This window comes from Rhododendron vialii, chromosome 5a (assembly GCF_030253575.1).
Source record: "Rhododendron vialii isolate Sample 1 chromosome 5a, ASM3025357v1".
Lineage (NCBI taxonomy): Eukaryota > Viridiplantae > Streptophyta > Magnoliopsida > Ericales > Ericaceae > Rhododendron > Rhododendron vialii.
Window position 1 is genome coordinate 42,811,447 of NC_080561.1, and position 54,621 is coordinate 42,866,067.

At 38.5% G+C, this 54,621-nt stretch overlaps 6 protein-coding genes and 1 non-coding gene across 26 annotated transcripts; 5 read left to right on the top strand and 2 right to left on the bottom strand.

The window, feature by feature from the left end:
• Positions 1-4,714: 4,714 nt before the first annotated feature.
• Positions 4,715-7,177, top strand: LOC131326179 (acid phosphatase 1). Of its 2 annotated transcripts, none has more exons than XM_058358819.1 (4): positions 4,715-5,111; positions 5,749-6,154; positions 6,306-6,518; positions 6,807-7,177. In XM_058358819.1, exons 2-4 carry the CDS (start codon positions 5,769-5,771, stop codon positions 7,009-7,011), a joined length of 804 nt encoding a protein of 267 aa, XP_058214802.1. In that variant the 5' UTR covers positions 4,715-5,111; positions 5,749-5,768; the 3' UTR covers positions 7,012-7,177. The 2 variants fall into 2 exon arrangements, with proteins under 2 accessions (XP_058214802.1, XP_058214803.1); XM_058358820.1 differs by having other exon boundaries at positions 4,715-5,041.
• A 1,235-nt stretch (positions 7,178-8,412) lies between these two features.
• LOC131326180 (BTB/POZ domain-containing protein At3g08570) lies at positions 8,413-12,802 on the bottom strand. The gene is made up of 4 exons (XM_058358821.1): positions 12,636-12,802; positions 11,372-11,438; positions 9,822-10,970; positions 8,413-9,304 (listed from the first exon to the last, which is right to left on the bottom strand). The coding sequence occupies exons 1-4, from the start codon at positions 12,707-12,709 to the stop codon at positions 8,780-8,782; spliced, it is 1,815 nt and encodes a 604-aa protein (XP_058214804.1). The 5' UTR covers positions 12,710-12,802; the 3' UTR covers positions 8,413-8,779.
• Positions 12,803-13,991: 1,189 nt separating this feature from the next.
• Positions 13,992-17,769, top strand: LOC131326181 (DEAD-box ATP-dependent RNA helicase 10-like). The gene is made up of 6 exons (XM_058358822.1): positions 13,992-14,049; positions 15,238-15,346; positions 15,448-15,522; positions 16,055-16,201; positions 16,291-16,467; positions 17,733-17,769. The coding sequence occupies exons 2-6, from the start codon at positions 15,245-15,247 to the stop codon at positions 17,736-17,738; spliced, it is 507 nt and encodes a 168-aa protein (XP_058214805.1). The 5' UTR covers positions 13,992-14,049; positions 15,238-15,244; the 3' UTR covers positions 17,739-17,769.
• Positions 17,770-20,227: 2,458 nt separating this feature from the next.
• Positions 20,228-25,023, bottom strand: LOC131326184 (phosphoglycerate kinase, cytosolic). Of its 3 annotated transcripts, none has more exons than XM_058358833.1 (7): positions 24,961-25,023; positions 24,427-24,631; positions 22,682-22,759; positions 22,310-22,570; positions 21,215-21,532; positions 20,790-20,948; positions 20,228-20,640 (listed from the first exon to the last, which is right to left on the bottom strand). In XM_058358833.1, exons 1-7 carry the CDS (start codon positions 24,975-24,977, stop codon positions 20,446-20,448), a joined length of 1,233 nt encoding a protein of 410 aa, XP_058214816.1. In that variant the 5' UTR covers positions 24,978-25,023; the 3' UTR covers positions 20,228-20,445. The 3 variants fall into 3 exon arrangements, with proteins under 3 accessions (XP_058214816.1, XP_058214817.1, XP_058214818.1); XM_058358834.1 differs by lacking the exon at positions 24,961-25,023 and adding an exon at positions 24,770-24,903; XM_058358835.1 differs by lacking the exon at positions 24,961-25,023 and adding an exon at positions 24,740-24,874.
• An 873-nt stretch (positions 25,024-25,896) lies between these two features.
• On the top strand, positions 25,897-30,524 carry LOC131326185 (histone acetyltransferase TAP1-like). Of its 9 annotated transcripts, none has more exons than XM_058358836.1 (8): positions 25,906-26,069; positions 26,349-26,437; positions 27,104-27,164; positions 28,623-28,803; positions 29,132-29,231; positions 29,327-29,469; positions 29,761-29,854; positions 30,145-30,524. In XM_058358836.1, exons 1-8 carry the CDS (start codon positions 26,035-26,037, stop codon positions 30,222-30,224), a joined length of 783 nt encoding a protein of 260 aa, XP_058214819.1. In that variant the 5' UTR covers positions 25,906-26,034; the 3' UTR covers positions 30,225-30,524. The 9 variants fall into 9 exon arrangements, with proteins under 9 accessions (XP_058214827.1, XP_058214823.1, XP_058214819.1 ...); XM_058358837.1 differs by having other exon boundaries at positions 25,907-26,069; positions 29,345-29,469; XM_058358839.1 differs by having other exon boundaries at positions 25,908-26,069; positions 29,396-29,469.
• A 2,746-nt stretch (positions 30,525-33,270) lies between these two features.
• Positions 33,271-54,314, top strand: LOC131326183 (probable LRR receptor-like serine/threonine-protein kinase At1g06840). 9 transcript variants are annotated; one of them, XM_058358824.1, is made up of 22 exons: positions 33,271-33,563; positions 33,652-33,722; positions 34,081-34,189; positions 34,303-34,453; positions 34,563-34,634; positions 34,749-34,820; positions 35,096-35,239; positions 35,341-35,412; positions 35,541-35,612; positions 35,943-36,017; positions 37,620-37,688; positions 37,862-37,930; positions 38,121-38,192; positions 41,694-41,780; positions 41,889-41,957; positions 43,277-43,791; positions 44,776-44,934; positions 45,039-45,322; positions 46,087-46,138; positions 46,942-47,192; positions 47,769-47,903; positions 53,784-54,314. In XM_058358824.1, exons 3-22 carry the CDS (start codon positions 34,093-34,095, stop codon positions 54,126-54,128), a joined length of 2,862 nt encoding a protein of 953 aa, XP_058214807.1. In that variant the 5' UTR covers positions 33,271-33,563; positions 33,652-33,722; positions 34,081-34,092; the 3' UTR covers positions 54,129-54,314. The 9 variants fall into 9 exon arrangements, with proteins under 9 accessions (XP_058214807.1, XP_058214809.1, XP_058214808.1 ...); XM_058358826.1 differs by having other exon boundaries at positions 33,271-33,441; positions 33,652-33,734; XM_058358825.1 differs by having other exon boundaries at positions 33,271-33,441.
• Positions 37,295-37,402, top strand: LOC131328123 (small nucleolar RNA snoR100). The gene has a single exon (XR_009200404.1). It is a non-coding gene; the product is annotated as a small nucleolar RNA snoR100 (small nucleolar RNA).
• Positions 54,315-54,621: the final 307 nt, after the last annotated feature.

Below are 54,621 nucleotides of genomic sequence, written 5' to 3' on the forward strand. Positions count from 1 at the left end.
TATATGCATGGGATATGTACTCCTCCTACCGATCACACCCCGATCACTCATCTCTCATATATGTGTCGGTCTTACACATTTAATTATGAGATGAGCCTCGTACATATGTGGTCAGGGAGTGGTTGGTAGGAGCATTGGCAGAGCTATCCCCGGCCCCGGCTCCCCGAGCATTTGAGTTTTAAAATTTTTATTTTGCATATACCTGAACTTGAATATTATTGATCATTATTCGTGTATAACTACTTATAATCTTAATAATTTTGGTTTGATTTGATAAAAAATCAGTTATCTTATATTCTCATTTCTCAAATTCTTCACATGAATAGGAAAATAATCACATGACAATTGAAGCAACCTAACGAAAAAAAAAAAAATTGGTATACTTTAATTGTATTGGGCTAGAATCATTTCAATGTATAAATATAATACTAATATATTGGAAAGTAAAAACCTTATGATATAATAAGTATATATTTCAATAAAAAATATATCTATTAAGCTGGTTCTCCGGATTCAAAATTCTAGCTCCGCCACCGGATAGGAGTGCACCTAGACTTATTATTTTTGTTATTAGCTGATTCTTATATGCATGCCTGATAATGATGCCACTAAAATCGATAGATTCTACTAGTATTTGCGAATCAAACGTCAGCCAACCAAATTAATTCCCACTCATATACGTTTCATCCAATCTAAGGCAGTTGACTTTGTTTTAATTGTAATTTTACAAATTAACTGTGTGATTAGTATATACTCCATACAAAACAGGTATGGATGTTTCTTTTCCAGTGGATCCCGCCGTAACGTACGTCTGAATCACTTCCATCTAGCGTTTCCCACTTTTCAATTTCATAATGGAACAGACGTCAGACAAATGCAGTCATGATTATGGCTGCAAAACGAATCCAACTCTCATGAATAGGTAGAGCCTCCGTAGAGGCTCTGCTCGTTTAGTAATCGAATAAAGTTCTAGCTTGAATTTTAGACTCGTGTAGTAAATAAGTCGAATTCAACACTTTAAAGCTTTGTATAAACTTAGATCGTTTAATAAATGAACCGGGTTTGACTTGTTTACAAAAGAGCCGAGCTCGAGCTCAAGATTAGCAATTGTTTGCACCTCTAATAGTGGTCCTTTGTTTGGTGTGGTAGAAAGTGTAACAGTGCTGCGCACTTGATTGCTTCTCATTGTAGGGAGAGGAATCTTTTGAGTCTTTCGGGTTGTATTCCGCACTCTTTAGTTTCTGTTTTGTCCAAGGATGTCTTTTGAGCTGGGTTTTTTGGAATACAATGACATTTTAAAAAAAAAAAAAAATTAGTGATTGGGGAAAAAATTGAAATGGTCCATGTAGTTAAGTGTTTGTGTCAACTTAGTCCCTGTAGTTGTAATTTGCTTGATTTACACTCTGTACTTTTCATTTTGTTTCAACTTGGTCCAATTATTAACTGCCGTTAGTTCGCCGTTAGTCCTTTTAACAGCATAATCAAATGGCTCCCTTTTTTGAGGTTAAAACAGTAATTCTCTCATTCCCCTCTTGCCCTAATATTAGGGATGTGCACGGGTCGGGTTTGCTCCCGAACTCGACCAAACATGTCGGGTAACAAATGTTTTAGGCCTGCAAACCGAATCGAAAAGGGGTAAGAACTGTCCGTGAGCCCGATTCTTTACGTCGGGTCGGGTCCGACCAAAAATTGAATTAATCTTTATGAATTGGTCGGGTCGAGTAAGAAACACACCAACCTGGACCCCGAACCAAATCTAATTTTTAACAGAAAATAAACCTGTACTCTTCCGAACGACATGTTTGACCCCGCCTGAGACCCTTCGAGTCGGGTCGGGTTGGGTCCGTGGGTGAACGGATTTTTTGCACAAGCCTACCTAATATACCTCTGAACCAAAACACAACTCATTCTTTCATTCTCCATTGATAAAGGAGGCACTTGAGAAGAAATTTGGTTATAGTTTTCTGCAAAAAATTGCCCTCAAATTCAGCATTTTTATGATCAGCCATGAGGTAATATAACCACTGGTATTGTCTATCTGTTCAACTTGTGGACAAATACTGAGATGTCTTATTTTTCTGCATAGTGCTAAAAATGAATATAGAACCATGTCCAAAAGTCACAACATGATAAAGAACCATATCCAAAAGTCAGAATATTACATGAACTCATGGGTTGTTCGGCTAAATAAGTTAAGTGGCTTATTTTTTGTTCTTATTCAATTTTTTTCGCATTTGTTAATTTTTTGTCAATTTTCAGAGATTATTGCTTCGTTATGACGAGAGAAACCTAAAAAGTAAAAAATTACCATCGAAATCCATTTTTTTAATAAAGACGAAAAATTGGCTTATTGACTTATTTTTGTCTTTATTGGCTTATTTTTGTCTTGTTTTAAAAGAACTAACGGCGGACTAACGACAGTTAGCAATTGGACTAAATTGAAACAAAATGGAAAGTACAAAGTGTAAATCGAGTCAATTACAACTACAGGGACCAAGTTGACACAAACACTTAACTACAGGAACCATTTCGATTTTTTTCCCATAATGATTACACCATGTTTTTTTTTGTTTTTTTTATTAACTCATATATAGTGTCCCACCTAGCGTAGACACATCTCAACTAATTGTTAAAGGACTAATCTTATTTGTTCCGCACACCTCAGAAGCAAAACTCAAACTTACAGAATGGAAAAAATATTTATTTTTCAATGCAGCGAGTCGAGACCAGACTAGCTGCAGCTTGACTTATAGACGCACCAATTAATGCTTGTGTTTACGGTTGCATATACGGACGCGGATTACATATTTACCCACATGCATTTTAGAGTATTCAACAAGAGATGTTTGTTCCTATTTAGTATTTACGAGAAATAGATATATACAGCTCAGTACTTCCAACCCCACGTACGTACGTACGTACGGCACATATGATTCAAAATAATAATGCATATACACATCATCAATTAACATTAACATATAGACGGACGCTACGTATATGTCTCTGCAGACATGTCAATCAATTTGAAGGAGCTAGGACTTGAGTTAAGAGGGAGAATTTGGGCGGGCTTTAGGAATGGGCAACGCATTGCATGCGACACGGGGAAGAGGGTGGGGGGAGGGACTGGGTGGTGTGACGATTGTAATTCCACCATTTTTGAATCTGACTCTATTCCCACTTTAAGTTCGCCTTTGTTACTAGTAGTATAATTTATAAACAAATTAAGAAACACATGCACTACCACATCCAAACCACTCATGAATCATTGATCACCACCAACCCAACACCCCATTTTAAATTGCTCTCTGACTCTAAATTGCACTTTCATGCGAGATCAATCAGCTTTGTCGCTCAATTTTCAGGTACCAGTGTATATATATAAGGGTTCTAGAATTTTGAAACCCTCATTTTTAGTCTTTTTGGGGGGTCCAAAGCCCATACTTCTCTCACTTACCTTGTAAACCGGCCCTGCTAAGGCTCCAAACAAGCTCGTGTTAGCCCCATGCCATAACCACTTTCTTGGAGTGTCGTCATACATGACGCACCGAGTGCCATGTGACAATCATGTAAGCAAACCATCTCGATCTGATTAATGCGTGGACTCTCGGTCCTGATTCAGGTCAAACTTCCAACCTCCGATCTGTCCTAGCTTCATGGATCCTGGTGCTTGGGATTACAAGTGACGGATTGATCTTCAAGTTTGACCCAAGTTGACTTCTTTGTTATCTCTGTTGCTTACCCAACGTTGTAATAACAATTGAATGATGAAAAATATATGTAGCACAAACATAGAAGAAACTATAAAACATTAAAAACATATAAGAAATTAAAGACTTCGAAATTAAATGGGTTTTTTGAAATACCAAACCTAGCTAGCCCGACAATGGTGGCACATATAGGGTCAATAAATTTGGTGCTTAAAGACACCTCTTGAAGTACTCTCAGTTATTTAAAAAAACATTTGACCTTTCCAACTAAGTGATCCAAAAAGATTATCGATCCCACATCAAGTGCGAATTATGACACATGTAGATGGGGTAAGGGTTAAGGGGTGACGCACATAGTGCATGTACATGTGTTGCAGCAACTCATTAGCCGCTAGTGTATCACATAAGCAATGCCACATGATACCTAGAAGTACCAAATTGAAGAATTAATCAGCTAGTACTTTGAAGATAGAAAGAGAGAAGAAAGGGATACTCATTTTCAGAAGTGTTTAAGTACCTAAACCACAATGCGATTGACTATATATGTGCGTCCAGGCCCTCCACTAAAACCATAGAAAAGCTAGGGTCCAATAACAATGAATATATATAGACAACGATACTCATATACATTAATTAGGTCTGTTATCATATATAACTGGGTTTTCTTTTTACATGCTTGCATCCATCAGTATCTATCCAAGTTGACTACTTCTTCCTAATTAAAGAAATGGGAAGAAAACTCAACAGTGGGGAATGAGAATATACGATCCAGCAATTGGTCCTCCTCCTCCAACCAATTAAAGATAATGATGATGATCATGTTAAATTGAAAAGTTGTGGAATATTAATTGGCCGGCCTTAATTGTGGAGCCATGTGGCGCACGAAGAATAGTAACCAAATTGTGCATTAACAAGAAAAAGTATACCCTCCCCATATAGAAAATTCTGGAGCCCTTTTGTTTTAGTGTATATATATAAATCTAGCTAGAGTTTGGGTTTCTTAAGAATCGATCTCCGGCCAGTTGCAACTCCTAAGAAATATATATATCATCCCTTCCAACTCCCTCCCTCCCTGTAAAGTTAGTTATTCCTTGCCACCACCAGCCCAATTGTGCTATTCTTCGTGCTAGCTACCGTTCGCCCATAAGATTGTATCATGTCATCTATCGTCCATATGCATTCATCCATCGCCCATAAGATTCTTCTTCTCTAATTCTCTCTGAAGTAGTTTGCTCTCTCTCTCTCTCTCTCTCTCTCTCTCTCTCTCTCTCTCTCTCTCTCAACCAAATCGAGACCAGTGATGGTAATGGTCGCCTTATCATGGTAATCAAACGGTACATATCAAGATCAAGTGTTGCGTTCGTGAAATATTTGTGATCATTAATTACCGCCAAAAGAATTTAGGTAGGTTCAATCATTGTACGGTTCAATTTGAGCCATATATAGCTCAGAGATACAAACCAACATGTATCCATATTAGAAACAAATCAATTTGATTTTTAACATTGTAAATATTATGGTGTAACGACATCAGAAAGCTCATATAAATAGATACACAACAGCCGATATTATAAATATATCTCTTGTGCACGATGGACCAAAAATGGATAATTAGCTCAATTTTGTTAGGCTCCAATTAGAACCATGCAAATATAGCGATGCATCACATACAAGAAAAAACAAAATTCATGCGTGGATTCTTGAACGTTAGAAATTCATACAACGTCCCATTAATTGGTTAGTTGTATATAAATATAATATTACTCCCTTTGACCCAATTGGTGAAATCATTTGAAAGTACCATTTTCTTCTAAAAATTAAGCACTTTAGTGCGTAACTTGCTATATCTTTTTAATAAACTAATCTAAAGAACTGATTGAAAATTTTGAATTATATAAAAAGTTAAAAAAAATTATGCGCCAAAATACTTTATTCGTTGAACAAATCAGCTAGGGACGATTTTCCAAAAGAGACCAACATTTATGAGATGAATAGAGTAATTGCTAACATGTTTTTGAAAGGATTTCGATCCCTTTGACAGGTACGTAAGGGCGCGCGCGTATGATTTCAGCAGCGATGCAACAAATATGGGAGGTATTCATATTTCTCTTCTTCGCCACGTTCACAAAGTCGGTCTACACAAGGCCATGCGGGAGACCAAGCGCTCCGTTACCAGACGATAGCGCAAGCTATTGCTTGAGCTGGAGGCTGGGCGTGGAGGCAAACAACGTCCGTGCGTGGCGGACCACACCAACTCAGTGCCTGCGACACATTGAGAATTACATGACTGGTGGCCAATATGAGCGTGACCTAAACTTCATTATGGAGCATATTGAGAGTTATATTGATACGATTCAGCTCTCTGAGGATGGCTTGGATGCTTGGATCCTCGACGTGGACGATACCTGCATCTCTAATGTCTTTTACTACCGAGGCAAGCGTTTTGGGTACGTACCTGTACCTATATGGTTGATTGTACTTTTATATGGTCTCAAATTGGTAGCAATCATATTTATTCAAAAAATTTAAAAAGCAGTTTAATTTTTTGTTTTCCAAGATTTGCTCGATCGTTTTATATGTGTGTGTGTGTGTGGGCAGGTGTGATCCGTTTGATCCTGACGGGTTTAGGAAGTGGGCGTTGAGAGGAGAGTGCCCGGCGATACCAGCAGTTCAAGGGTTATTCGACAATTTGGTGGGAAGAGGATTTAAGGTGTTTCTGGTTACGGGTAGAGATGAAGAGACGCTGGGGCAGGCTACACTTGATAATTTGCACAAGCAGGGATTCATTGGTTATGAAAAGCTGATTATGAGGTACAATTAATCTTCATGCATGTATAACTTTTAGTATATTATTTTGGTTTTTAAGTAAAGTCGATAAATATTCATCTCATGCAGTCCATTTTTTTTATTTTTTTTCATGTTTTCAATATATATACATGTTCACACCGGCGCTAGGGGCTAAGGAACTAGCTAGCTAGAATCTTGACCCGTCGACCCTGTAGATAAATACTCATGATTCATATATATAGGAGTAATTCTGTATTTGTGTTCTTGATGAGGCCGGGCATACATATATGATATATGGTGATATGCGTGCAGGAGCGCAGCATACAGGGGACAAAGCGCGGTGGCATACAAGTCAGAAATAAGGAAGCAATTGGAAGGTGGTGGATCAGGTGGGGATATTGGTGCCGGTGGTTACAGAATATGGGGTAACGTTGGAGACCAGTGGAGTGATCTTCAAGGGAATTGTACGGGCAATCGGACTTTCAAACTTCCTAATCCCATGTACTTCGTTCCTTGAGGATTTTGGACTAGACTAGACTAGACTAAATTTAACTACCTAATTAAAGTGATCGATCACCCATTGTTGTCTGAACTCGATCGTGATTATGAATTAATATCATCGATGACTTCAATATATATATATATATCCAACTGTAAAAATAAAATAAAATGTCACATGTATCGATCGGAGTATATATACCATGAGTACTGGAAGCCTAGCTAGCTAATTGGTTCATGGAAATAATTAATATAAAGTATACAGAAGCTGATGTTTTGACTTTGTACAGGACGGACTTAATTAATGGGTACTGTCAAATAATGGATCTTAATTAATAATGGAACTTAAAAAAGAGCAATATTGTCGTAGTGATATGTATATATACAGTATTTTGGATATGATTGTTTCATGTACTACGTACGTGTCAACAACACAATGGTTGAATGGCCTCACTTTGCTCAGCAAAGGCTCCTTGGCTTTTTCCACCTCTGCTGCAGGCAAACATGCAGAATTCGATCTGTAAAGACAGCACAGCACAGCACAGCACAGCACAGTGCCTTTCATTTTCATTTTCCTCAATAGCATGCATGATGGCAGCAAGTTACTTTCTAGAACACAGAAGAGGAAATAGTTTGCTCATTTCCACGCTAAGAATATATATCCCTAGTCCCAAAGGCCTGTGGCCTATATTTGCTAACCATAGTCACTTTTCTTATCTTCTTGTTTGAGCATAACTTCTGCATTTTTCTTGACTTTTATTTTATTCTCTCTTTTTCCAGTGCGGTAAACAACTTATAGCTTAGCATGCAACAACCATTGTCTAAATAAAAAAAACATTGTCTGATTCGTGGCAAGAAGAATGTCGAACTGTATTTCTGTGATGACAATGCATACCTCAGGCAGTTCGGCCTGCCGGAAGAGAAAATGGTTAGTTGAATTGTGATTATTTGGGTTGGTCAACCCTTAACGAATAAAAATTGGCCTTTAGCCTCTGTATCTTGAGTGTTCATATTCACCAAATATTTCATGGTCATGGCCTGTGGGTAGACGTGGAATATGCGAATGCATGTATGCATTGGTGTGTAATAGATTTTTTCCTTACAATTCTACTCCTACAAAGTTTGCCCGGGAAGTAGAACCACAAAAAGAGGAAATGCTATGAGATAGTTATCCATAACCTTAGATCGCAAAGTCGACAACATTATTTCCCATCTTTGGCTGATGAATCGTCATAGTTGCAAGTTGAAGTACGGTAAACCAAAAAATGGTATGGTCCAATTACGTACCAACTCCCGAAAGAAAAGCAAAACTTAGTTTTTGATGTTATAGAGCTTCTTTTTTTTTTTTTTTTGTATAGCTTACAGATTTTCCTTAAGATTTGGTCCAGACAATGTCACCTACTGATTTTGCGCGTTGATGAAAAAAGTAGACAACGATTACATAGAACAGCAAGCAAAATTACATAGAAAATGAAGAAGATTGACCCTAACACTAGACCAATAAATCATATGTCAAAATACTTGACAAGTATGAATTCTGCTCCAAATTTTGATGTGAAAAGTTCTTGGTAGATCCCCCCCTAGTATGAATGCTGACATCATGTTCTGTTGGGTGTAAGATTGATTCAATTTCAGCAACCATAAAGAGGTGATAATACGCCCCACCATGGAATTTGAGCCTATGAACTGACATTTAACATCTACTGCAGTTCATGAAAAAGCCACTCATCTACCTCAAAAAAATGGAAAATTTCCCAGAATTGCTGAATTATAACTCAAACCTAATGCTAAGATAAAGAGTACCTCCGACTCCTTCCAGTTTTTCCTTCTGATGCCCTGGATTTCCTCCCGGATTGTTGCTGCTTTCCACCTCCTGGACCATGAAATATTCCTATTCTTCCAATCCCCTTAGAAATCGAAGTTAAAAACTTTTTCCCATTCCCTGACTTCTCCATCATCCCTTGTTTCATGACCACCTGTTCCTTTTCCAGTTCACTAAGCCTCACCCTCATTCTTGAAATCTCAAGCTTAAGTTCCCTATTCTCCCTCCTCAAAGAAGCATAATTATCCCTAGGGGACATGGCCGCACTAGGGATACCGCTGCTGATTTTCTGTGACAAGAATCCGTCTCCAGAACTCCCAGACACAGTGCTCTTAAGACGGAGCTGCTCATAGTAGAGAACCCTCACTGCCATGTGGACTGGGAGCCTGTCGTTCTGTGCAGCGTGATTTGAGGCTTCTTGAGAGAGCTTTTGGCAGTCTATGTATTTACAGAGCTGCTTACGTTCATGCTCTGGTAACATTGGATGGGCCTAATTGGGGAAAACAGGATATAACAGATCAAGTCAGACAATAAGAAGAAACTATTAAGAGCAGTCTAAATTTTGCAAGTTTCTGAGAAGACTTGGAGCTGCCTCCTAACTCCTAAGTCAATAAGCCGAGAAGTCCATTAAAATTTCAACTTTGCAAACAAAACAGAGTTTTAATAGAAGACCAAGGAATGATGCCACCATTTATTTGCTTTACATGCTTCCATTTTTCTGCTGTCAGAAGAAAACAGGCAACATGTTCTTGTTCTTGTCCAAAGAGAATTTGATGTGCACTGGACTTTGTTTTATTGTTTATAAGCATGGCTTCATTTGTTCCGTTAGCAAGGAAAACACTTGTTTTGTGTTTTCATTTTGGAGCCCGTTACAAAAACTACTCTCGAAGAAACAAAACATGCACCAAGCATGCCTTAGTTTATCAAAAATGTTGAGTGAATGAGATGGTCTTATAGCTCAACATAAAAAGTTAGCATTATGGAAAGAAAAAAATGCTTAAATTTACCTTCAGAAATATATCAACGGCTCTGTATAGCCCATCATCAATCACACGAGCATAGTCGGGCAGTATCTCAATTATTGCAGTGAACTTTTGTACACTGAGATACGGATCAGGAGCAATTTCTGCTAAATACGCATCAACAAGCCGTCCAACTTTCAGCACAGACCCATGGCTTGGAGAACCAAGGCCATCTGATTCATACCCACAATCATCATTTTCTTCCTCTTCAATCCGCTGCAGGAAATGCACCAATATCCTATGCACAGTATCCACATCAAACATGGAGTCACCAGCCTGAATGCACGGTATAAGCAGATCATCAAGCGGAACCATTTCCAACCTAAATGAAATCCTCCTCTCGAGCTCAAGCCTGCAAGCGAGGGTAGCATCAACCATGATTGCCATCCTCAACATCCCAAACAGAAAACTCAGCGGAATAGATGAACTCTTCTCTGTTGGCATAAGACTCACAAGAGTTTCCACAATTTCCCTCTGGGTGTTTTCCATGGCACCTGGATTTGTTCTAGCTGGGTTCCGGATTTGCTGTTTTCCAATACCCTTTAAAGAAACTTGAGCGTAGTGCATTAAAGACGCAACAATGCTATCTGATCGTACACCGGTTCTTCCCATAGCAGAGACAACTCTATGATAAAAGTCGATATTCAGTCCTGAGAGATCTTCGACCCACCAATCAATACATCCACCCTTTAATTCTGCAGATCCGCTTTCACAATCTAGACGGGATAAACCTGATACTAACTGCTCCCTACATGCGTTCACCGCAATGGCATTAACACACCTGTTTAAAATTCCTAACTCTTCTGCAATAGGAAGTAGTGTCTCACATGCGGAAAGAACTTCCACAGACTTTTCCAGACTTTGAACAACCACCTCATTCAGATAGGTTTCCGTTCGTTCGATGAGATTTACTTCGTAATAATCTTCAGTCATTTCCAAGAATTCTGCAGCACAGCGCAGATGTGATACATTTGAAGCAGTAACCTCAAAGTTCATGCCATAACAGAATTTTGCAGCTAGTTCAAATGTCCGGGCACCACCTGGTAAGTTACAGAGTTCCAACCTTGAAATATTAGAATCCTTAGCATCTGCCACCATTTTCCTAATCCTTCCACTTCGAGCTACCAGGGGAAACTTTTCATAAACGAGTACAAAGAGTAGACTTTGATTAGTCTTGGTAAAAGTCAGAAACAGTAGGAGTGATATGGATGTAGCTATAAGGAAACGAATCATTTCAAGCCATGCACATAGGAAGGTATAAATTCATTACCAATACTCGATACTTACAACAGGACTGTTATCAGAGTGCACATCAGCATGATTCCCGTATGTATTTTCATCTTTCATTGAAAAAGAAGTCATTCATGTTTAGATACACAAACTCTGTAAGACATTAGGGTCTTTGAGAACATATCGGTGCATTGAAGAAACCATGTATTCGTGTAATATGTGTCAATGTTTCCTTATGCATGAAGAGGAAGAACAATAAGTAAGAATAAATTTATTAAATTCTGCTACAAACTAAAAGAAGTTACCTTGTGAAGTAGAAAAGACTCTCCATCAACCACAACTGTAACATCCCCAGCAACATCTGCAAAAATACTGTGAACAAGCAAAAGAAAATCCTAAACCATCTTAGAACTTCCAATTGTGATTTTTTAGCATAAAAAGAGCTCATGCCTCGTAGCATAAACTTCAATCTTTATCAAATATCCAAGAAAGCCATTTACCATGATAAGAGAAAAGTAAAATATTCACAAAATAAGGTCATGACGTATATTAGCTTAATGGTTGCACAACTGTTCCATAGAAGCCGCAATGTACTACTCTAACATAGAGATTAATAAAGGAGTGACATATAAAGAGTTGTTAGAAACACAAGATGAAGACTCCACTATAGTTGGGACATACTAGACATCAAAAGCCAAATGCCCGAATCAAATGACAAAGTAAAAGGTATCCAAGGAAACCACACTTTGCACGCCGCCATAAATGCTTCAAAATTCTTTAGCCCTTTCTGTATAATCTATGGAAGTTGGCCAGTCAAAACTTTTCCGTATATACTATATATCCAGTCCAATGGAACCAGTCCAATGAACCGACTAATCCAGGACCACTCTCACCGTAACTAGTGGGGCCCAACAAAGCCAGGGCAAGAGTCTAACCAATAGAGTCAATATCTAGAAATATACACCTAAGCATAAATCTCAGTAAAAGGACTTTAAACCAATTCATTGGTTGGAAATTTGAACTGGTACTTCTAACTAGTAAAGAGCAAATAAAATGGGCGAAGAAGAGTATGAAAGAAACAGGATTAGACAACAATAGGACAATAACGACATTAAAACTCCAAAAATGGAAAGAAAGCATATAGGTTAGGTTGGAAATATGCTTGAAAACTGAATTTTGTCATTTTCATTTTCGACTAACTATCAGTTCCTCAAAGATGATAAAGCCTACAAATAGGAGTATAGTACAAAACTGATAGCACACCCAAGAATTAGGAAAACATCAAACCAGATCGAAGCGACAACAACTACACAATTACACCCACGTAAATTACATAATCAAGCCCGCCCATGTAGCCATTTTACATCATGCGCGTGTACATATATGTTAAGTCAGGTAATGCGCGCGAGCAAGAGCAGGAGGAGCAGGAGCGTGACCGTAAAAACGTTTTCCAAGGACATTCTAAACTACCAAAATTTGGGACAGAAGCTTAGTGTGAGGATCAAATGTGTGTATAAATATGCGCACACACACACATATACACACATTTAAGAGAGAGAATTTTGGTACCGGTTAGCAAATGAAGTGCAGAGGTTGGGAGTGGAAGAGCGGGTGAGAGAGGAGAGAGAATTCTCAGACACCATTTTGGTTCCTTGTTTCAACTTCACCTTGGAACAGCATCTGAAACTACTCAGGAGACAGATAATTTAGCACTGACAATGGAATGGAATGGAAATACAGGTACTCTCCATGTTACTACAGAGGGAATGTGAATGTTCGTCTTGAATTTACGACAATACCCTCTTGGAGCACGTCGATTTACAACAAAAAAGTGCACCTTTTCCTCCTCTTGCTGCAGAGTTTGCTTTTGCTTTTCATTCCTTTGTCTTGTACTAACCACTCCCAACCCCCAAAAAACAATTGATATATATATTTTTTATTTTGGTTTCTGATTCCCATCAGAAACAGAAGCCATGCGATCCTGTAAAAGAGTGGAGTTCGAAATTTCGAATCTGCCATAGACGTTACGGAAAAGCATCGACGGCGTGAGAATTTCCTTTGCATTTTCATTTCTTTCCTTTTTTATCAAGTCTACTTATTATAGGGTCACTGTAAAATTAGAATTTATGTGCTTCAGTTGACTAATTTTCAAATTTTACTCTAATGAGATGGGTAAAGTTTTCATTTTTCCTCTTTCCGTTTATTTTTTTTCTCTTGACGAAGTGAATAAAGTATCAACATATGGATTGAAATTGAGAAAAATTGATCCTACCTACAGATTGTCTTTTTCAAAAAAAGAATAATCTTTAGTAAATTTCTTAGGATTTTGGGTCATAATATTAAATTTTTTTATATCTCGTTCATCAATGTAAATGATTAATCTTAAAAAAATTTAATAATAGTGTGTTGAAGTTCAACCGACCAAATGTGTCCAAATCATAGAAAGAGATAGAGCCGCTAATTGCATGAGAAAATACATTGATTTACGAGTCTAACATTAATATATTTGCATCTTCCTTGCGTTCAATCATCTCATTGCCGTATGTGGAGTCCACCACAGGGTTGAACAACTCTTCAATGGCCAATGCAATTCTCAAAAGGGCTGGGAGCTGGCTGTCTGGTTATTAAGATGAAAGACAATGGGTATTTTGAGGAAGAGCTAAAGCTGCTGAAAGGAAGGTTGAACTGATGGGACAGAAAATTAGCACAGAAATCTAGAAAGAAGTCAATTATTAGCATGTGAAGCAACCTTGTGGGATTGGGGTTTGTGTGTCGGGAGAGATTATTCCATGCCCCCGGGGCATAGTCACGTGGTGTCCCGGGGCTTTCTGCACCACACATTTCATGGGATACTGAAATGTGTGGTGCAGAAAGCCTCGGGGCACCACGTGGCTATGCCCTTGGGGCATAGTATAATTTTTCGTGTGTCGGGTAGCAAATGCCGGATTGTGCAGCCTTGGTGGAGCCCTCCCAAGTTTAAAAGGTTGCTCAGTGGTCAAGTCCTGAAATTTAAAAATTTATTTCTTGTTAAAATTTCATATTTGAAATCTATCAGGTACTATCAATTATTTTAGCGTCAATTCATATAGTGTATATGCTTTGATTTCAAGTGAGGCCTCTATTAAGTGAACGATGAATTTATGCTCTGATTTTGTGGCGGGAGACTTTTTTATCAAAGGAAAAATGTCATGCAAGTTGTTAAATAATGTAAAAAGAGTGATCGGAGCATATTATTTATATAAAAATAAAGGGTATATATGATGGAACATTCAAAGTCCTCTGGCTAGTTTTTGACCAATAAGTCAAAGTAACTTATTAGTTTGTCTTTATTTTAAAAAAAAAATTGCATTTGTTAGTTTTATATCAAGTTATTGATTTTTCTCGGCGAGAGAAATCTAACTTTTGATCATAAAATTTTTTTTTTCTGATTTTTCTCGCCAAGAAGAATCAATAATCAACAAAAATTTGACACAAAATTAACAAATACAAATTTTCTTTGAATAAAAAAAAACCAAACCAGCCTAAGCCATGAAAATATTCTGGTATGGGTGTTTCATTTCCAGCCATGAATGGTCTAGACAAATATCACCCTCACCGACTATCGATAGAGGTTAATGAATGAGAACAAAAGGTGAGAACTACTTAACCCGAAATGAGTCATGAACAATCCATTTTGGGGATTTATGGTTCAAAATTGGGTCATATTCAAATATGCATTCACCTTTAAATTAAGGTTCATAGTGTTATAAGTTTCTCACACAAAAAAATTGAAATTTCATTGAATACAACACATTCGATAACTACACTGACCTCTTTTGCTGCATTTACCACGTATTGTTGCTTATTGTGTAAAGTGTATAAATACTCGTCGGACTTGTGTTATACACGTTAAGGGCACAAAGGACACAAATATGCCAATGACAAACGTGACTTCAATTTATTTTTAGAGTTTCGGGGTTACGCTTTAGAACAGGGGTGTAAATATTTCACAGTTTTTGTCTCTTCTTATGGATTCAAGAATTACCTATTTCGTTTGGATTAGTAGTTAACTAATCTCTTTGTGAATTCCACTACGTCATAAGCTGTAGAAAGAGTTGAGAGGGTTATAAGATTTTCATACTTTCTGTGAGGTTTTAACTTGACTAATTGTTTTTCTTGTGTTGATTACTAGTTCAAACATGGCAGAGGACGAACATGTACAACTGGTGAATTCATTCAATGATCTTGGACTATGTCTGTGTGAAGGTATCCAGAGGGCTTGTCTGAGGAATCCTGTGAAGGTATTCAAAGTTAACTACTGTATCTATCATTGCATCGTATACTGTTCTTAATTTTCCTCATTAGCTTCGTGACTAATGTTTTAAGTCGTAATTCCTTCCAGATTGAGGCTGCGTCTAAATATTCCACTGTTGGAACCGTAACGCAACTGTGTTGCTTCGTGCCTTCGAAGCACAAGGTTTCCTTCTATAGCATTTGTCTTGTCTTTCGTGTTTCGTGACTTTCGTCTTTTTGAAGATTTTGAGAATGAACGCCAACTAGGGCGTTGCTTTGTCCACATCATTTGTTTTGGATTTAAGGAGGAGTGACAATCTGCGAAATCAAGAGAAAAGGGAGGAAAAAGCGTGAATCTGTTTGTTTTATCCAACAGAAGTATAGTTGTTTAGGATATCCGTGAAACTGTTGTTCAAAGAGCAGGTAAGAAAAGACTTAAATTTGATCTGGACAATGCAGGAAAGATGAGACTTAAATCTACCGTTCTGCAGTGGTTAAAAAGCTTGCATTTAAAAACAAGAGGGATTGTTTCCAACCTTTCAAATCTATTGGGAAACTCTGTAGTCGCCTTTTATCCGTGAGAGGAACATGTTAGTGCATTGCTTGAGTACCAAGAACAGGTCCCAATTTGCATAGCCGAGGCAAGGTTTGCCTCTGTGATCACCTATCTTTATTGCATTTCTGTAGTTCTGAATTCATCTTTACTCTTGCCACAGGATTGCTATCTCGTATATCTTCTGACTGAGATGTCTGGAAGTACATCAATGGTTTTTACTCGAACAAGTGATTCAACATGCCTTTTGGCTCAAATGCTTCGAAACCTTGGGCTAAAAGCCATACAAATTTATGGTCAAATGAGCCAGGTACGTGTATGGATGTTTTGTATAGGTTGACTGCATAATTTGGTTTGCCTTGTCTTTTATAGTCAGTGGTCTTTTTCATCGCATCTTAGCATTCGCAGTATGCCCTCACCTTGTTTCATTCATGGCAAGCCAAAAGATTGGGAGGCTTAAAGAAGTTCAACGCTGGGAAGTGTAATATCCTTGTGTGCACTGATGTGGGCATGAGAGAGATTGACATTCGACGTGCGGATTTGGTTATCAATTATGATATCCCCTCAAATTCCAAGGTCAGGCTTCCTTAGTACTTCGTGTCTACAATTCTGTGTATGATATCTTATACCAGCCATTGCAACTGGAGTCTTCGCTGTTTTCCTGCTGCTGTTTCGGTGTGGGTTCGTATACTTTTGTAGTTTTGTACATTCATTATGGGCTTCTCCACTGAAGAACAATCTTTAATTTTCTAGCAATCTCCATAGACAATCTAGAGTTCATTTCAAAATAAGGTCTGACCTGGTGGAACAGTGTTATGTTTTGGTGGAAAGTTTTTTGTTTCTTCTTATGTTTTCAGTGGGACGCATTGTCTCAATTAGTTATCACAGTTTTTGATTGCATTTCAACTTTTAATTAAGACATGGACATGGGTTAGCTATTTGTTTGAGGTTGTAGTATGTGATCTTTCTGTCTCTCGCTTGTTCATTTATTCTTTACTTTTGAATATTTTTTTTTCTAGTGCTCCAACATTGTTACTTGATTTCTGACATTTTGCCAACTTTTGCTGTACTTATTTGATTGTTTTCGTATTGATTCTTGAAAACTCCTTGTTAGCCACAAGCATGCGCAGTCATCACGACAATTAATGTACTGTGGATGCTTATATCACCTATAACAGTAATGTAGGGAAACAAAGTTGTTGTCCTCTTATGATTTGATCATTCTTATTGTTTGTCACTTATGGAATGTTCTGCAGGATTACATACAACGAGTTGGAAGAACTGCTCAGGAAGGGCTAACGGGTGTTACAATCTCAATAGTCCAGTCAGTACGAAATCAAGTCATTTTTGCAGATTGAGAATCTTATTGGTAGGCAACCAATGTTAGAGTTGATATTATAGGGGTGTTCACAGTTCGGATGAAGAAGCTTATTCGTTCATATGGGTTTAAGAAGCATAGAAGTTAAACCTAGCTATTGAACCATGAAACCACATAGTAGAATGCACTAGGGGTTTTTTTCCGAAATCACAGTTCGAATGCTACTCCTATCATCACTTACTTGTTTTAAGTTGTGCGTACATTTTCACATTATAAACCTGATGAAATAGTAACCCTTTGGACCAAATTTATACTTCATCCACTTAAATATGATCATGTGTCGTCATTCAAATAGCAATAGAGTTAGTCATGGATTCATGAGGTCAAAACCATAACTCGAACCAAATGCCTTTGGTTTTCTATTTTGTGAGCGATTACCAAACCGCTCTACAATAAATCTGGTCCAAACCGTACATATCACTCTGGTGGACGATTTTATGGTTCGATCTTTTATTTTGGACAGCCGTAAATGTTAATCCATGGGCAAGTCTTCTTAAGACTCGCATTGTGTTTGTCTTTCAGGGAAGACGCTGGTGAGTTTTCCAGCTCAAGAAGAAGAAGTTTTGCTGCTGTTGGAGCGCTTCTCAGATGCCAGAAGAATATCCCAAATGGTATTAGGTTCTTAGCTTTTCTATTTTTTATATGCAGTTAGCTTGTCTACCAACTAATCACCTGGACTTAGAACACCTATTGTAGCAATTGGGATTTGGTACCTAGCGAGTGATTCCTCTGTTTTTGTCTAGGCAATTGATGCAGTGTCATCAAATATTGCTCTGGGATAATCGAGGAGAAAATTGAAAATGGAAGTGTCTAAGAAGTTTGTATCCACTAGAGAGACTTTTTTTAGAGTAAGTGATATCCACTGGCAGATTTTTTGGCATTCTGAACCCTATTTGGTCCAAGTAATATCCACTGATGCTTTGGCCTGGCATTTCTTGCCCCCTTCCTTGGTTGGGCACGGATGCCTTACCCGCCCACTCTTGATAATTCACCTTTTCACGGTAGGCAACGGCATCTTTTCAGCTGGAAAAGCGTCAGTGATTTTTAATAAGCGTAGGAAGCTAGAGCTATGAACCATCTAGAGGAAGAGCTCCTAGGACTCGAGCAAGAGAAGTGCCACCACTGTATGGTGTTTAGTCATCCCGCAAAAGCATGTCCCAAAGGTTATGTGGAAGCTGAAATGTGCATGCTTTGGATCTGCGCTCTAGCCCAAACAAGGACTGGAATCTAGAATTATTAGATAGTCAAAGCCAATTCGAGTGATGGTTAGCACCCAAGGAGTACTCGTTTCTGAAATATATGACACCGATTTACATTTACGTACTGAGCGAGAGTGAGGCTTCCTTTATAAGAAATACCGAAAGAGTTGGAGTGCCTTGAGAGCAAGCGCTATATGTGCTACAATTTGAAAGTGGTCAATCAATTATAGAAAAAATGTGATTGGTAGATTAATAGGTGCCACTAGAGCATAGGGTCCCTAGGTTGTTAAAGTAATTTTCTTTTCTATTTTCCTGGTAGCCCTTGAAAAATTTTCCCATTGCGTATTTAGTTTATAGTAGGAGTAGTTGTTTTTACTTTATTAACATTCTGGAAGAAACTAACTTCTTCATTGTTGCTTGTTACTGTTGTCCTTTGCTATTACTAATGTCCTTGTGAAATGTTTTATTAAGTATCAACCTCTTTTAATTTCTTTCTTCTTTTTTCAAACTTCTGTAGAAAATCAAAGAAATCTTGTCACAAGAAGAGGAAAGCAATCAAAGAAACTGGTGGCAAGAAGAAAACAAGAGTGATGCAGAATGGAGATCGATTTTATATTATCGAAGTTAGAGGACAATATATTTAGTTTTTCCTTATTTTGGTTTTAGTTGTTTGTTAGGGAGTCTTGCAATTTTAGAAATAACAATTCTAGAGTATTTAGTTTTCTAATTTAGTTTCTTTTTAATATTTGTTTGGTCAAGAAGAATACTTGCTTTCTAATTTTATACTCCAGTTTTCTTTTTCTTTATTTCCTAATGTATAGGATTTTTCCTACTATAAATTGAGTCGCAAGCCTCATGAAAATGGGAGGTTTTAAGATTTCTAGTGAAATACAATATAGTCGAGAGTTTCTCTAAGTCTATTTTGTTTGTGATTGTTCTTGTTGCCCGTTGGTCTTAATTTTATACACTTTCATTCATCAACGAGGAGATGAGGGCGAGGAAGAACTTGAGAGATATTTGAACACTATTTTTTCATTTCCTTATAAGTGCTCTTAAGCTATTTAGTATCAAAAGGTGCATCAAATATTAAACACGTGTTCTCTGAACTTAAAAATAGCTATGATAAGCTGTACCAGACACACACTTGAAAAATAGCTCTGATTGAATCTGGAAATGCTCTCTTTTATGCAAACTTGTTAGCTCCCTCAAGTATCAATGTGGATATTAGCAAGGAATGACTTTTGAGAAGTAAATATTCCTCACGGTTAAGAAAGTTTTTTTGTGGTTTGTGATGGTGCATGGTAGAGTACCTACAAATCATTTGAGGGGCCACTAGAGGTATGGAGTCTGAAGTGAACTGTCCCATTGGTGCTATTATTACTTCCAAGCACATGAAATTTTGGATTGTTGGTTTGAGTCCCATCCCGATCACTCTCTCAAAACCTCTTCCCTCGTTTGTAGACTGTAGTCTTCTTTGTTCAAGGAGGCTCGCAGTTCTGACTCTCTTACTTCTGTTTCAATTACATCTGCCACATAAATCGTACTACCATGCTGTATGATTGTCCATTGACAACATAGCCCCCTTAAAGCTGTTGCTCTAATTTTATCTCGCTTAAAAAGAACTTCATAGAAAGCGAGATAACAAAACATAGAGATGAATTTCCGATTTACCAAAACAAAAACAAAAAATGCATAGAGATGAAAAAGTAGGCAAGCTTTCAATCGCATGGAAATCAACTTCCTCAAGGACACAAAAAACTAACAAAAGGTTTCATAGTGAACTAAATAAGTAGAACCGTCCCTCATTAGATCCACTGCAAGGCAATGAAATCAATCACTACCCAAGGTATACACTTATTCAAGTTTAATCTCTATCACTCTACTTAAGAAATATTGGTTTGAATCCGCTCTGGTCAAAACCCCAGACATAAAAGCATTCACTAAATGCACAAAATAAGAGACGGAGGAAAGCGTTGCTCAAGCATCGTCAAGGGCAAGAACTCCAGGAAGTGGTTTCCCCTCGAGAAGTTCCAAGCTGGCACCACCTCCAGTTGAGATGTGGCTCATCTTTTCCGCTAGACCAACCTTCTCCACCGCTGCAACAGAGTCGCCTCCTCCAATTATTGTTGTCACCCCATTTCCACTAAGGTCTGCCAATTTCTTTGCAATTGCCTGCTCATTAAAGAAAAATAGTATTCTATTAGGGCTACAAGGCAAAAAGGAAAGAGGTTTCAACTACATGAAACATCCACGTATCAAATGCTTGACCATTCTTGTATAGCATGAGGCCGATGCTAATGCTAGATAACAGTTTTGTGTACCTCTGTTCCTGCAGCAAACTTGTCAAACTCAAACACGCCCATAGGTCCATTCCAAATAACAGTTTTGGTAGTATCCAAGGCTTCCCCAAAGGCCTTGATTGAATCGGGTCCAATATCCAATCCCATCCAACCATCAGGGATACAAGATGCTGGAACAATCTACAAGACATAATGAACAATGTTTTAACGCTCTTGCAGGATGAATTAATTAACAAAATATTTGAACTCAAACACGGAACCAAAATCATGCAAATCAGATCAAAAGGACAGATCTTCCTTTCTGTCTGTTTGAAGGTATCAAGGACTCTATGGAAGTGTTAGAAATTGCGGCATGGATGAAGATGTTAAGTTGGATTTCATTTCAAACTACTTCTGAAAACCTGGTCAGAATTTTTAGTTCACTGAAAGGGTTGAAAAGTAATAACCTTGCTATTGGCATCTGCAGCAAACTTGTCAGCAATAACTACATCAGAAGGCAGCATCAAAGACACCCCTTTAAACTTGGCCTTCTCAAGAAGGGATGTTGCAAGATCAAGCTTGTCTTCCTCCACAAGTGATGATCCAACTGAGTAACCTTGGGCCTTGTAAAATGTAAAAATCATACCTCCACCAAGCAACAGAATGTCAACCTTCCCCAACAATGACTCGATCACACCGATCTTACTTGACACCTTCGAGCCACCAACAATCGCAGCAAATGGTCTTTTGGGATTTGACACGGCTCCAACAAGATAGTCAAGTTCCTAAGAACAAAGATAAGTCAACACGTCAAGTTAACTTAAGAAATAGTTTTTACCACTTATCATTTATTAAATAAACTAAGCAATAGTTTCGGCTCAACCAGCATGCAGATTTCCATTAGCGCATAGTAAATATCAAATTAAGAAGGATAACAATGATGACACCATCAATCATGTGTGGGCTGAACAAGAAAATCAAAATGAAGTCTCTAACAATCAACAAGCAGGAATATCTTTTATTTAAGTGAATAGTTCTATGCTTGGCATATCATGTTTTCAATTTTAGATTAAGAAAGATTAGCTGTTGTGCTTGCTGGGCTCACAAAGTAAAACCAAACAGCTGGCAACAGCCCAACCTTCTTCAGCAGCTTCTTTAATCTGATTCCGAGGCAGACATACCAAGCTCCAGACCAACTTCTCATGGCAACTTGACAAACTAGACTATGAAACGAATATTGGATGATTCAATTTACGTCCAACAACAATTTCTCCATTAAGTGAGTTTTCATTTCGTTTATAATTTTGCTCAACTGATGCACACAGTACCATGTGATCTTAGCAAACAAAGTCCGAATTTGGGACCAAGCGTACAACATGTGCTAATGCAAATCTAGATCACTCTTTACCACTTGATCAGACAATCAAAACCTCAAAACATCAAAGCCATGATTTGTGTAGTTCTCCAAGAATGGTGCTGATTAGTTAACATATTTTAACCAAACTACCCGGTAAAATTTAGTTTCTTGAAAGTACCCAAAGGATGTAATTGGACGTACAAACCTTCTGCATAAGGAATCCAGCAACCGAAGGCTTCAAGTACTTGGCCACTCCTTCTGTGGAAGCATGTGCTCTATGAGCAGTCCCAAATGCATCATTCACATAGAGATCAGCAAGCGATGCTAGCTTCTTCGCAAATTCAGGATCATTCTTCTCTTCCTCCTTGTAGAACCTCACATTCTCCAGAAGCAGAACATTCCCATCTGGCAATGCAGCCACCAATTTTTCAACTTCTTCGCCAATACAGTCATTTGCCATCTTGACCTGTTGGAGACACACCAACAAGATCAGTAGATATTCACCTAAATAACCACATTAGTGACTGCAAACAAAGTCGAGCCAGATGAACCTTATACTAAGTGGGAATAAACTAACCTCAACACCAAGAAGTTCAGACAACCTTGGCACAAGAGGCTTCAAGCTGTATTTCGGTGTGACACCCTTTGGGCGTCCCTGCAACCCACATTTCAAAAGGAATTGCTGAATGAGTTTCTTTTTCAGCACAATTAAATGGTATAAATTACTGAACGCAAACGTAGCAATACTGGCAAAAGGGAATAGAAACCAAACTCAAAGACTGCCTCCTATTGCATGACCGAAAAACACATCTAGCCGCACCCACAGGAGAAAAAAAATTCAAACAACTTTTCAGTAGATCAAGACAGGATTCTGTTGCGGAGTTTCTTCTTCTTCCCTTCCCCTTCCCCTCCCACATCCCCTCAAAGCAAAAACAAAATCCCAAATCTTCTCAAAGCGAAAACAAAATCTCAACTCTAACAGAAACAAACTTCATGTCCTCCGTTACTAATGGTGAAAGAAAACCTAGTAGCGCTCTGGGTGTTACTCTTTCTATGAAAACAGTGGATAATTTAGCAACTTAAGGGAAAAACAATCCCACATTAAAAGCATTGAGTTTCAATCTCAATCAACCAATGGGAAAACAATAAAGTCAAAAATCTAAACTCAATAATTGATTCAGGTATTTCGTGAAGTCATGACAAGTTGACAGCAATCATTCATCAAACATGCAGTAGCTTCCAATATAAACAGAAACAGAGATGCGATTCAATATGTGCAATATGTCTCGCATGAACCACAAAAGGTAAAACACTCTATAATTATACCACACATCAAAAAGAATTCAAGCAAACAACATGGCTCACATAGCCCCAGAATAACACCACATATCAAGTTATCAACTATGACAACTACCTAAACTTATAGCTTTCTATAGGTAGTTCAACAAACAAAATAGACCACAATGACCCCAGAAGAATAGAGCTAGCAACTAGGACAAAATCCAGACCAAAAAGAAGTATTCACTATCGTAAAAAGTTCAGTCTCCTGGGAGATAAGTTTATAGGCCTTGTAACAGTGTAGGGACTCACGCATCAGTAGTTTGTCCACTGTGCAACCGAAACACAAATCCAGACCAAATAGAAGTATTCGCTATCGTAAAAAGTTTTGTCTCCTGGGAGATAAGTTTATAGGCCTTGTAACAGTGTTGGGACTCACGCATCAGTAGTCTGCCCACTGTGCAACCGAAAAACAAATCCATCCATCAAAATACTTGTAGTTATAAGTTATAACAAACTGGATACTTAAAAAATTCCAGAAAATACAAACTATGCCTCCAAATACTCCGTTTACCTTCTAAATTCTATAAGACGGTTTCTACTTTTCCAACGCTACAGAAGAAAGCCGCGACCCAAGGACTCCTGTGAAGCTCTAATAGTCCCCAAAAAAAAAAAAACAAAAGGGATACGAGCAAAAATGATTCTAACTTGACAAGTCACAAGTTATTAGGATGAGAGAACGTTGAGCTACACAAGAACACACTGTTCCTCGATCGACAGAAAATTACAACACTCAGATATGGCTAAAATCCAATAAATTGGGCAGTGCAAAATATACTAGGCCAAATTAGATTCAATCTGAGTGCTTAATCAAATACTGGCCCTGACTGAATATGAAGCGATCTCGGCAATTCACAATTAGAAAAAAGAAGAAAGAACTGTAGCAACTATAAAACATGTACAGTATCTCTCTCGTAAAAAGGAGCACACAATCAATAAAACAAAGAAATCAAAAAGAGTAGTAGATGGGTGGGTGGGTTTTACCAGATGGGAAGAGAGAATGACTTTGGCACCATGACCCATCAAGTACTTGACAGTAGGGACAGCCGCTCGGACTCTGGTATCATCAGTGATATTGAGATTGTCATCCAAAGGAACATTCAGATCAACCCTCACAAAAACCTTCTTTCCCTTCAGATCTACTTCCTTGAGATCACCTACACTCCTCTTTGTCGCCATTCCGACTAGTCTTCACTCGCAGAAACACAAAAACAAACAAACAAAAATTATTTATCTATCAGGAGCAGCAGATCAATCAAACGCGTAAGCATACATATACAAAGTCTGAACTTACTACGTTAAAAAGAGAGAGAGATAGAGATCAAACAAGTTAGAGATGATGAGATAATTGTGGAAGCGCGATGAAAGAACGGCAGACGGGACAAGGCAAATGGAGAACGAGGATCGGTAGAGAGAGTGAACTTTATATAGTAGTAGCGGTAGCACGAAAGAAAGAAAGGAAAGAAGGCGCAGGATAAGGAGGTGGAATCTATAAAGAGCGTGGTGTTTTGTGCGCACCTGGTTTCCATTACCATGGTTTTGTTGACTTGGGAGACACGGTGGGCGTGCGTTTGTGTTGTGTTGCTGACTGTGGGCTTACCAATGGGCTTTACATAGTAGAAGTATATACTTTAGTATATCCTCATGATCCACGCTACCAAGCAGCAGTATGCAACTTATCATTTAAGTATTTATTTTTTATTTTATGAGACAAGTCATTTTTTTATAATTTTTTAAATATTTATTTGAAAATTAAGTATTTATTTTAATTAGTAGAACATGTTAATTGGTACAGGATGTCGATTATGATGGTGACAAAATAACTTCCACATATATTATCATGGGTATCTATCTCATGGAGCAGTTATACATAAAGTCAATATAGGGCAATTTTATTTTGCAAAATTATCGAATTCAAAAATAAATGTTTGATAGCGAGTCGATTGGCTAATTCAATTAAAATGTGACTTACTACTCAATCTCATAATTAAACATATGCACATATATTTTATAGCGATTTAGAAGGTGACAAACAAAACTTAGGTTCGTGATGAAATCTGTGTTATTTTCGGACTTTTCATGTTAAATGGAATGAACCGATACAAACAAAACAAAATAAAACAAAACCAAACCAAACTTGGATATACATGAAAGAAAAAGAATTGGGCCAACTCGGACCCTGGGAAAAAAAATAAGCCCTGATCCGCCGGGTTGGTGCTCTAGATCCAGAAGCTAGATCATTGGTGTTTCGGTTCGGCCCGAGAAACCAATATCCAACTACTCCTTTTTTTGGAAGAGAGTAATTCCACGTACAATTTACCTAGATAATTACTGACTAGAAAGAAATATAATGAACCGTTTAAACGCACACAATGCTCAAACTTTCAATGTGAGAGCCGATCCAACTGATTAGGCCAAACAGCCTCACCACTAATACCTTGGGCCCTCTTTAGTGGCACCTATCCAACTACTCCTACTCCTTCCTTTTTTGGATCAAAAAATCCAACTGCAGATTTGAGAGTACACAACCAGAGTAATCACTAATCTAGTCTTAGCTCCTCCACAAAAGCACCCGCGAAAAGTATAGTCGTAATGCATATCTACGGCGCCGTCTCACCGTCTCCGCCGTAAGTGCTCTGTATCTCTCTCTCCCTCTAGAAAGTAGAGTTCATTTTGACGTTGAATCCAATTACTCTGCATAAATTGCAGTCGTCGAGGGGGATTTTGAGAATCTGTTAGATTGCAGTTAGACCTCTGCTGGTCTAGGCTTCTATGATTATGGATTGGTTTTTGAATAATAGTGCTAGAGTAATTATTTGCTGTTTATGGAGCTTCAATTGAGTTTCATGGAGGTTTCGGAATTGAAGTTGGGATTACTAACTCTCTTGCACTTGCTTACGCTGCAGCCGTGTTATTCTCTCTCTGTTCTGTTGCCCGTGTCAAATATCAAACCAATTACAATTTCCTTGCAAACTAGACACTGATTTTAGAAGAGGTCTCTCTCTCTCTCTCTCTCTCTCTCCATATATATACTGTGCACAGATATGTACGTATGCACGTATCTCTTTCTATTTCTGGATGCAAATTTTGGAGTTATTATTCGATTATAGTGTCCTCTCCTCTACGTTTGCTGTTTATTTATTTTCTCCGTATTTAGTCGAATTGAGCTATATTTGTGAGCTATTAAAAACTCTCTCTCTCTCTCTCTCTCTCTCTCTCTCTCTCTCTCTCTCTCTCTCTCGTTTTTTCGAACTGCTCACTGAAGTTACAAAGCAGCTTAAAATATTTCATTGTGGGGGTATTGTGTATCCATTTTGAGGATGAAGTCATTTCATGTAGCTGAGAAAGTGAATGATTCATTTTTTTTCCTGTTTGATGGGTAAGTAAATTAAGAAAGAAATTGGCAAGAAAAGATATGCATCAAGCATAAAAAATTTCTCCTCAAACTGGAACCAAACAAGGCCCCCTTGTTTGTTTGGATGCTTGCTCATCCAAGGTTTGTGCTTCCCTTGTGTGAGAACTTGCGTGTTACTAGACTTACATTAGTTGAGCTGGTCATTTCATATGAATTTCATTCAGAAGGTTGTTACTAGTACTGCTTGTGCAATCCCAAAATTCATTATTTTTCAATTTTGTTGTTACTTACATCATATTATTATAGGAATCAGAAAGCTAAAGGGTTCTCGCGTGACGGCTGCCTTCTGGGAATCAATCAAATCTGGGTAATGCTAAGTGACAAATGTACACCTGCACACATTCGCAAAACCTTCAGTTGGGAACATGTGGTACCAATTTGTTAACCATCTATGCCGCACAATCCTATGGTTATGTTTTTCTTCCCCATTCTGGGTAATCAGCTTATGGTAGCATACTAGCATGGTCACTTTATGTTCTTTTGTCTAGTTCTTCACTTTATATGCTTTCTCTTTGTTTTGACCCAATGATCTTACTATCAATTTCGGGTTTACATTTATCTATAACGTTGCAACTGTCACTTAAAAAGTCATGTAAAGAGGACTGTTAACAGTCTGACACTCTGAGTTGTTTTGCTATTCTACAAATATATGCCTCGCAGCCATAGCTGTTTAAGCCCTACTTGATTAATATCTCATGTAAATATAATCAGTAATGTTGATGTTCTAGCTTCTAAGGAATGCAAAGCCTCTTCAAGTTCTTCAATTTGTTGAAAATGTTTCAGTGACGATTTTTATTTACTGATCTTGGATTTTGTACATTTCTCTATATAAATACCATTATGTTGTTTTTTTTATATGTCTATCTGTTTGATGCGTGGACTTGAAGACGCGTATTGGGTGGTGGGGGAGTGTTTTGGTTGTCAGTCCATGTGTTGTGTTTTGGTGTCAAAATGTTTCTTTTGGTGTAGGTAGGATGAGTACTTCCAATCAAAGAATTCTATATGGAGCACTAGACCCTGATAGTTTGGGGTTATTACTACAGACGTGATTAGTATTTGAGTTAATAGAAAGCAAAGTGATATAGAGGTTTCCATCTTTCGCTTCAGGTGAAAAACAGGGATAGCCCTTCTTGCCTATGAGAGCCGGTTGTACTTTTTCCATCGTCACATGTGTTGGATCCAAGTTTTCAACTGGACTCAATCTCCTGCACTTACACACCTCACACAACACAGGTATGTATAGGTACAAGATTACAGAGAATACAAACCCTACAACTACACTTAAAACTACAACCATGAGAGAGGCTTCATAAAGCACCTAAGCTACTTCACCCATCTGGCATTAGTAGCCTCCCAACCTCCATCTCAATACCCCACAATCAAGCTTAACTATTTCTAACATGCGTGTCCGACACCTGCGGTTGATACACTCTATGTTGCCAATTTTCCACTGTGTAATACAGATTTGGGTATGCATTGTCTAAAAGAAGATTTGTAGTCAGGGGGTCACAGTTCCCTATTTTGTGAGCAGGCTACTCCACCATTAAATCTTCTGTGCTTGCATTCTGCATTAGTTTTTTCATTAGCCTTTTTTCTAAAGGTATAGCATTATTAAATGCATCAAATAGCTTCATCTATATGTATGAGAGCAGTTGCATTTTTTCCCGACATCCATATCTATGGTTTGTTAGTTAGCTTTTTGCTGCCATCAAGCTGATTTAGCTCATGGATGGGTTAAAGGGCCTTATCTTGCTTTATGTTGCAGATTACTGAAGAATCCCACACAAGTTATTGAAGCACCTTCCACTGTGGAAGAGGAAGAGGAACCATTACCTGAAGAGTTTGTTTTGATTGAGAAGACACACCCAGATAAATCGATTGAACATATAATTTTTTCTTCGGGCGGAGATGTGGACGTGCATGATCTTGAAGCCTTGTGTGACAAGGTAATTTTTTTCCAGAACCTTATGTAAGCATCATGAACTGGACGAATGAATCCGTTTAAGACGTAGTCTGATGTAGTAGGTGCATGAGCATGAAAACTATTTCTTGAGTTCTTAACCCTTGGGGTTTTTTCTCTCCCCTTTTCTCTAATTAGGTGCACACTTTTAGTTGCTTGTAGTAAACCAATTGATAAAGTCCTTTTGTTGTCATGGTGGAGCCGGTAAAGAAACATGTTGTGGGTCTTCAAAACCATTAGTTAATGAACCTCTTTCTCTCTCTCTCTCTCTCTCTCTCTCTCTCTCTCTCTCTCTCTCTCTCTCTCTCTCATAGGTGGGTTGGCCTCGGAGGCCACTGTCAAAAATAGCAGCAGCTTTGAAAAATAGCTACATGGTAGCTGCATTACATTCTGTAAGAAAGTCGCCTGGAGAAGGTACTTAAGATTGGGACGATAATATGTTATTTGCAGTCATTATTTATGAGTCTGAATAGGTGTTCAGCTGAGATTTAGTTTTCCCTTGTTATAAGAAATGATGAACATCTTAGTGTACTTGGAAAGTTCCTTGGCAGAGGAAAATGACCAAAAGAAGCTTATAGGTATGGCTCGTGCAACTTCAGATCACGCCTTCAATGCAACCATTTGGGATGTCTTAGTGGATCCCGACTATCAGGTATTGTTTGTAATTTGTGGGGACAAAAGTGCTGTAAGTATGAAGAAAATTGAAGCATCTGTTTTGAATCCTAACTTGTGCTTGTACACTAAAGCAACATTATTGGAATTCTACAAACACAGATTCATTTGAAATTTTGTTGATCCAGGCATGGTTAAAAGAGAACATGAGAGCTCTTAGGACATGTTGCACCTAAATACTTTGCGCTCGTCAAAACTAAAATTATTCCTTGGAATTAATGTAGACTGGAAAACCACTGCTTTTAAGACTTCTGTGATCTATCCCATGCAGGGCCAAGGTCTTGGAAAGGCTCTTGTTGAAAAGCTCATAAGAGCTCTTTTACAAAGGGACATTGGCAATATTACACTCTTTGCAGATAGTCAAGGTATAGCCACCATTGTTGCAGTCTTGATAGGATAACAGTCAGGGTTCTATATGTATAATCTGGGAACAATTATCTATCTTGTTCTTCAGGAGATTCTGAAGCCATGTGCTGTGTATCATAATGTTTTTTCCTAGTAATTTAGCAATTTAAGCTTGTATAAACTTCATTGATAAAGAGCACAAGAAAAGTCCATGTCAACTCTGGTCCTCTTGTTGCACAGTTCTTGATAATAATAATTTTGATTTCTCCTGCTTTGTTTTTTACTTGGTTCTGTTACCACATCATTGCAGTTGTGGAATTTTATCGGAATCTTGGTTTTGAACCTGACCCAGAGGGCATTAAAGGGATGTTTTGGTATCCGAAGTATTAGTTGATGCTCCAAGGCGAGGAAAGATTTGTTAATTATAACGTTGCATCGATTTATCTTGCATGATCAGACGGATGGTGGCGGTGGTTGAGAACTCCTGTACGTATATTTCAAAGTTGGGCATGAATTTGTAACTTTGTGTAATGGCCTTAAAGCTACAAATATTGCTATTATACCTTGTGATATCTGAGTACATAAAGCCTTTTTTCCTTTGCAGTTTAACCATTGTTTTTAGGACATGCCTTTGATGTTAAGTGTAATGTCGCCCCATGAGTATGAGATTGGTTCAACATTAGTTTTTGACTCCCATTTTCCTTTTTGTGAATCTTATTTTCTTCAGAGGAAGGCATTATGTCTTGAAATGCACAGTATGCACCTGATCTCCAGCCTACTGCAACTCTTGCAAGCTTGCTTGAATCATGTCGTTTTAAATGCCAAGTTATTCCAGGGTCATATCCACACACCAAGACCGAAGTAAGTTCAGTTGGAAGCCAATCGATCCACTCGTAAGAAATTCATTATGGCACAATAGGAGAGTCCATAATAAAACTTTAGACGGGGTCCCTAAAATATTACACTCTCAATCCGATATCTTCTGTTTTTGTGTTTGATAAAGCAAGGAAAGTGGAATTAGGCAAGGAAAAATGCTCAATTATCATCTGTTGCTCCATCGAGCGGCGCTCAAGACTGCTGCTTCATTTGAATAATGTGGCTGCTTCCTAAAGTGAATAAAGATAGGTAGTCATTCCCCCACTATTAGTCCCCGCTGATGTAGCATGCAAAATTCTCCCATTAGACTTCACCAAATATGTGGCCCTATGCATGTTAGTCGCTGGAATAAAATCATTTCCTTGGCGAAAGAATACCTGACGATGCTTGCGAGTTGGCCTGAGTTTGTATGGTCATGAATAAGAACGAGTTCAGACCCTGGTACTGTAAATGGTTGGCTCAGTGGTCGTGTAGCAACTGGTGCTACTCGACAAATACACTTATCACACTTGTAACACCCCGTCCCACATCGAAAGTCTACAATGGATGATCTTAGGTATATAACAAATCTTGTAAACTACTATTAATATATTGGCCTTAAGCATTTTGGGCCATGTGGTACTGCTTGTGGATTAAAATTAAGGTACTGACCCATTAGTTTGCTTAGTTTGTTACAACTTTGGATTGGACCCATTGTTTGAAATTAAATGTTTTCCGATAAGGCGTTTTTGATTATTGTTGTGAAACCGGCTTGAGCACACAAAAACCAAACTAGACAGAAATGGACCATAGGGGAACTGGACAGGACCTTGACGCTGTAGTGTTTTGAGTTGTGAGTTCCTTTAATTTGAACTGAGAAAGCAAATTGGATACTTCTAGTTATATCTAACTAAGGGCTCTGCTTTCACGTATGGTGTGTTTCAGTTGTAATCTAGTGGAGAATAATTGAATGGTTGCTGAAAATTATAATGACTGAAAATGACTTGAAAAAGGGCCTCGTTAAAAAAATACTTCTCTGGCCCAAAATTATTCTTCCAAAATTATGTGGATTTTCAAACTTACCATTCGTTTTGAAATTTAATGGTACTCTTTAGCCTCTAATGTAACTTTTTTATCCACTTCTGCATTTAAATTGAAAATGGGAACGAAAGGCAAAAAACAAAATAGTTCATTTTTTCCTCCGTGATTAGTTAAAATGGACAAGGATTATAGGAGACAAAATTTTCGTACTCTCTCGCAGTCTCGCCTTCTCAGGGGTTTTTTTTTTTTTGCGTGCACGTGTGGGGTTTGGGGCAGCTGCTAAGTTGGGGGGAGGACCTTCCTGGAAAACAGGCATGATCCTTCGTTGGCAAGTGGGAACCCATTTTTTAGCCGAAAAAACTGAATTATTGTGTATATGATGTGGGAATCTTCGTGGTGGAAAGCAGCATATGATTGTAATTTTCAGTTAATTTAAGAAAGGTAAGCATGAGTGACAATCACACTCAAGTACTCGACCACAACTCTTACATAAATGACACATGTAAAGGTTGATGATACAGCAGCAGGTCAAAAGGAGCCAATTAATAACTACTTCCAAAGTGCGCGTGATATTTTCATGTGTATTTTTTGCGAATAAAAGATCGTTATCATAATACAACGTGATTATTCATTATTATTCAATCACACAACAAAAATGAATGGTAGTACTTCCTCCGTTCCTTTTTTATAGTTCTGTATTCCATTTTGGGCTGTCCCTTAATAAGTGTTCATTTTGTAAAGTTAGTGGGTAAAAGTTGGTACATTGTCTATTTTATCCCTAAAAGTAGATTTCTTTTTGAAAAGTAAGTGAGTAAAAATGTAATGATGATGGATAAGTAGAAAAAGTGGAGGAAAAAGTTGATGTGAAAGATATAATAATGATGTTTTTTTAATAAGTTGGAATTACGAAGCAGGACACTTAAAAAGGGACGGAAGTGGAATATTCTTGACTCCGCATAGACAAGGTGGTGGTACTGCTCGTCTCGTGGAAGGGGAAAATGCATTTCCCAAGGATTTGGTTTTGACCAACCAACCTATCAATGTAGTCATCTTCTTGTGTAGTACGAGTATGGTATGTTTTCTCCGAGCAGGTACAGAAAGTCCACGTCCGTTTGCAATCAATCATAATCAAATTCCTCCCACTTCCACAAGAACGCATCATCTTTATTTACCGACCGCGACCTTCCGATAAAATAATACCACACCCTGTTTGCCCAACCATAGCCCACCGAGATCCTTCCGACCCCAATTCGGACAGAGGTCTGGCCCACTCGTTTCAGCCGTTGATCTTGCAAATCAACGGTTAAGATGTGCCAAGCAAAAACGACATCGTTTTTTACGGATGAGATGTGCCGAGCAAAAACGACGTCGTTTTGAAGCAAAAAGTGCTCGACACATCTCAACCTTTAATTTGTGAGATCAACGGTCGAGAAAAGTGGGATAGGCGCCTGTTCGAATTGGGGTCGGACAGGGGATCTCTCTCTACATGGATATACTATTGCTTACTGATCAACCACCCGTGACCAACACTCATTTGTCAAATGTTTTTTAGCTGGAAGAGTCACTTGTTCTTGTCACTTGACGTATGCTGTACTTCAGTTCCATCTCCACAACTCCAACTTCATTTCCGATAAACATCTCAGACCATTTTGGATTCCCACTATTCCTTACTATATATTCTTTATACTTCTATATTTGCCTCCTGTCTCTGGTGATTACTTTTTCTTTCTCTCACTATTCTTATTATTTATCAGCTCGAATCTCCATTTCCAATTGATTCCCATTGAGCTCGTGTATTGAGATGCTACAAAGCAAGCTCGTATTTTATCTTCGGTATCTTTTCAATTGCTCCTTCGAGAATTACGACTTTAGCTCTGTACCTGAATCATTTCCTTATACTCCATCGGATATGAACTTCCAGATTAATAGGAATGAAGCTTAATCGCAACAGAAGAAGGACCACCTTGCAGTACGTTTGACGCGCAATTACTGGTGAGCAAGGAGGTAAAGGGCATGAGAGAGAGAGAGTTCTCGTTATGTTCATTTTCACAAATCTAACGAACACCACAAAAATTTATGTGTGCGTATCCATATAGGAAGCGTATTTAATTTTTTCTATTCTTTTTACTGGCAGTTTATCTGTTGAAAATATAGATACGAACGATGATATATAGTTGTAGATACGTATAGGGAATCTGGTGATGGAAATTCAATACTGTTTTTTGTTTCTCTAGCTGCCTTGTATACATGACTCTCTCTCACACAAGCAATTGGATTTTGGAAAGATTGACAATTTAATTTGATTATTGACCACATGAAATTATCAACTTCAGTTTTACGTTCCTTGTAGGGCATCAGGAAGATGAGACTGAAATATTGGGAATGGATTTATGCGTTGTCGTTTTGTTGCTTCCAGTTCCAGCTAATTGCAGTTGCACAAATTACCGATCCCGCTGAAGGTGGGGACTGTCATGAGTTCTATTTGTTCTTTCTTTAAACTAGGTGTCGTCAACTGTAATCCAGTTTCAGTTCTATACGTCACAATCAGCTTATGTATCTTTCCGATTTTCAGTGTCAGCGCTAATGGCTATCAAGAGTAACTTAGTTGATCCCTTAAAGCATCTTAAGAATTGGAACAAAGGGGATCCTTGTGTATCCAACTGGACGGGAGTGTTGTGCTTTGATGCCGTGAGAACTGATGGTTACTTACATGTCCGAGAGCTGTATGTTCGTTAGAACCTCTGATGGGACAACTAATCTGTTCATTTTTGTATGGATATAGTCACTTAGGTTGTAGAAGATTCCTCATTATGTCTTCTATTTATGGTGCAGCCAGCTACTAAATATGAACCTGTCTGGAACTTTAGCACCCGAGCTTGGCCAGTTCTCTCAACTTGAAATATTGTGAGTCCTGATGTTAATGTTGTTTTACAAAGTTGTCACCAACCATGTGATTCTCTCGTCCATGCTATTCTCTCATTGATGCTAATCTATATATCTTTTTTTTCCCTTTTGAAGAGATTTCATGTGGAATGACTTGAGGGGCAGCATACCAAAGGAGATTGGAAATATTGCATCTTTGAAACTCATGTAAGTTCAATCCACATACTTGATATTCAGAGTTTTTTTTTTTTTTTCTATTGAGTTTTGAACCACAAATTAGTACTGTGTGAAATTCTTAAAACTTGTACACAACATTAGTGGACAGATGAAATTTTAGATATTTGGGAAAAAGGGGTGCATGGCAATGTTATTGGTTTTGACACAATTAATCACACTAGTGTCTTGAAAATAATGTTTGGTTTTAGATACAATTGGCTCTTACTATAGTGACTCTAACCATGTGTGTGATGTTGTTTATGCAGCCTCTTGAATGGAAATAATTTATCAGGTCCTTTACCTGCAGAGCTTGGGTATCTATCCAATTTGAATAGACTCCAAATAGATCAGAACAACATATCGGGAACAATACCGGAGTCATTTTCAAATTTGAACAGTGTTAGACATATGTGAGTGGGTTTCAAGCTAAACTTTATGAAAGCTTGACAAGGACTTTTGGTTTGATTTTTTCCTTCTTCGTTATTTATGTCCATGCATGCAACTTTTGCAGCCACTTGAACAATAACTCTCTTAGTGGTCAAATTCCTCCTCAACTTTCCAACCTATCCACTCTTCTTCACATGTGAGTTATATAGCAGATTCCTCTCTATCACTCTCTCCCCAAGTTATACTATGTTAGTGCTAATTGTTTCGTACAGAAATCTTTTGACTTCTTTTGTGGGTTTTTCATATTGCACATTGTTAAAAAAGGCTGTTGGACAATAACAACTTAACTGGATATCTTCCACCAGAGTTCTCCAACTTTCCAGAGTTACGTATACTGTAAGTTCATTCTAAGTGCCATTAGACTGGTCTTTTTCTGTTTTGATGTCTCCACTTTGGATCATCGTTACGCATTCTTTTTGGAAAATTGTCATGGATATACTTTGGCCAAACATTTACATGTCTGGCTGGAGTTTTTTCATTTTATTGCCTGCATTGAGTTAACACTTGAGATTTTTCAACCTTGCCTCTATAAGATGGGAGCTTGTGGTATCAGCTCCAATCAATGGTTTTACACATCCTTAGTTGAATTATGTGGGTTTTCCCCTTGTCCAGCAAAAGGAAAAGGGACAACTAACTCCTGTTAATATTTCTGTTTTACTCTTGCAGTCAACTTGATAACAACAATTTCAGTGGGGCTGAAATTCCAACATCTTATGGAAGCCTATCGGCACTAGTGAAGTTGTAAGTTCTATATATAGGATGTCTGTTTTTTAACTGTTTAGAATTCCATTCGGTGAAGAGAGAAACTTGCTTATAGCCATGGTATTCTTTCACATGACTCCGAAACTTTTTTTGGGTGTAACAAAACGATTCTCTCCGTTTTACACATTTTCCAGTTTATTGTATGCTATTTTTAGGGTTAATAATCAGACTCAATAGGATCTTCTCAGGTTCAAGGGTGCTTATATATTGTAAGAGTTAGTAATACAGCTCCAGATGTATGCTCTTTGGTTTCTTTTCGGTAACAAGGAACCCCTTCAAGGCAGGGCCACTTTGGTACCGACCCTGCAGGCTAAACCCGGATACTTACAACCACCCACAAGCCACATGAATCGGGTAAGCAAGCGGGAGTTGAACACATGAGCAGAGCTGCAGTAGAAATCTCCTTAAAATCCTGCGATTTTTTTCCCTCCGAAGCCCATAGATGCAAGCAGCTAAGGACAGCTTATGGACTATATGGGAGCAGGATGTTTCCACAAACCCAATCTCTTTCCCTTTCTAGAACCATCGGAAGCCTATCAACCCCATTCTTCTTAGGCGTATATGACCAACCTTCACTGGAGTAAGAGCAGCCAAAAATAGGTGGTTATGAAATTCAACAACACATCTGCAAAGTACACAAAGAGGCTCAACGTTCATTCCCCAATTGAGGAGTCTGTCTTTGGTAGACAATTTACCATGAAAAGAAAGCCATTCAACAAAAGCCCATCTAAGAATATGATGGGGGACTGACCGAAGAAAAGAATATGATGGGGAAACCAAACACTGCTATACCAAGGAATAACAGGAAACACAACCCTTAAGGCTTGCCAGGCACATTTAGCAGCATAAAGGCCATTCTGGTTAAGGGTTCCAAATTACTTTATCTTCTTGAGTAGGATCAGGTCTAAGGTAGGGAGCAGTACTTTCAATAATGTTCCTATTGATAGCATTCCTGTGCCTAGGCCAAGACCAAGCATCCTGTTGAACAACTGCTGCCACTTTAGCATGTGAAAGATTACGAAAATTTAGGCCTGCCATGTCATCATACTTATCATAAAGGGGCCCTAGAGTATGCCGGTTACCAAACGACAGAGAATTAGACTTTTTCCATTGCCACTGATGTAGGTAATACAAGGCTGAACCACTGACCTGAGCTTCAATATCTTCCCAATGGTCCAAGAGGCTTTTATTTTGATGTCTATCTTTGTGTGTAATTATATTAGAAGTGATGTCCTTAATCCGTTTCTCTGGACTATCAATGAAGGAAGCATGGTAATGTACACAGAAATTAAATTGGGTCTCCAGGCCTGCCCTCTCTGATGCTATTTGGCTTTGATTAGTGGGCATGGTCCCGCAGCAAAACAGGTATTGGGGGGCCACTGTTCAGTGGTATTCTGCGAGCAGCCACTTTGTGCATATTGCCAAAGGTTAGGTCTGTCTCCAATCCTCCCCCGCCCATTCCCTCACTGATTGGGGACAACATGGGTTCTGTTGTTGTTATTGTTGTTGTCCTTAATCCGTTTCTATATTTTCTATTAAAGAAGCTGTGCTTACACTATTTATTTTGCTCTTTCTTGGCAGAAGTCTAAGAAATTGCAGCTTGGAAGGAGCTGTTCCTGATCTCAGCGGGATAGCAAACCTTAGCTATTTGTAAGTTGGAGCATTTATCAAGTTCACTAGGTTTTTTTAACGTTAATTTTCTCTAGGAACCATTTGCTTGCATAGATTAAGAAAAAAGACACAGCTTACGTCGTCAATTTAGTGTATTTATTCCCTTCCTGCTTTTTGGCTGATATCTCCTACTAACAGTACTACTATTACAGAGATCTCAGTCAGAATCAGCTCTCAGGATACATACCGTCAAATCCACTTTCTCCAAGTATGACAACAATGTATGTAAATGGACAGTTTGTACAGACTAGTTGCATACGTGTAGAAATTGCTCTATATGTGTTTGGTGCTTTGTCATCTCATTTTATTGCAAGTTAATAGACAAAGCTGCATTTATTTTAATATTCATAGTACTATAATAGTCAACTTGAGTGCGACGTGATGAAGAGTTTTTACTAATTTCTTGTGCAGTGAACTGTCAAATAACCAACTTAATGGATCGATCCCAGATAGTTACTCAGATCTCCCTTCTCTGCAGAAATTGTGAGTGTCATCATTCTTCTGGCTATTTTGTCTCTTTTTACAAAAAAAAATTTGTATTGGATAACCGTCTTTGAGATACTCACATAAGGGTCCGGCAATGGTACACACCCCCTTTTTTGGACGTACCATATGCAATTTTTTTTTAGCCTTTGGATGACAGCAATTCCATCCCAACCCTTGAATAAATAAAATAACTAAAAGATTTTTATTGGGCTACCTAAGTAACCGGTCACTGTAAAATCTCTCCCTCTATTCTCTCTTTCTTGCACGAAAAATTATTCAGTAGTCCCGGACTACCATCTCACCCATCCCATGTGGTTCTCCCTAACAATCACATGCTGCCACCTAAGCTAGATGTCAGAGGGCGTGCATGCCAAATAAAACTAACAGAAATTCCTAACCAACCCCGTTAACCTTGCCCCAAATCCCAATACGTATCCCTGAAAATTTCACAGACCGCCTAATCAAAACGTTTTCAATAAAAAAAATCTTTGTGAAATTTATAACAAGCTTCATGACAATCAATTCTCAAATTGATTATTAATATGTATAATACGCTAATCGATTTTTGAATTGATTGCAGGATAAGAGTTGATCAATTGTAGAATCGATGGTTGTTTGGTCTAATAAGCCAAATGGCTTATTTTTCTGTCCTTATTCAAAAAAATTGCATTTGTTAGTTTTTCGTCAAAATTTTTGTGGATTATTGCTTCGTCATGCCGAGAGGAATCGAAAAAGTAAAAAACTACAATCAAAATCTATATTTTTTTGAATAAAGACAAAAAATTGGCTTATTGGCTTATTTTTGTCTTTATTCAAAAAAATTAGGTTTCGGTGGTAATTTTTTACTCTTTAGATCCTCTCGTCATGGCGAGCAATAATTCACAAAAAATTGACGGAGAGCTAAAAAATGCGAAAAAAAATTAAATAAGGACAAAAAAAGAAGACATTTGGCTTATTAGGCCAAACAACTCCGTTTGAATATCACAACAATCGATTCTTTTTGCCGATAAAAAAAACAATCGATTCTCAAATTAATTATTAATATGTAGAAGACAGGCTAATCGATTTTAGAATTGATTGCAGGACAATAATTAACCGATTGTAGAATCGATTTAGTTTGAATTATTGGTCACAGACTAAGTTATTACTTATAACATATATTTATAGTTGCTTGTGGCTAGTATTATGAGACCTAGTAGCTAGCCACAAATTTAGAGCTTATGATTTACTGTTTATGAGGTGAGTCCCGGATATGCGTATGGTCCCGCCTCATGCGAGAGGAGTGTTACAAATAACCGTGAATCAGAAAATTTTTCCTTCTCCCAACAAAATCTACTTCTCGGAAATTTTCATTTTAAGAATAAGCTTCAAACATAGTCCATCTAACCAAGTTCATAAAATGGTCTAACACAACAAATGTTACCAAATCTGTGTAATTCCGTTAGTTGCATTTAGGGATAGCATCAGAGATATTAAGAATGTATAATCATATGGGATTCCAACTCAAATTCAATTTTCTGAACGTCCACTCACTCAAAAGTGACACCCTTATCGCACTTGTTTCTTTAGCTGATCAAGAAAAATAGAAAAGCAAAATAGTTCCAAGATTACGTATAACCAAGTTAGGAGTAGAGTTTGAAGGCTTCAACAAAAAACATACAATCTTCAATCCCAAACAGATCATGAAACTTCAAATCATCTAAACCAATAGCTCAAGTGGTATTGAACAACAATTTTGTTCTCTTACCTAGTAGTTAAAAAGAAAAAGAATTAGCCACGATGAATTACTATTGGCCGCAAAGAATTACTCCTGGCCATGAAGAATTACTCTTGGCTGCAAGGAATTATTCTTGGCCGCAAAGAATTACTCTTGGCCGCGAAGAATGAATTACTCCTGGCCGCGAAGAATTACTCATGGCCGCGAAGAATTACTCTTAGCCGCGATAAATTACTCTCGGCCGCAAAGAATGACTTATGGTCTCGCAATTCTTCACGGCCAAGAGTAATTATTGGCGGTCAAGAGTAATTTTTTGTGGCCAAGAGTAATTCTTCACGGGCAGGAGTGATTTTTTGAGCCAATAGTAATTCTTCGCGGCCAAGAGTAATTCTTTGCTGACAAGAGTAATTCTTCACGGCCAGAAGTCGTTCTTGTGAACTTCTAATCTTAACCATTGGCTTCAATGGTAGAGATGGAGTGTCTTTTTTTTTGTGTCCCCGGAACGCTCGCGCTCTCTCTCTCTCTCTCTCTCTCTCTCTCTCTCTATATATATATATATATATATACGGGACGGTTCAAATTAGCACAAAATCTGGAAAGTTTTGGTATTCTTCTCTCTTTTCTTTTTTTGAAAAATCACACACATTAATGTACTGAGTAAATAAACCCACATGGCAATTGTGTAATACTCCCTCCGTCCCGATTTATTTGTCCACTTTTTGACTTTTAAGTGTCTTAAAATGTTTGTCCATTTGACTTCTAAGTGAATCAATTTTCCCTTTTTGCCCTTTCTTTAGTGGAATAAACTTTTTTTAAAAAGTTGATGGTAAATTTGGAAAGTTATATCTTTTTAGGTGTAATCATTGTGTTCCCTAAAAAAGTTAGATTTTCGAGGTTGGACAAATAAATTGGGATGGAGGGAGTATGTGCAAATAGCTGCAAAAAGTGTGAGTACTTTACTGAAATGAGGAGAATGAGCTTAAACCATTGGATCAAAGTAATCATCCATTGCAACAACTTGTTTTTTGTTAAGTCTGGATGGGACCTACACCTTTGTGTTATGCAGTATAGAAATTAAGTTGAATAAGGAAATTAACTCCAATGCGGAAACATAGGTACATGTATATTTTCATTGGCGTTCAAGTTTCAACCTTATGATGGCAAAGATGGAACTATGACTTAGAATCAAGATGCAACAAAATCAATACATTTGCTGCCACCAACGTATTGCAATGAATCAAATCAACAAATACATAACTAATCAGTTTTTTCCCCTCAATCATTCAACCAACTAAACAATTAGCAATCTGAACACAGTTCAAAAAATGACAGGGTCCACATAGAAGGAGAGAGAGCGCTAAACGTGTGTGAGAGAGAGAAAGCAGTTTTGAATTCAAAATTGGAATCCATTTTAGAATTGACGTGTGAGAGAGAAAGAGACAACCCTAGATCACGATAATTGTTTTTGATTGATAACTGTTAGGAAAATTCGAAAAGAAGGAATCAGAATAAGATTAGGAACATCAATTTTAGTTTTTCTTTCATCCTTCTTCTAAATATTCATTCTTTCCAAATATATTTCTAGTCTTACTACCCGTAAATCTCAGCCATGGAAAAAATATGTACAAATCCGAGGGTCCAAAATATGGAGAATTCAAAAACCGCTGCTCCATATTATATAGATAGATATGTGCAGTTTAAAATCGATGATAAATATTTAGCCTTTTCAAATGCTCTTCCATGCATACTTTGGAATGGGCATGAATGATTGTTTATTACAGGTCACTCAAAAATAACAATTTGACTGGTTCTGTTGCTGCTAAAATTTGGCAGAACAAGTCCTTCGGTGCAAAGGCTCAACTTTTACTGTAAGAGCTTGCAGCATAGAACTTGTGTTTCCATTTGCAGTAAACAAGTGTTTACTTATATTCCTTTGGCTCTATTTGAAAGCTGTGACTTGCTACTTCACAATGCAGTGATCTTCAGAACAATTCACTTTCAAACATTACAGGAAATCTCAATCCTCTGGAAAATGTTATCCTCAGGTGCGTTTCTTTTTAAAGTGTTACACACAATGTCCAATGATACTGCATGGTGTGTAGATTTAATGGTTACACAGCCTTGGGTAGAACTCAACCCCAAAAGCTAGCTGTTGAAGCGAGGGTGCCCTCACGCATATATTCATCATATTACTTTGGTACGCAGGCGATGTGGGACTTCGCTTCACATCAGTAACATAGATTTGATTGAACATGATATGCTCTGCCAATAAAGTTCAAATGGTGCATATGTTGTGTGCTATATGATATAGAATGTGAGGATGAACTTGTTGCATGAGCCCCTCAATTATCAAAGATGGTAGTTGTTCCCTTGCTGTGGCCATTTTTCTGTGTGAAAGAATCACTCTTTCAGAAATTTTATCCGTGGTTGTGTCGCATAATTCTCATCATGTAGTTGTAGTCCAGTTACAGTTTCACTCCAGAAAGAAATCAAGTTGTCATATGCTCCATATTTCTGGTAGTGTTTCAATATGATTGCTTCTTAGCAGAGAACGACTGATGGAAGACCATTTCTTCTTGATACATGCAATATAGAATTACTAAGACAGTTTGTATGTGTAAATCAATCACACTTGACGAGTTTCATCTTGTTGTTTAGCCCAGAAGAGAAGAATGAGTGAATTGTGCAAAAGGATCTAATCAGAATATGAAAAGTCCATTTCTTATGCCCCATGAAATGAGAAAATGAAACTCCGCCTGGTTCGTGCTTAGAGATGAGAATGTTGAGGTGGATGTGTGGTAAGATTTGACGAGATAGGATTAGAAATGAAACGGTTCTTGAGATGGTAGGTGTAGCACCTATAGAGGAGAAGTTGAGGGAAAATAGGCTAAGGTGGTTTGGACATGTCTACCGTAGACCGGGAGATGCAGTAGTTAAGATAGCGGATAGGATAGCTTTGGGTAGCAATGCTACGGGGAGGGGTAGACCTAAATTGACATTAGATGTTGTTGTGCGCAAAGATATGAGTATAATGAGTTTGTGTGAACAAGTGGCCCTTGACAGATCTCTATGGAGGAAAATGATTCATGTAGCCAATCCCAAGTGATTGGGACATAAGGCTTGGTTTGGTTTGGTATGAAATGAGACAATGAGAGGGGGAAAAGATGGAGGCAACATTCGACTCTTTATGGCAATCAAAGTTTCGTTGATATAGTGTACCTTGGCATTCATAAACTCCATCCCCAAGTCTTTCCTTATTTAAGAGGATAATATCGTAGTAATTGTGGGTATGTCTTTGGTAAGTAGTTTTTAGTCCGTTTTGTTGTGCCTCTGTGTGCTTAACATTTTATCAGCTGTTCTTCAGGCTGCAAGGCAATCCTATCTGCAGCACTTCAAATATAAGAAACAAAGACCAAATCTGTGGACCTGAAGCTGGAGGGGACGATATTGCTCAAAAGTCAACAAATTCAACCATGATTTGTCCTATTCATGCATGTCCTATTGATAATAACTTTGAATATGTCCCAGCATCTCCACTGCCATGCTTTTGTGCATCACCCCTTAGGATTGGGTATCGGCTGAAGAGTCCAAGTTTCTCTTATTTCGCCCCATATGTATATCAATTTGAGATGTACTTGACACGTTCTCTTAACTTGGACCTTTATCAACTTTCCATTGAATCCTTTGTCTGGGAAAAAGGACCTCGTCTTGGAATGTATTTGAAGCTTTTCCCTCTGGAAAGGAATCTTCACTCAAGTATATTCAACACAACTGAGATTATAAGAATTAGAGACATATTCACATCTTGGAAATTTCCTGGAAGTGACTTGTTTGGCCCTTATGAGCTTCTCAACTTCACTCTTGGACCCTACTCATTTGGTAAGCACTCCAGCTGAGAACTTTTTTGTGATTGAATTTAAGTATCAAGGACCCCCATTTTTTAGAATCCTATTCCAATATCTTTTTTGTGGTTAATTGAAGTTTCAAGAAACCATTGATTTTGAAAACCAATTTTGTCTGTGGACTTCGGAAGAGGATTCTGGCAGCCACCCCAAGTAGTTCGATTTATGGCTCGTCTGAGTTGTGCTTGCTTATATTTATGTACAGACATTAATTACACTGGGAAGGTACCATATTCTCGTATTTTTTTCATGTAGTACTGACTTGAATTTAAGACCTAATGCTTTTGGGAGCAAAATGAATGTTGTTTTGCTTCCAAGGCAAAAGGGGAAACCTTTGTAGTTGTATCTAGGCGTGACTGATACATCTAATATATTACTGAAAGCTGGCTACATGCGCATTGATTCCAAAAGGATAATTTGGACAGCAATAAGAGCTTGCTAACTAGCTGACATTGCCTTCCCGAAGTGGAAATTGTGTGGATTAGTGAAATTAAGCACATTATAAAAAGTAAAAAGAAAAAGGAATGGCATGCAACGGACCTAAATCATTTGCTCAAGTGACTAGGTCGTACTTTGACTACACAGATGGGGCTGCATTACTGCAGATTTTTCATGCAAGTTGAGATTTAAGAGGGCTCAGGGACCCAAATATAGGCTCTAAGAAAACATATCAGCCAAATGCATATGGTATGTGCTTGGTTTTGCAAGGGGATTGCTTGACTAAACTGGATGACTTGTATCTTTGAGAATCGAAACTGGACATATGCTTATTCTTTTCTAGCCATCTGAATTTCATGTCTTTCACGGAATGTTCCTACAGGCACTCTTGAACTAAAGAAAAACTAGGCAGAATGTTTGAGTAGGTGTGTTTAATTTTTATTTTTTTTTTGGGTAATGAGTAGGTGTAGGTGTGTTTTTTTGAATTGTAAATTTTCCCTTACCTGAATTTTATTGTTTGTAGTGAACCACGAGACTCAAGTGAAAAACATAAGTAAGGGGATTTTAATAGCTATTGTCTTACCAGCCATTGCCGTTGCTGCTACTATATCTGCATTACTCACATTGTTTATTGCTAGAAGAAAGGCTAGGAACCGGCATACCCTTTCAAGAAAGCATTTTTGTAAGTTGTTTTATGTTAATATTGATGCTTATCTTTGCAATAGCTCCTTATCATCTGGAAGAATTCAAAGAAAGGAAACATGAAATCCATTCTAATCTTTGCAGCCTCAAAGTTGTATATAAAAATTGATGGTGTTAAAAGCTTCAGTTTTAGAGAAATGGAGTTGGCAACTGACCATTTTGATAGCTCAACTCAAGTTGGCCAAGGAGGTTATGGGAACGTTTATAGAGGAATTTTAGCTGATGACACAATTGTCGCCATAAAAAGGGCAAAAGAAGGATCTTTGCAGGGCCAGAAGGAATTCTTGACAGAGATAGAAATGTTGTCAAGGTTACATCATCGAAATCTAGTTTCATTGGTTGGATACTGTGATGAAGAAGGCGAGCAGGTATATTTGGTTGGTTAGCACACCCGAACATTGTTCTTTCTTTTCCTTCCTTTTTCTTTTGGAACTTTTTGGAGATCATTCCGTGCCAAAGATCAGTGTTTGGTGGTCTGCCTAACATTTCAGTATTCCACTCCTTAAAAATTGATTCAAGATGGAACTGATGTTCACTTGATATGATGCCTGAACTCGTTTTTTTTCTATTCCTTCTATCATTCTTTTAATTTAACTGGATCAAATTTCTAGTTCTGTTTCATACTCTTGCTTATGCTCATCATGGAAGGCTCTGAAATTTAAATCTCTCTAATATCTTTCTTACTCACATATATTGGAACTAAACCATGCTCTAGTTAAGTAGTTTGTTCTGTTATAGCTGTACCATCAGCAAACAGATAAAGATTGTCTTAGTGGGAGTTGCCAAGTTTATTAGGAGAAAATATTAGTTTCATAAACTGGAACATAGTCACCCATTGCAACACGGAACATTGCAATTTACAAGATTACTAGTTGACAATTGTCTCTAGGAATGAATTGATTCCTCGAAAAAAGAATTTCCTTTTGTACTTCTACCCAATACATGCTAGAGTTAGTTGACAATATGCTAGAGTTTTGTTTAATGGGGAAGATAACCTTTCCCTGTATACTTGATACCTTTTAGTTTTGAAAAACATAGTTTTTCATGCTTACTTGAAAACTTAAGATGTGGATGCTTCTGTTGTCCAATGTTGAAATTTATTCATGTAATTACATTCTTGGTGCATTTGCAGATGCTGGTTTATGAGTTCATGACTAATGGCAGCTTGCAAGACTGGCTTTCTGGTAATGAAGTTTGTCATAATTATAAGTTATAACTTACAATTCTGTTCTCCGGTAGGATTTTTGTGCTTGGATAGGTCCTTCTTTCCTTTTCTCTTTTATTCTTTATTGCTCCCCCTTTCTGTTATTACTTCCCTTTCAGTGCTGAAGTTCACGGTACTGTTCTAAAAAGTTTTCGGTTCTACGTAATAAAAATGAAGTTTTTCATAATTATAATTTATAACTTACAATTCTGTTCTCCGGTAAGATTTTTGTGCTTGGATAGGTCCTTCTTTCCTTTTCTCTTTTATTCTTTATTGCTCCCCCTTTCTGTTATTACTTCCCTTTCAGTGCTGAAGTTCACGGTACTGTTCTAAAAAGTTTTCGGTTCTACGTAATAAAAAATTGAATGGTAGAGTATATCTTTTTTTACTAGGACCTTAACGCTATTTTGGGTGTACATGAAAATAAACCTTTAATGTCTTTTTCCTTTCTGATTTGCATCAATTGGTAGATGCTTAAGTGGCTAATCGATCTAGGAATTCAGCTGAATGTTAGCTAAAGATGACAAATATTGACTACCTAATATTAAAGGGTAGGTGTTGAATGTAACATCAAAATAAGACCGATTACCCTGCCTGTTGTTGCCTGTGATGATTGCAGTTTTCTTTGACAGGTGAGTTATCCAGATGTCACCCATCTGAAATGCACTAAGTTTTACTCATCTGAATTGCACAAACATTTTGGTGACTTCAAATCTGGTGGTTTTACATCTTTGTTTAAGTGTTCTTCCTAAGCTCTAATTGATGGCTTCTGAAATTTGACAGCTAAATCAAAGGGAACACTGAATTTTGGCGTGAGGTTGCAAGTTGCATTGGGTTCAGCAAAGGGAATCCTTTATCTCCACACTGAAGTTCATCCCCCAATATTCCACCGAGATATCAAGGCCAGCAACATATTGCTGGACTCTAAACTTACTGCTAAAGTCTCCGATTTTGGTCTTTCGCAGCTTGCACCAGTTATGGATGATGAAGGGACTGAACCTGTTAATGTATCCACAATTGTGAAGGGAACACCAGTAAGTCTGACACTGCTAGCTATATTTGATAATATTAAGAAACTGTGCCAGAAATTGTTTTCTGAGACACTAGTATTTCTGAATGTATACATTTTTTCCTTTTTCCTTTTTTTTTTTTGTTTTCCTTTTTATAAGGTTTTGGTAAATATCTATCCAAATACTAAAAGATAATGGGGACTTTCCCTGCGTTCCCATAAAGCTTTGAAGTTATGAAAGATCCCCAGTTTCGGTTTATTTTTAGGCTATCCATTGTCTCAAAAACTTCTACATTCAGGAAATGTACCCCAACAATGTATATCAAACTATCTAACAGCCCCTATGTCGTGAGATCCCGTCTAGCATTTGGATGGACAGGCATATTGAATTGGACGATGTGCACTTACACAAGTAGAACAAAGTCACATGCAAGTTTATTTGTTTGTTTAAATATATGCATCCATGAAACGACATCATATACAGAATGAAGGTCATATAATTGGGACAACTTACGTATGCAAGATCTAACTTTTCCAGAACTGTGAAGGCTCAATTGTTTTGATTCTCTATAAATTTGGTTATTGCATGATGTGCCTGCAGGGTTACCTTGATCCTGAATACCTCTTGACCCGTAAAGTGACAGACAAAAGTGATGTTTATAGCCTTGGTGTTGTATTTCTGGAGATCTTGACTGGAATGCGACCAATATCACATGGAAAAAACATTGTCCGAGAGGTACTTAGTCTGCCTTTGTCATTTATTATTGGTACGTTGAAATCTCATTGAAGAAACATAAGACAACTGTCTAGATAGGCATATCTTTCAAAAATAGGATCACGTTAATGCAAGGTCTTTACCAATTAGTATTACAGGGCAGAATGTTAAGTGAAGAAGCCTTAACAGCTCCGGATTGAAGTCTGACATCAAAACTGACCTCGGAAGAACATTACTCTGGTTCTACCATCTTTGGATCCCTTCGAGTCTATAGTCTCTTTCCCACCATGGATAGACACAATGGGAAGCAAGCAATTCTCCCTATCCAATTTTGGAAATACTTGCCAATCCAACAGAGTTGTGAAGGGTAGGCCAGTAGAGTTGCCAATTCTCACCTTTTTCCTTCTAGTTCTCCAGGACCGTCATCAAACTTTGTTGCATTTCCAAACCTTCTCAGGCTAATTGTTGCATTTCCAAACCTTCTCAGGCTAATTGCGAACTTTGAGGCCTCAGTTCTGTTATGGATCTTACTAGTGTCAAGTATACCAGTCCATCCTTCTCTCATGGAAGTTAATGATTTCCAGAATTTAATAAGAAAAGTGTATAGGGTGTAGAATTAACCCTAACACAAGAGAGAGCTTTTATTTATATTACTTAGTGACTTGTTACATAACTCCAACTATCCGATGTGGGACAAAGACCAACTATTCTAACACTCCCCCTCAAGCTGGAGAATAAATATCACAGAACCCCAGCTTGTTACATAATAACTCTAAACGTGGTTTAAATAACGGTTTGGTGAAGATATTTGCCAACTGAGCTCCTGTAGACACAAAAGGGGTAGCCAACACACCACTATCTATTTTTTCCCGAACAATATGACAATCTACTTCGATATGTTTGGTTCTCTCATGAAATACCGGATTCGAAGCGATATGTATTGCTACCTGATTATCACAATACATAGGAATAGGTAACTGTATGCCAAACTCCAACTCCTCGAGCAAAGCTCTCAACCATACAATCTCGCACGTAGTATGAGCCATGGCACGATATTCTGCTTCGCCACTGGATCGAGCAACAACAGTCTGTTTCTTGCTCTTCTAGGTGACTAGGTTTCCACCAACAAAAGTACAGTATCCAGTTGTTGACCGTCTATCAGATGGTGATCCTGCCCAATCAGCATCGGTAAAGGCCTCAACACGCAAATGGCCATTTGAACTATAGAATAGATCATGTCCAGGATTAGCCTTGAGATACTTCACAACACGAAGACAAGCTCCCCAATGGGGAAGACGTGGGGCTGACATGAATTGACTTATCATACTAACAGCAAATGAGAAATCAAGCCGTGTAATGGTGAGATAATTCAATTTGCCAACTAAGTGACGATAACGGTCTGGATGGGGAAATATCCCCCCTGATCGACACACAGTTTGACGTTGGATCCATAGGAGTCGCCACAGGTTTTGTTCCCAATAAACCAGTCTCCTCTAGAATATCTAGCGGATACTTTCTTTGGGATGGACTAATCCCCTCCTTAGATCTTGCTACCTCAATACCCAAGAAATATCGCAGCTTACCCAAATCTTTGGTGTGAAACTGACGTTGTAGAAAGTGTTTTAGCTCATCAATACCTTTCTGATCATCCCCAGTAATAATGATATCATCCACATACACAATCAACATTACTTTTCCCCGATCGGACTGAATGGAAAAGACAGAATGATCAGAATGAGAGCGACGCATACCAAACTGCAACACAGCGTCACTAAACCTACCAAACCAAGCTCGAGGTGATTGCTTAAGACCATAAAGAGCTTTGCGAAGGCAACACACCTGAGAACGCTCCCCCTGAGCAACAAACCCAGGAGGTTGTTCCATATACACCTCCTCGAGTAGATCACCGTGTAGAAACACATTCTTGACATCCAACTGAAATAAGGGCCAACCAAGATTGGCAGCCATAGAAATAAGAACTCGAACAGAGGCAATTTTGGCAACCGGAGAGAAAGTCTCCGCATAATCAACTCCATATGTCTGAGTATAGCCTTTGGCCACAAGACGGGCCTTGTACCGTTCAAGCCATCTGGATTATACTTGATTGTAAATACCCATCGACATCCAACGGTAGACTTCCCTGGCGGAAGAGGAACCAACGCCCAAGTGCCATTGTCATGAAGAGCAGACATCTTAGCCTCCATAGCTGTCCGCCACTCAGAAACAGATAAGGCCTCTTGAACATTGTTAGGAACAGAAATGGAAGAAACAGAAGTAGTAAAAGCACGAAGAGATGGAGACAGATGATCATAGGAAACAAACCGAGCAATAGGATGAAACGTGCAAGACCGAATACCTTTGCGAAGAGCGATAGGAGGTGATGGTGGTAGTGGTGGTGATGGAGGAACCGGATCTGGGGACGAAGGAGGCGCAGAGGTAGGCGCCGGTGGGGCTGCTAATACATGTCGCCGACGAACATATACCTGCATGGGTGACACAGGAATAGGAGGAACATCTATAGGAATAACATACTCAGATTCAAAAAGGACATACTCAGACTCAAGTGTACCCGAGAAGAAGGGCAATGACTCATTAAATGTGACATCAGCATACACAAAGTGACGACGAAGAGAGGGTGAGTAACACTTATACCTTTTTTAAGTGCGTGAATAACCAAGAAAGACACACCGGATGGACCGGGGGTCAAGTTTGCCCCGATCAGGATAGAGTGCATGAACATAACATGTGCACCCGAATACCCGAGGGGGTAATGAGTGGAGAGGATGATCAGGAAATAAAATTGTGTGAGGTATCTGACCACCAAGAACAGTGGAGGGCATACGGTTAATCAAGTAACATGCTGTAAGAACAGCATCACTCCAATAAGATTTAGGGACTTGCATCTGTATTAACATGGCACGCATAACCTCAGATATGTGCCTGATCTTACGTTCAGCAACCCCATTTTGTTGTGGAGTCCGAGCGCAAGAAGACTGGTGAAGTATTCCGTGATCATCAAAAAAGCGAGAAAGAGCATTATGAAAATATTCACGTGCATTATCTGAACGAAGTATACGAATGCAAGTATCAAACTGAGTCTTTATTTTCGGTATAAAATGACTTAAAAACAGAAGACATCTGATCTTGTTTTCATAAGATAAAGATATGTAATACGAGAGAAATCGTCTACAAAAATAACATAATATTGAAAACCAGCGATAGTGGGAACATGAATAGGACCCCAAATATCCGAATGTATTAACTGAAAAGGACGCGACACACGAAGCTCAATCCTAGGATAAAAGGATACTCGACGGTGTTTACTGAACTCACAGACCTCACATTGCAAATCTTTAATATTGCTACATGATGGAACTAGACACTTCAAATTTGAAAGAGAAGGGTGACCCAGACGACAATGTTGTTGATATGGTGATACTGATGACCGAAGGGCAGCAGACGCAGGATAGATGTCATTGGCAAAGTAATATAGGCCGCCACATTCAGTACCCCCACCAATCTTCCTCTCCGTCTTCAGATCCTGAAACACACAACCATGACGAAGAAATGTGACGGAACAGTTTAAGAACTTTGTAAGTTTACTAACCGACATAAGATTAAATGGAAAACTAGGAACATGTAACACAGAGTCCAAAATAAGAGATGAAGTGACAGGAACAGAACCTAAACCGGTAAGTTCTGTGGTAGAACCATCTGCTAAGGTAACATGAGATGGTTTACCAATAGACTGACGACGAGAAAACAGAGTAGAAGTACCAGTCATATGATCAGAGGCACCAGAATCAATAACCCAAGGAGTAAAAGTGGAGGAAGATGCAACACAAGCAACGGATGGACCTTTCTGAGCAAGCGTAGCAGTGGAGGAAGAACCCGCGGCTTAAGACTGAAATGACACAAGGCGCCGGTACTCCGGGCAAAGATAGTCACCACATTGTCGGCAGAAGAATGAGTAAGCTGTCCAGCAGCATCCTGAGAGATAGCAATCTGATGAGCCTGAGGGAAACCATGAAGATCATAACAGAAAGAACTTCACTGTATGATTGGTTCCCCGACAATGAGTACAAAACCTGGAATCTCGGCCGCGACCACGGCCACCCCCCCCCCCCCCCGAATATGCGACCTCCACGAGTACCAAAACTAGAGTCACGACCAAAACCACGACCACTGTCTCCAGAATCACAACCACGACCACCGAACCCAGAATCACGGCCACGACTGAAAGAAGGGCCATAACCACCAAATACAGCGGAAGCTAATGCTGAACGATCAAGAGGTGGCACAGGCACAGATACAGAAGACTGACGTATTCGACTAAAAACCTCGCTGAGAGAAGGTAAATCTCAAGATCCCAAAAGCTGATTACTGACAGGACCATAAGTAGTCGGTGATACACCAGATATGAATCGAGTCACCTGCATACGCTCACGTTGGCGCCGCATAACCTGAACATCAGTAGAAATAGGCTCATAGATATTGATCTCCTCACAGATACCACGAAACTTGGCATAATAAGACTCTAAGGATAAATCACCTTGTGATATAGAAAAGAAGGACTGATGAAGATCATATGTGCGACGGAGATTGTTAACACCAGAATACAGCTCCTGAGCCTGTGTCCATACTTGTTTGGCTCTAGGTAAGAAGAACATTGTACTAGAAATATGGTCTTCCATACTATTCCATAACTCAGATCGAATCCGGGCATCCTCGGACACCCACGCCCCATATGTGGCAGCAGTCGCTGAAGGAGGGTCATCTGTCAAAAAATGATACAATGTCTCACCCAGATAATAGACCTTAACTGCTTTAACCCAAACAACATAATTTTTGCCATTCAAAAGTGTAGAGGTAATAGACAGCATTTCCCGAAACCAAGAAGAACGAGCAGAACTACCAGTAATAGCGGAAGAAGAAGCAAACTTAGTCTCCTCTACAGACATTGTACCGTACAAAATAGAGGCAACAAAAATAAAGAACGACCAAGCCTTAACCAACGAAACACCAACCAGAACAACTAATTACCAACCAATAATGAACCACGGAGTAATCATGCATCAACCAACCACAGCTTATTGCACCACAACTGTGAATATCCAACTAACTGTAACTAGGTTGGACATAATAATCAAGTATACCAACTCCATAAATGAAATAAAACCACCAATAACTAAGATAGATAAACCAAACACTGTCCAACCCAGATAAACGAGACAAACAAATGCTGAAATGCCCAACTTACATCAACATGGAGTAGAAGTCAAACTAGACGAGCAGAATTGCTCAGAGGACACCAAAATCAAAGATCTATCAACAACAGAACCCGAAATCAGCAGCCAGGAGAGTCGCCGGAGACTGGCGAGGGTCGCCGGAGGCTGGGCGACGGTCGGCAATGGTCGCCAGTCGCTGGGTGCTGAGCAGGTTCGCTGGGTGCAGAAAGAAGAGTGTCGGGGGTTGGGTTTACAGTGGTGGGGTGATGACGTCAGTAGATTAGGGATAGGAGTGTTGGGGGGTAGGGTTAGGCTCTGATACCATGTTGTTTAGAATGAGAGAGAATAAGAAAAGTATATAGGGTGTAGAATTAACCCTAACACAAGAGAGAGCTTTTATTTATATTACTTAGTGACTTGTTACATAACTCCAACTATCCGATGTGGTACAAAGACCAACTATTCTAACATTCACCATTGTTCAAACAGAAAAATTCATACTGAAAATGAAAAACAGGCTGCCCGGGATAGTATTATGATTTACATCAGTTCTAGCTCTGCTAAATGTGCCTTTGCAGTAATTGGGTTTCTTGACATGGTGACGTACTTTGAGGGTTTCACGAGGGAAAGGATGAGGACCAAGGATTAGCACCTGACAACTTTTGACTTGCAGGTGAATTTGGCTCATGAATCAGGCACGATGTTCGCGGTTATAGACAGCAGAATGGGTTCCTACCCTTCAGAATGCGTGGAGAGGTTTGTAGCTTTGGCACTCAGGTGCTGCCAGGACAAGCCAGAACAACGGCCTTCAATGTTGGATGTGGTGAGGGAGCTGGAAAACATTCTCCGAATGATGCCAGAAACCGGCCTAGACTTGTCAGTATCTGAATCCAGTTATTTTGGTGAATCAACTCCCTCATCTTCGCTGGCCTTTGTAAGCAGGGATCCGGTTTCGTCTTCAAATATGTTGGGGAGTGATCTAGTCAGTGGTTCCATTCCCTCCATAATACCTCGCTGACATCCTGGAATTAGAAACCCTTGTAATTTGATGTACAGTGCTAAAAGATGGTGTAAAAATTGATGTGCTTCCTAGAATTGTTGTTCTTTATATGATCTAAATTGTATATACGCTTGGAAAGATAAAAGCTGATCCTTGTACGTACCATTCAGTGGGCTTATGGTTCTACTAGTTGAGATTCGTGCATACACAATGTAGTAGTGAGTGAGTATAGACTCAATTTATCTCGACTAGAAATCGTCATTATGCAGATGCGCATGATTAACCAAATAATGCACCATTAAAACTAATTAATGACGGGAAATATACGGAAGGAAGGAAGGAAACAAAACAAATTAACCACACATAAAGGGCATTAGCGGATGATGATCGGTCAAGGGTCCATTTGCTAGGGACGAAGGGAAGGTGTGCAGGGATGGTCGTGAACTTTTTGATAACCACTACAGAAATTCAAAGAAATTTTTCATAATGTAAGGATTATGAACACTCTCAA

Bases quoted from the DNA above. Each gene is read 5' to 3' on its own strand.
- LOC131326180 (XM_058358821.1), bottom strand. From the start codon at position 12,709: ATGGTGTCTGAGAATTCTCTCTCCTCTCTCACCCGCTCTTCCACTCCC. The intron at 10,971-11,371 runs GTAACTTCTTTT...GTTTATGAAAAG, and splicing joins AGTCTTTTCTACTTCACAAG to TTTCCCCTGGTAGCTCGAAG. The intron at 9,305-9,821 runs GTAAATTTAAGC...TTCCCCAATTAG, and splicing joins CCGTTGATATATTTCTGAAG to GCCCATCCAATGTTACCAGA.
- LOC131326183 (XM_058358823.1), top strand. From the start codon at position 34,093: ATGAGACTGAAATATTGGGAATGGATTTATGCGTTGTCGTTTTGTTGC. The intron at 35,413-35,540 runs GTGAGTTATATA...TTGTTAAAAAAG, and splicing joins CTATCCACTCTTCTTCACAT to GCTGTTGGACAATAACAACT. The intron at 47,193-47,768 runs GTAAGTCTGACA...ATGTGCCTGCAG, and splicing joins CAATTGTGAAGGGAACACCA to GGTTACCTTGATCCTGAATA.
- LOC131326179 (XM_058358819.1), top strand. From the start codon at position 5,769: ATGATTTCAGCAGCGATGCAACAAATATGGGAGGTATTCATATTTCTC. The intron at 6,155-6,305 runs GTACGTACCTGT...GTGTGTGGGCAG, and splicing joins TACCGAGGCAAGCGTTTTGG to GTGTGATCCGTTTGATCCTG. The intron at 6,519-6,806 runs GTACAATTAATC...ATATGCGTGCAG, and splicing joins TATGAAAAGCTGATTATGAG to GAGCGCAGCATACAGGGGAC.
- LOC131326184 (XM_058358833.1), bottom strand. The intron at 22,760-24,426 runs GTAAAACCCACC...TGTGGGTTGCAG, and splicing joins TCATTCTCTCTTCCCATCTG to GGACGCCCAAAGGGTGTCAC. The intron at 20,641-20,789 runs GTACACAAAACT...TTTAATGAGCAG, and splicing joins AGTTTGCTGCAGGAACAGAG to GCAATTGCAAAGAAATTGGC.
- LOC131326185 (XM_058358836.1), top strand. From the start codon at position 26,035: ATGCATATCTACGGCGCCGTCTCACCGTCTCCGCC. The intron at 29,470-29,760 runs GTATTGTTTGTA...TATCCCATGCAG, and splicing joins TAGTGGATCCCGACTATCAG to GGCCAAGGTCTTGGAAAGGC. The intron at 29,855-30,144 runs GTATAGCCACCA...ACATCATTGCAG, and splicing joins ACTCTTTGCAGATAGTCAAG to TTGTGGAATTTTATCGGAAT.
- LOC131326181 (XM_058358822.1), top strand. From the start codon at position 15,245: ATGGCAGAGGACGAACATGTACAACTGGTGAATTCATTCAATGATCTT. The intron at 15,523-16,054 runs GTTTCCTTCTAT...CTCTTGCCACAG, and splicing joins TCGTGCCTTCGAAGCACAAG to GATTGCTATCTCGTATATCT. The intron at 16,202-16,290 runs GTACGTGTATGG...ATCGCATCTTAG, and splicing joins TTTATGGTCAAATGAGCCAG to CATTCGCAGTATGCCCTCAC.